Source organism: Phyllobates terribilis, unplaced genomic scaffold (genome assembly GCF_046119375.1).
Source record: "Phyllobates terribilis strain yellow unplaced genomic scaffold, ASM4611937v1 Scaffold_8__6_contigs__length_399053987, whole genome shotgun sequence".
NCBI classification, from domain to species: Eukaryota; Metazoa; Chordata; class Amphibia; order Anura; family Dendrobatidae; genus Phyllobates; species Phyllobates terribilis.
This window is the reverse complement of record NW_027362768.1, coordinates 389,311,028-389,383,116: the sequence shown is the minus strand read 5'-3', so window position 1 is coordinate 389,383,116 and position 72,089 is coordinate 389,311,028. Positions and strand designations below refer to the sequence as shown.

The window sequence follows — 72,089 nt, the reverse complement described above, 5'->3', positions numbered from 1 at the left end:
GGCCATATTACTATATATATTACTATATCACACTGAGGAGAAGGGCGGCCATATTACTATACATATTACTATATCACACTGAGGAGAAGGGCGGCCATATTACTATATATATTACTATATCACACTGAGGAGAAGGGCGGCCATATTACTATATATATTACTATATCACACACTGAGGAGAAGGGCGGCCATATTACTATATATATTACTATATCACACTGAGGAGAAGGGCGGCCATATTACTATATATATATTACTATATTACACTGAGGAGAAGGGCGGCCATATTACTATATATATATATTACTATATCACACTGAGAAGGGCGGCCATATTACTATATATATATTACTATATCACACTGAGAAGGGCGGCCATATTACTGTATATATTACTATATCACACTGAGGAGAAGGGCGGCCATATTACTATATATACATTACTATATCACACTAAGGAGAAGGGCGGCCATATTACTATATATATTACTATATCACACTGAGGAGGAGGGCGGCCATATTACTATATATATTACTATATCACACCGAGGAGGAGGGCGGCCATATTACTATATATATATTACTATATCACACTGAGGAGGAGGGCGGCCATATTACTATATATATATTACTGTATCACACTGAGGAGAAGGGCGGCCATATTACTATATATATTACTATATCACACAGAGGAGAAGGGCAGCCATATTACTATATATATATTACTATATCACACTGAGGAGAAGGGCGGCCATATTACTATATATATTACTATATCACACTGAGGAGAAGGGCGGCCATATTACTGTATATATTACTATATCACACTGAGGAGAAGGGCGGCCATATTACTATATCACACTGAGGAGAAGGGCGGCCATATTACTATATATATTACTATATCACACTGAGGAGAAGGGCGGCCATATTACTATAGATATATTACTATATCACACTGAGGAGAAGGGCGGCCATATTACTGTATATAATACTATATCACACTGAGGAGAAGGGCGGCCATATTACTGTATATATTACTATATCACACTGAGGAGAAGAGAGGCCATACTACTATATAAATTACTATATCATACTGAGGAGAAGGGCGGCCATATTACTATATATATTACTATATCACACTGAGGGGAAGGGCTGTCATATTACTATATATATATTACTATATCACACTGAGGAGAAGGGCGGCCATATTACTATATATATTACTATATCACACTGAGGAGAAGGGCGGCCATATTACTATATATATATATTAGTATATCACACTGAGGAGAAGGGCTGTCATATTACTATATATATATTGCTATATCACACTGAGGAGAAGGGCTGTCATATTACTATATATATATTACTATATCACACTGAGGAGAAGGGCTGTCATATTACTATATATATATTACTATATCACACCGAGGAGAAGGGCGGCCATATTACTATATATATATATTACTATATATATTACTATATCACACTGAGGAGAAGGGCGGCCATATTACTACACATATTACTATATCACACTGAGAAGGGCGGCCATATTACTATATATATTACTATATCACACTGAGGAGAAGGGCGGCCATATTACTATACATATTACTATATCACACTGAGGAGAAGGGCGGCCATATTACTATATATATTACTATATCACACTGAGGAGAAGGGCGGCCATATTACTATATATATTACTATATCACACACTGAGAAGGGCGGCCATATTACTATATATATTACTATATCACACTGAGGAGAAGGGCGGCCATATTACTATATATATATTACTATATTACACTGAGGAGAAGGGCGGCCATATTACTATATATATATATTACTATATCACACTGAGGAGAAGGGCGGCCATATTACTATATATATATTACTATATCACACTGAGGAGAAGGGCGGCCATATTACTGTATATATTACTATATCACACTGAGGAGAAGGGCGGCCATATTACTATATATACATTACTATATCACACTAAGGAGAAGGGCGGCCATATTACTATATATATTACTATATCACACTGAGGAGGAGGGCGGCCATATTACTATATATATTACTATATCACACCGAGGAGGAGGGCTGCCATATTACTATATATATATTACTATATCACACTGAGGAGGAGGGCGGCCATATTACTATATATATATTACTGTATCACACTGAGGAGAAGGGCGGCCATATTACTATATATATTACTATATCACACAGAGGAGAAGGGCAGCCATATTACTATATATATATTACTATATCACACTGAGGAGAAGGGCGGCCATATTACTATATATATTACTATATCACACTGAGGAGAAGGGCGGCCATATTACTGTATATATTACTATATCACACTGAGGAGAAGGGCGGCCATATTACTATATCACACTGAGGAGAAGGGCGGCCATATTACTATATATATTACTATATCACACTGAGGAGAAGGGCGGCCATATTACTATATATATATTACTATATCACACTGAGGAGAAGGGCGGCCATATTACTGTATATAGTACTATATCACAGTGAGGAGAAGGGCGGCCATATTACTATATATATTACTATATCACACTGAGGAGAAGAGCGGACATATTACTATATATATTACTATATCACACTGAGGAGAAGGGCGGCCATATTACTATATATATTACTATATCACACTGAGGAGAAGGGCGGCCATATTACTATATATATTACTATATCACACTGAGGAGAAGGGCGGCCATATTACTATATATATTACTATATCACACTGAGGAGAAGGCCGGCCATATTACTATATATATTACTATATCACACTGAGGAGAAGGGCGGCCATATTACTATATATATATTACTATATCACACTGAGGAGAAGGGCGACCATATTACTATATATATTACTATATCACACTGAGGAGAAGGGCGGCCATATTACTATATATATTACTATATCACACTGAGGAGAAGGGCGGCCATATTACTATATATATATATTACTATATTACACTGAGGAGAAGGGCGGCCATATTACTATATATATATATTACTATATCACACTGAGGAGAAGGGCGGCCATATTACTATATATATATTACTATATCACACTGAGGAGAAGGGCGGCCATATTACTGTATATATTACTATATCACACTGAGGAGAAGGGCGGCCATATTACTATATATACATTACTATATCACACTGAGGAGAAGGGCGGCCATATTACTATATATATTACTATATCACACTGAGGAGGAGGGCGGCCATATTACTATATATATTACTATATCACACCGAGGAGGAGGGCGGCCATATTACTATATATATATTACTATATCACACTGAGGAGGAGGGCGGCCATATTACTATATATATATTACTATATCACACTGAGGAGAAGGGTGGCCATATTACTATATATATTACTATATCACACTGAGGAGAAGGGCGGCCATATTACTATATATATATTACTATATCACACTGAGAAGAGCGGCCATATTACTGTATATATTATTATATCACACTGAGGAGAAGGGCGGCCATATTACTGTATATATTACTATATCACACTGAGGAGAAGAGAGGCCATACTACTATATATATTACTATATCACACTGAGGAGAAGGGCGGCCATATTACTATATATATTACTATATCACACTGAGGAGGAGGGCGGCCATATTACTATATATATTACTATATCACACCGAGGAGGAGGGCGGCCATATTACTATATATATATTACTATATCACACTGAGGAGGAGGGCGGCCATATTACTATATATATATTACTGTATCACACTGAGGAGAAGGGCGGCCATATTACTATATATATTACTATATCACACAGAGGAGAAGGGCAGCCATATTACTATATATATATTACTATATCACACTGAGGAGAAGGGCGGCCATATTACTATATATATTACTATATCACACTGAGGAGAAGGGCGGCCATATTACTGTATATATTACTATATCACACTGAGGAGAATGGCGGCCATATTACTATATCACACTGAGGAGAAGGGCGGCCATATTACTATATATATTACTATATCACACTGAGAAGGGCGGCCATATTACTATATATATATTACTATATCACACTGAGGAGAAGGGCGGCCATATTACTGTATATATTACTATATCACACTGAGGAGAAGGGCGGCCATATTACTATATATATTACTATATCACACTGAGGAGAAGAGCGGACATATTACTATATATATTACTATATCACACTGAGGAGAAGGGCGGCCATATTACTATATATATTACTATATCACACTGAGGAGAAGGGCGGCCATATTACTATATATATTACTATATCACACTGAGGAGAAGGGCGGCCATATTACTATATATATTACTATATCACACTGAGGAGAAGGGCGACCATATTACTATATATATTACTATATCACACTGAGGAGAAGGGCGGCCATATTACTATATATATTACTATATCACACTGAGGAGAAGGGCGGCCATATTACTATATATATATTACTATATCACACTGAGGAGAAGGGCAGCCATATTACTATATATATTACTATATCACACTGAGGAGAAGGGCGGCCATATTACTATATATATTACTATATCACACTGAGGAGAAGGGCGGCCATATTACTATATATATTACTATATCACACTGAGGAGAAGGGCGGCCATATTATTATATATATATTACTATATCACACTGAGGAGAAGGGCGGCCATATTACTATATATATATTACTGTATCACACTGAGGAGAAGGGCGGCCATATTACTATATATATTACTAAATCACACTGAGGAGAAGGGCGGCCATATTAATATATATATATATTACTATATCACACTGAGGAGAAGGGCGGCCATATTACTATATATATATATTACTATACCACACTGAGGAGAAGGGCGGCCATATTACTATATATATTACTATATCACACTGAGGAGAAGGGCGGCCATATTACTATATATATATTACTATATATCACACTGAGGAGGGCAGCCATATTACTATATATATTACTATATCACACTGAGGAGAAGGGCGGCCATATTACTATATATATTACTATATCACACTGAGGAGAAGGGCGGCCATATTACTATATGTATATTACTATATCACACTGAGGAGAAGGGCGGCCATATTACTATATATATTACTATATCACACTGAGAAGGGCGGCCATATTACTATATATATATTACTATATCACACTGAGGAGAAGGGCGGCCATATTACTATATATATTACTATATCACACTGAGGAGAAGGGCGGCCATATTACTATATATATTACTATATCACACTGAGGAGAAGGGCGGCCATATTACTATATATATATTACTATATCACACTGAGGAGAAGGGCGGCCATATTACTATATATATATTACTATATCACACTGAGGAGAAGAGCGGCCATATTACTATATATATATTACTATATCACACTGAGGAGAAGGGCGGCCATATTACTATATATATATTACTATATCACACTGAGGAGAAGGGCGGCCATATTACTATATATATTACTATATCACACTGAGGAGAAGTGCGGCCATATTACTATATATATTACTATATCACACTGAGGAGAAGGGCGGCCATATTACTATATATATTACTATATCACACTGAGGAGAAGAGCGGCCATATTACTATATATATATATTACTATATCACACTGAGGAGAAGGGCGGCCATATTACTATATATATTACTAAATCACACTGAGGAGAAGGGCGGCCATATTAATATATATATATATTACTATATCACACTGAGGAGAAGGGCGGCCATATTACTATATATATATATTACTATATCACACTGAGGAGAAGGGCGGCCATATTACTATATATATTACTATATCACACTGAGGAGAAGGGCGGCCATATTACTATATATATATTACTATATATCACACTGAGGAGGAGGGCAGCCATATTACTATATATATTACTATATCACACTGAGGAGAAGGGCGGCCATATTACTATATATATTATTATATCACACTGAGGAGAAGGGCGGCCATATTACTATATATATATTACTATATCACACTGAGGAGAAGGGCGGCCATATTACTATATCACACTGAGGAGAAGGGCGGCCATATTACTATATATATTACTATATCACACTGAGGAGAAGGGCGGCCATATTACTATATATATTACTATATCACACTGAGGAGAAGGGCGGCCATATTACTATATATATTACTATATCACACTGAGGAGAAGGGCGGCCATATTACTATATATATTACTATATCACACTGAGGAGAACGACGGCCATATTACTATACATATTACTATATCACACTGAGGAGAAGGGCGGCCATATTACTATACATATTACTATATCACACTGAGGAGAAGGGCGGCCATATCACTATATATATTACTATATCACACTGAGGAGAAGGGCGGCCATATTACTATATATATTACTATATCACACTGAGGAGAAGGGCGGCCATATTACTATATCACACTGAGGAGAAGGGTGGCCATATTACTATATATATTACTATATCACACTGAGGAGAAGGGCGGTCATATTACTATATATATTACTATATCACACTGAGGAGAAGGGCGGCCATATTACTATACATATTACTATATCACACTGAGGAGAAGGGCGGCCATATTACTATATATATTACTATATCACACTGAGGAGAAGGGCGGCCATATTACTATATGTATATTACTATATCACACTGAGGAGAAGGACGGCCATATTACTGTATATATTACTATATCACACTGAGGAGAAGAGCGGCCATATTACTATATATATTACTATATCACACTGAGGAGAAGAGCGGCCATATTACTATATATATTACTATATCACACTGAGGAGAAGGGCGGCCATATTACTATATATATATTACTATATCACACTGAGGAGAAGGGCGGCCATATTACTGTATATATTACTATATCACACTGAGGAGAAGAGCGGCCATATTACTATACATATTACTATATCACACTGAGGAGAAGGGCGGCCATATTATTATATATATTACTATATCACACTGAGGAGAAGGGCGGCCATATTACTATATATATTACTATATCACACTGAGGAGAAGGGCGGCCATATTACTATACATATATTACTATATCACACTGAGGAGAAGGGCGGCCATATTACTGTATATATTACTATATCACACTGAGGAGAAGAGCGGCCATATTACTATACATATTACTATATCACACTGAGGAGAAGGGCGGCCATATTACTATATATATTACGATATCACACTGAGGAGAAGGGCAGCCATATTACTATATATATTACTATATCACACTGAGGAGAAGGGCTGCCATATTACTATATATATTACTATATCACACTGAGGAGAAGGGCTGCCATATTACTATATATATATTACTATATCACACTGAGAAGGGCGGCCATATTACTATATATATTACTATATCACACTGAGGAGAAGGGCGGCCATATTACTATATATATTACTATATCACACTGAGGAGAAGGGCGGCCATATTACTATATATATTACTATATCACACTGAGGAGAAGGGCGGCCATATTACTATATATATTACTATATCACACTGAGGAGAAGGGCGGCCATATTACTATATATATTACTATATCACACTGAGGAGAAGGGCGGCCATATTACTATATATATTACTATATCACACTGAGGAGAAGGGCTGCCATATTACTATATATATATCACTATATCACACTGAGAAGGGCGGCCATATTACTATATATATTACTATATCACACTGAGAAGAAGGGCGGCCATATTACTATATATATTACTATATCACACTGAGGAGAAGGGCGGCCATATTACTATATATATTACTATATCACACTGAGGAGGAGGGCGGCCATATTACTATATATATTACTATATCACACTGAGGAGAAGGGCAGCCATATTACTATATATATATTACTATATCACACTGAGGAGAAGGTCGGCCATATTACTATATATATTACTATATCACACTGAGGAGAAGAGCGGCCATATTACTATACATATTACTATATCACACTGAGGAGAAGGGCGGCCATATTACTATATATATTACTATATCACACTGAGGAGAAGGGCGGCCATATTACTATATATATTACTATATCACACTGAGGAGAAGGGCGGCCATATTACTATATATATTACTATATCACACTGAGAAGGGCGGCCATATTACTATATATATTACTATATCACACTGAGGAGAAGGGCGGCCATATTACTATATATATTACTATATCACACTGAGGAGAAGGGAGGTCATATTACTATATATTACTATATCACACTGAGGAGAAGGGCGGCCATATTACTATATATATTACTATATCACACTGAGGAGAAGGGCGGCCATATTACTATATATATTAGTATATCACACTGAGGAGAAGGGCGGCCATATTACTATATATATTACTATATCACACTGAGGAGAACGGCGGCCATATTACTATATATATATTACTATATCACACTGAGGAGAAGGCGGCCATATTACTATATATATTACTATATCACACTGAGGAGAAAGGCGGCCATATTACTATATATATATTACTATATCACACTGAGGAGAAGGGCGGCCATATTATTATATATATTACTATATCACACTGAGGAGAAGGGCGGCCATATTACTATATATATATTACTATATTGACAGTGAGATTTGTGGAAATGTCAGACATTTTGACTCCCTTTTACATTCAGGCTTCAGGAAATTTTCAATGATAAAATCGTCATCACCATTACAAGTAGTCTCATAATTCTGCAGACAGTTCAGGTCATAAATCCTTCATGTCACTATAAGGGTATGTGCACACAATGTATTTTTCTGCCCAGAACCCACCTGAAAAAGTGCTAAAACTCTACAAAAATGAACATCATGCGCAGCAATGTAAGAACCACTTGCTGTGAACACTTTCAGTGTTTTTGAGAATCTTCCAAAGTCGTGAAGTGGCCTCTTCACTCTCTGGAGGCTTCTTCTGTTTGGAGGCCGCTCACGATTAGAGGCATTGTCCGGTCCAAATTGATAAGTCTGTAGCCACTGTGTGTGTGATTCTCTGTGACTGTAGACTTATGAATCCCCCCGGCGCATGCACTCTGCACTGCGGGGATTTGCCGGTTTCAGACCCGGGACCGGAGGGTATATATGCGTTATACATACTCCTGGCCACGGACTCACTCTATAAACCTGTACAGAGTGCGCTGGGGGGATTTGCCGGTTTGTGACCCAGGACCGGAGGGTATATATGCGTTATACATACTCCTGGCCACTGGCTGCAGTCACTCTATAAACCTGTACAGAGTGCGCTGGGGGGATTTGCCGGTTTCTGACCCAGGACCGGAGGGTATATATGCGTTATACATACTCCTGGCCACTGGCTGCAGTCACTCTATAAACCTGTACAGAGTGCGCTGGGGGGATTTGCCGGTTTCTGACCCGGGACCGGAGGGTATATATGCGTTATACATACTCCTGGCCACGGACTCACTCTATAAACCTGTACAGAGTGCGCTGGGGGGATTTGCCGGTTTCTGACCTGGGACCGGAGGGTATATATGCGTTATACATACTCCTGGCCACGGACTCACTCTATAAACCTGTACAGAGTGCGCTGGGGGGATTTGCCGGTTTCTGACCCAGGACCGGAGGGTATATATGCGTTATACATACTGCTGGCCACTGGCTGCAGTCACTCTATAAACCTGTACAGAGTGCGCTGCGGGGATTTGCCGGTTTCTGACCCGGGACCGGAGGGTATATATGCGTTATACATACTCCTGGCCACGGACTCACTCTATAAACCTGTACAGAGTGCGCTGGGGGGATTTGCCGGTTTCTGACCCGGGACCGGAGGGTATATATGCGTTATACATACTCCTGGCCACGGACTCACTCTATAAACCTGTACAGAGTGCGCTGGGGGGATTTGCCGGTTTCAGACCCGGGACCAGAGGGTATATATGCGTTATACATACTCCTGGCCACGGACTCACTCTATAAACCTGTACAGAGTGCGCTGGGGGGATTTGCTGGTTTCTGACCCGGGACCGGAGGGTATATATGCGTTATACATACTCCTGGCCACGGACTCACTCTATAAACCTGTACAGAGTGCGCTGGGGGGATTTGCCGGTTTCTGACCCGGGACCGGAGGGTATATATGCGTTATACATACTCCTGGCCACGGACTCACTCTATAAACCTGTACAGTGTGCGCTGGGGGGATTTGCTGGTTTCTGACCCGGGACCGGAGGGTATATATGCGTTATACATACTCCTGGCCACGGACTCACTCTATAAACCTGTACAGAGTGCGCTGGGGGGATTTGCCGGTTTCTGACCCGGGACCGGAGGGTATATATGCGTTATACATACTCCTGGCCACGGACTCACTCTATAAACCTGTACAGAGTGCGCTGGGGGGATTTGCCGGTTTCAGACCCGGGACCGGAGGGTATATATGCGTTATACATACTCCTGGCCACGGACTCACTCTATAAACCTGTACAGAGTGCGCTGGGGGGATTTGCCGGTTTCTGACCCGGGACCGGAGGGTATATATGCGTTATACATACTCCTGGCCACGGACTCACTCTATAAACCTGTACAGAGTGCGCTGGGGGGATTTGCCGGTTTCTGACCCGGGACCGGAGGGTATATATGCGTTATACATACTCCTGGCCACGGACTCACTCTATAAACCTGTACAGAGTGTGCTGGGGGGATTTGCCGGTTTCTGACCTGGGACCGGAGGGTATATATGCGTTATACATACTCCTGGCCACGGACTCACTCTATAAACCTGTACAGAGTGCGCTGGGGGGATTTGCCGGTTTCTGACCCGGGACCGGAGGGTATATATGCGTTATACATACTCCTGGCCACGGACTCACTCTATAAACCTGTACAGAGTGCGCTGGGGGGATTTGCCGGTTTCTGACCTGGGACCGGAGGGTATATATGCGTTATACATACTCCTGGCCACGGACTCACTCTATAAACCTGTACAGAGTGCGCTGGGGGGATTTGCCGGTTTCTGACCTGGGACCGGAGGGTATATATGCGTTATACATACTCCTGGCCACGGACTCACTCTATAAACCTGTACAGAGTGTGCTGGGGGGATTTGCCGGTTTCTGACCCGGGACCGGAGGGTATATATGCGTTATACATACTCCTGGCCACGGACTCACTCTATAAACCTGTACAGAGTGCGCTGGGGGGATTTGCCGGTTTCTGACCTGGGACCGGAGGGTATATATGCGTTATACATACTCCTGGCCACGGACTCACTCTATAAACCTGTACAGAGTGCGCTGGGGGGATTTGCCGGTTTCTAACCCGGGACCGGAGGGTATATATGCGTTATAGATACTCCTGGCCACGGACTCACTCTATTAACCTGTACAGAGTGCGCTGGGGGGATTCGTAAGTCTGCAGTCACACAGAGTGACTGCAGACTTATCGATTTGGACCGGACAACCCCTTTAATGGCTTAAATTATTCAAAAAGATGCCGAAAAACAGCTCAAAAGACGCCAGAGAAGAAGCTTCAGATATACAACACCAGCGTTTTCCTGAAGTGCCTTCGCCTTGGAGAGTACAGGGGGCAACAAGAGACCTAGATGTCCTCATCCAGGACTGAGCAGAGACCTGTCCGAAGCCCTGGAAAGCTGGGTGAGAGCAGGATAGGATGTTACCGATCATTCCGGGGTTTTAGGATGACCCGTAGGTAGAGTCCTTCCTCTCAGCGTCCCTCACACATCCTCACAGGCCCCCAGGACCTCATCATTATAACAGTTAATGAGGGAAATTGCTGTGTTCCACCTTCCAGGCTCAGGTAGGTGCACTTGCCCGTTCCTGTGAGAGCGCAGTTGTTTAGCACAAATGAAGGGTGCTGGTTCCATCTTGTTTTTCTCTTCTGGAACACCATGATGTTGGTTTTGTTTGGGTTGATGGGTAATGCCCATGTGGAGCTGAATTTCTCCAAGGTTTTCAGGTGGTCTTGGAGACCCTTCTCGGTTGGTGATAGCAGCAGTAGGTCATCGGCATATAGCAGGAATTTCACCTGGAGTGTGAGACCTGGTGCGGCGGAGGACTCCAGAGCGGTGGCCGCTCATTGATGTAGATATTGAAGAGCGTTGGACTTAGGCTGCAGCCCTGTCTGACTCCTCGGCTCTGCTGGAAATCAGCCGTTCTTTTCCCGTTCACCTTCACGCTGCCGCGGTTTTCAGTGTAGGAGCTTTTGATGGCATCATTGGTCTTTCCTCCTATTCCGCTCTCCAGCAGTTTCAGGAACAGGCCCGGGTGCCATATTGAGTCAAAGGCTTTTTTTAAAGTCTACAAAACAAGTGTATATCTTCCCGTGCTTTGTATTGTGGACGTGACTCAATCAGACTGTGCAGGGTGTAGATGAGGTCGGTGGTGCGGTGGTTTGGCATGAACCCTGCTTGGCTTTTGCTGAGGACGTTGTGCTCGGTGAGGAAACGGAGGATCCTCTTTTTTAGGATATGGTTGAACAGTTTTCCCAGGTTGCAGCGGACACATACAGTACAGACCAAAAGTTTGGACACACCTTCTCATTTAAAGATTTTTCTGTATTTTCATGACTATGAAAATTGTACATTCACACTGAAGGCATCAAAACTATGAATTACCACATGTGGAATTATATACTTAACAACAAAGTGTGAAACAACTGAAAATATGTCTTATATTCTAGGGTCTTCACAGTAGCCACCTTTTGCTTTGATGACGGCTTTGCACACTCTGGGCATTCTCTTGATGAGCTTCAAGAGGTAGTCACCGGAAATGGTCTTCACTTCACAGGTGTGTCCTGTCAGGTTTAATATGTGGGATTTCTTGCCTTATAAATGGGGTTGGGACCATCAGTTGTGTTGTGCAGAAGTCTGGTGGATACACAGCTGGCTCACATGAGGAGCGCCCCAGGAAAGGAAGACCAAGAGTCACCTCTGCTTCTGAGGATAAGTTTATCCGAGTCACCAGTCTCAGAAATCGCAGGTTAACAGCAGCTCAGATTAGAGACCAGGTCAATGCCACACAGAGTTCTAGCAGCAGACACATCTCTACAACAACTGTTTAGAGGAGACTTTGTGCAGCCGGCCTTCATGGTAAAATAGCTGCTAGGAAACCACTGCTAAGGACAGGCAACAAGCAGAAGAGACTTGTTTGGGCTAAAGAACACAAGGAATGGACATTAGACCAGTGGAAATCTGTGCTTTGGTCTGATGAGTCCAAATTTGAGATCTTTGGTTCCAACCACCGTGTCTTTGTGCGACACAGAAAAGGTGAACGGATGGACTCTACATGCCTGGTTCCCACCGTGAAGCATGGAGGAGGAGGTGTGATGGTGTGGGGGGGCTTTGCTGGTGATGCTGTTGGGGATTTATTCAAAATTGAAGGCATACTGAACCAGCATGGCTACCACAGCATCTTGCAGCGGCATGCTATTCCATCCGGTTTGCGTTTAGTTGGACCATCATTTATTTTTCAACAGGACAATGACCTCAAACACCTCCAGGCTGTGTAAGGGCTATTTGACCAAGAAGGAGAGTGATGGGGGGCTACGCCAGATGACCTGGCCTCCACAGTCACCAGACCTGAACCCAATCGAGATGGTTTGGGGTGAGCTGGACCGCAGAGTGAAGGCAAAAGGGCCAACAAGTGCTAAGCATCTCTGGGAACTCCTTCAAGATTGTTGGAAGACCATTTCCGGTGACTACCTCTTGAAGCTCATCAAGAGAATGCCAAGAGTGTGCAAAGCAGTCATCAAAGCAAAAGGTGGCTACTGTGAAGAACCGAGAATATAAGACATATTTTCAGTTGTTTCACACTTTTTTGTTAAGTATATAATTCCACATGTGGTAATTCATAGTTTTGATGCCTTCAGTGTGAATGTACAATTTTCATAGTCATGAAAATACAGAAAAATCTTTAAATGAGGTGTGTCCAAACTTTTGGTCTTTACTGTATGCCTCTGTAGTTGGCAGGGTCTTACCTGTCCCCACTCTTGTGAATGGGTGAGATGAGGCCTTGGTTCCAGGTGTGAGGGATGTAGCCAGCGCTGAGCACAATGTTGAACAGGTTAGCCATCGCAGCCTTTATTTCTTGTGGGCTGTATTTCGGTGGGATTCCATCCAGGCCGCTGGCTTTTCTACACCTTGTGGAAGACATTGTCTCTGAAACTTCCTGTAATGTGATTGGTGCATCCAGAGGGTTTTGGAAATCTTTTACTTTTTCCTTCATTGCCTTTAGTTTTGCAATCATTTTTTCCTGTTCTTGGCTTAGTCCTTCCTTCGAGATGTCTTTGTAGAGGTCACTGAAGTACGGGAGCCGTTTTGGATATGTATGTTGCTTTTCGTGCCCATGTGGTTCCATAGTTCCCAGAAGGAGTTGTCTTGGAGTTGGGTAAGTTTAGTGGAGATGTAACTCTTCTTCTTCCTCCTGGGAATGGTTTTGTATTGCCTTTGTATGGTGTCGTAGGCATCTCTGAGGTCCGGGTGGTTGGGGGTCTCTGTTTCTTGTTTGAGGCTCTTCTCAAGCTCTTCCGAACGGCTTTACATTCTCTCAAACCAACCGTAGATGTTTTTCTTTTGGTCTCTTGTTCGGCCATGGTGTAGAGTATATCAATGAGATCTTTAGCAGCTTGATTCACTCCTTCTGGGTGGGACTTGTACTCGTAGTTGTAGAAGTGATGGAGCATCTCCTGTATTTCGGGGTTGCTTGGAACCTCTTTATATTTTGTTGCCGATGCCTTGGACCATTTATAGGATGGAGGCAGGTTGAGGAGGCCGTTTAGCTGGGGCTTTTCTGTTGATGAGTTTTTTGGATATTTCATGTATAGAAGTTGGCTGTGATCTGTCAGGTGCGTTTGTGGGGTAACTATAAGGCGCGGATATTTGCAGGGTCCATGTCTGTGATGGCATAGTCAACAACACTCCTTCCTACATGGGAGTTTAATGTAAATCTTCCTAGAGAGTCTCCTTTAGTATGGCCTAAACTTCTGCATAGGTTCAGGAGCTTTTTGCCACTTTTGTTGACTGTACTGTCATAGCTGTTTCTCTCTGTGTGTACTGAGCCGTGGACGTTAGATTCTGCTCCAAATATGTAGATGTTTCCGTCCGTGGTCAGAAAGTCTTTTTCTCTACCTGTTCTGGCATTGAGGTCTCCAAAGATGAGAACTTTGCCCGGGCCTGATAATGGGCAGCTTCTCTTTGTAAGGTCTGGAAGCTGTCTGGATTGAAGTAGGGTGACTCTGGCTGTCTGGATTGAAGTAGGGTGACTCTGGCTGTCTGGGTTGAAGTAGGATGACTCTGGCTGTCTGCATTGAAGTAGGGTGACTCTGGCTGTCTGGATTGAAGTAGGGTGAATCTGGCTGTCTGGATTGAAGTAGGGTGACTCTGGCTGTCTGGATTGAAGTAGGGTAACTCTGGCTGTCTGGATTGAAGTAGGGTGACTCTGGCTGTCTGGATTGAAGTAGGGTGACTCTGGCTGTCTGGATTGAAGTAGGGTGACTCTGGCTGTCTGGATTGAAGTAAGATGACTCTGGCTGTCTGGATTGAAGTAGGGTGACTCTGGCTATCTGGATTGAAGTAGGGTGACTCTGGCTGTCTGGATTGAAGTAGGGTGACTCTGGCTGTCTGGATTGAAGTAGGGTGACTCTGGCTGTCTGGATTGAAGTAGGGTGACTCTGGCTGTCTGGATTGAAGTAGGGTGACTCTGGCTGTCTGGATTGAAGTAGGATGACTGGCTGTCTGGATTGAAGTAGGATGACTCTGGCTGTCTGGATTGAAGTAGGGTGACTCTGGCTGTCTGGATTGAAGTAGGGTGACTCTGGCTGTCTGGATTGAAGTAGGGTGACTCTGGCTGTCTGGATTGAAGTAGGATGACTCTGGCTGTCTGGATTGAAGTAGGGTGACTCTGGCTGTCTGGATTGAAGTAGGGTGACTCTGGCTGTCTGGATTGAAGTAGGAAGACTCTGGCTGTCTGGACTGAAGTAGGGTGACTCTGGCTGTCTGGACTGAAGTAGGATGACTCTGGCTGTCTGGATTGAAGTAGGGTGACTCTGGCTGTCTGGATTGAAGTAGGGTGACTCTGGCTGTCTGGTTTGAAGTAGGGTGACTCTGGCTGTCTGGATTGAAGTAGGATGACTCTGGCTGTCTGGATTGAAGTAGGATGACTCTGGCTGTCTGGATTGAAGTAGGGTGACTCTGGCTGTCTGGATTGAAGTAGGGTGACTCTGGCTGTCTGGATTGAAGTAGGGTGACTCTGGCTGTCTGGATTGAAGTAGGGTGACTCTGGCTGTCTGGACTGAAGTAGGGTGACTCTGGCTGTCTGGATTGAAGTAGGGTGACTCAGGCTGTCTGGATTGAAGTAGGGTGACTCTGGCTGTCTGGATTGAAGTAGGGTGACTCTGGCTGTCTGGATTGAAGTAGGATGACTGGCTGTCTGGATTGAAGTAGGATGACTCTGGCTGTCTGGATTGAAGTAGGGTGACTCTGGCTGTCTGGATTGAAGTAGGGTGACTCTGGCTGTCTGGATTGAAGTAGGGTGACTCTGGCTGTCTGGATTGAAGTAGGATGACTCTGGCTGTCTGGATTGAAGTAGGGTGACTCTGGCTGTCTGGATTGAAGTAGGGTGACTCTGGCTGTCTGGATTGAAGTAGGAAGACTCTGGCTGTCTGGACTGAAGTAGGGTGACTCTGGCTGTCTGGACTGAAGTAGGATGACTCTGGCTGTCTGGATTGAAGTAGGGTGACTCTGGCTGTCTGGATTGAAGTAGGGTGACGCTGGCTGTCTGGTTTGAAGTAGGGTGACTCTGGCTGTCTGGATTGAAGTAGGATGACTCTGGCTGTCTGGATTGAAGTAGGGTGACTCTGGCTGTCTGGATTGAAGTAGGGTGACTCTGGCTGTCTGGATTGAAGTAGGGTGACTCTGGCTGTCTGGATTGAAGTAGGGTGACTCTGGCTGTCTGGACTGAAGTAGGGTGACTCTGGCTGTCTGGACTGAAGTAGGATGACTCTTGCTGTCTGGACTGAAGTACGGTGACTCTGGCTGTCTGGATTGAAGTAGGGTGACTCTGGCTGTCTGGATTGAAGTAGGGTGACTCTGGCTGTCTGGATTGAAGTAGGGTGACTCTGGCTGACTGGATTGAAGTAGGATGACTGGCTGTCTGGACTGAAGTAAGGTGACTCTGGCTGTCTGGATTGAAGTAGGATGACTCTGGCTGTCTGGATTGAAGTAGGATGACTCTGGCTGTCTGGATTGAAGTAGGATGACTCTGGCTGTCTGGATTGAAGTAGGGTGACTCTGGCTGTCTGGATTGAAGTAGGGTGACTCTGGCTGTCTGGATTGAAGTAGGATGACTCTGGCTGTCTGGATTGAAGTAGGGTGACTCTGGCTGTCTGGATTGAAGTAAGGTGACTCTGGCTGTCTGGATTGAAGTAGGATGACTCTGGCTGACTGGATTGAAGTAGGATGACTGGCTGTCTGGACTGAAGTAAGGTGACTCTGGCTGTCTGGATTGAAGTAGGATGACTCTGGCTGTCTGGATTGAAGTAGGATGACTGGCTGTCTGGATTGAAGTAGGGTGACTCTGGCTGTCTGGATTGAAGTAGGGTGACTGGCTGTCTGGATTGAAGTAGGATGACTCTGGCTGTCTGGATTGAAGTAGGGTGACTCTGGCTGTCTGGATTGAAGTAAGGTGACTCTGGCTGTCTGGATTGAAGTAGGGTGACTCTGGCTGTCTGGATTGAAGTAGGATGACTGGCTGTCTGGATTGAAGTAGGGTGACTCTGGCTGTCTGGATTGAAGTAGGGTGACTGGCTGTCTGGATTGAAGTAGGATGACTCTGGCTGTCTGGATTGAAGTAGGGTGACTCTGGCGGGGGTATGTAGGTAGCGCAGAGGTAAACATCAGAATGAGAGGTGAGGATGGAGCTGCTGATTCTGATCCATATGTGGCTGTCTCCCCTCTTCATCGGTTTGATGTACGGTTGGAGCTCCTCTTTATACCAGACCGATATTCCTCCTGAGCAGCGGCCATGCTTGATGTTTGTATTTTTCAGGGCAGGGATGGAGATTTTCCTGAATCCAGAGGGCACCAGGGATTCGTTTTCAGCTCTGGTCCATGTTTCCAGGGGGATCTGGATGTCTATATTTTTCAGTCTTTGTGTAAAGTCGGGGTCATTTGTTTTACGTGCAAAGGCCGAGGTGTTCAAGAACTTGTGTGCTTATACCTTGTAATGAGTATGGTTGTGTAGGACACACCGGATCTCTGATTGGTATATATAACACTGGCATACAGTGGGTGCATCTATATAACACTGATATATATATATATATATATATATATATACAGTACAGAAAAAAAGTTTGGACACACCTTCTCATTTAAAGATTTTTCTGTATTTTCATGGCTATGAAAATTGTACATTCACACTGAAGGCATCAAAACTATGAATTACCACATGTGGAATTATATACTTAACAAAAAAGTGTGAAACAACTGAAAATATGTCTTATATTCTAGGTTCTTCACAGTAGCCACCTTTTGCTTTGATGACTGCTTTGCACACTCTTGGCATTCTCTTGATGAGCTTCAAGAGGTAGTCACCGGAAATGGTCTTCCAACAATCTTGAAGGAGTTCCCAGAGATGCTTCGCACTTGTTGGCCCTTTTGCCTTCACTCTGCGGTCCAGCTCACCCCAAACCATCTCGATTGGGTTCAGGTCTGGTGACTGTGGAGGCCAGGTCATCTGGCGTAGCCCCCCCATCACTCTCCATCTTGGTCAAATAGCCCTTACACAGCCTGGAGGTGTGTCCAAACTTTTGGTCTGTACTGTATGTGTAGATTTACTTTTCTATACCCTGTAGGCCCATAGTAGAGGTCTGATATCTCCCAGGGGTGATAGATTTCCTTTAAAGGGTCAATTGTGACTTGTAGGACTGCTGCTTCCAATAGGTGGCACTATAGAGTTAAAGTCCTCTTTTTCTCTGAAGAGGCAATTTGCATATTAAATTTCCTAGAGGAGCATTGCACGGCGAATAAGCCTTCTTACCTTGGCATGCCAGAGACGGTATGTTACTCTACACAAGGAGAAACGTCCCCCCTTAGACCTCAGTCCAGAGCCTCGCACCTAACCAAATCTGTTCTCATACTTTGCACTGATGAGGGGCAATACCCCGAAACATCGTGTCTGCAAACTGAGATTCAGATTTGGCTTTTATCCTAAGTCATATTGCACGACTCGTTAAAGGGTCAGTTGTGACTTGTAGGACTGCTGCTTCCAATAGGTGGCGCTATAGAGTTCACGTCCTCTTTTCCCCTGAAGAGGCGATTTGCATAAGCTGCAAACTGAAATAATGAAATATCCCATATAATTATTTTGTAAGACACTAAAAGAGTCAAAAGACCAAAAGCTGTCGCATCCATGATCACACACAAGTTGCAATGAGGGAACGCATTATTTTCATGGATGAATTATCTCAAAAACTAGAAACAATTCAGCAAAATTCCCTAAATCCATTCAATCGTAGGGACCTGAGAAAAACTTTTTTTCTATAGACCTGTGTAATTAATTATGGTTTTTGAATGAGACCCTTCTAGTTTTGAAGCTGATCTCCCTCCATGGTTCTGGTGGCTTATGTATCGGCCATTAATATGGGACATCCCATAGCCGTCATTTCACATGGTTGTGGCTAATGAGTGGCTCAGATGTGGAAGCAGAGCCGGATCCGGGCACCTGAGACCCCCACGCAGATGACGCGCCCCCTGTGTGCCTTCCTGCAGGTCTTCACTTCCCGGCGGCTTCTTGCTCTTCTTGCTCGGTGTCTCTCTTCCCTTCTTACATCTAATCATCTTTCTTAGGTGGAATCGCGGCATCTTTCGCTCAAGGGCTCCGCAGGGAATCGACTCGCTGGAACAAAAGAGAAAATAATCAAATAGTTGTTTTAAAGGATTTAATGAGCTGTTCAGGGAGTTGTGTGAATGCTGAGCAGAGACAGACGGCATCCAGATCCGCGCGCCATACTGCACTGCAATGTATACACCGTCCTCATACGTGTCCATATACACCGTCCTCACACGTGTCCATATACACCGTCCTCACACGTGTCCATATACACCGTCCTCACACGTGTCCATATACACCGTCCTCACACGCGTCATGTACATATACACCGTCCTCACACATGTCCATATACACCGTCCTCACACGCGTCATGTACATATACACCGTCCTCACACGTGTCCATATACACCGTCCTCACACATGTCCATATACACCGTCCTCACACATGTCCATATACACCGTCCTCACACATGTCCATATACACCGTCCTCACACGCGTCCTGTACATATACACCGTCCTCACACATGTCCATATACACCGTCCTCACACGCGTCATGTACATATACACCGTCCTCACGCGCGTCATGCACATATACACCGTCCTCACGCGCGTCATGCACATATACACCGTCCTCACGCGCGTCATGCACATATACACCGTCCTCACGCGCGTCATGCACATATACACCGTCCTCACACGCGTCATGCAAATATACACCGTCCTCACACACGTCATGTACATATACACCGTCCTCACACGCGTCATGCACATATACACCGTCCTCACACGCATCATGCACATATACACCGTCCTCACACGCGTCATGTACATATACACCGTCCTCACACGCGTCATGTACATATACACCGTCCTCATACACGTCATGCACATATACACCGTCCTCATACGTGTCCATATACACCGTCCTCACACGTGTCCATATACACCGTCCTCACACGTGTCCATATACACCGTCCTCACACGTGTCCATATACACCGTCCTCACACATGTCCATATACACCGTCCTCACACGCGTCATGTACATATACACCGTCCTCACACATGTCCATATACACCGTCCTCACACGCGTCATGTACATATACACCGTCCTCACACGTGTCCATATACACCGTCCTCACACATGTCCATATACACCGTCCTCACACGCGTCATGTACATATACACCGTCCTCACACGTGTCCATATACACCGTCCTCACACATGTCCATATACACCGTCCTCACACATGTCCATATACACCGTCCTCACACATGTCCATATACACCGTCCTCACACGCGTCCTGTACATATACACCGTCCTCACACATGTCCATATACACCGTCCTCACACGCGTCATGTACATATACACCGTCCTCACGCGCGTCATGCACATATACACCGTCCTCACGCGCGTCATGCACATATACACCGTCCTCACGCGCGTCATGCACATATACACCGTCCTCACGCGCGTCATGCACATATACACCGTCCTCACGCGCGTCATGCACATATACACCGTCCTCACACACGTCATGTACATATACACCGTCCTCACACGCGTCATGCACATATACACCGTCCTCACACGCATCATGCACATATACACCGTCCTCACACGCGTCATGTACATATACACCGTCCTCACACGTGTCCATATACACCGTCCTCACACATGTCCATATACACCGTCCTCACACGTGTCCATATACACCGTCCTCACACATGTCCATATACACCGTCCTCACACGCGTCATGTACATATACACCGTCCTCACACATGTCCATATACACCGTCCTCACACGCGTCATGCACATATACACCGTCCTCACACATGTCCATATACACCGTCCTCACACATGTCCATATACACCGTCCTCACACATGTCCATATACACCGTCCTCACACGCGTCCTGTACATATACACCGTCCTCACACATGTCCATATACACCGTCCTCACACGCGTCATGTACATATACACCGTCCTCACGCGCGTCATGCACATATACACCGTCCTCACGCGCGTCATGCACATATACACCGTCCTCACGCGCGTCATGCACATATACACCGTCCTCACGCGCGTCATGCACATATACACCGTCCTCACACGCGTCATGCACATATACACCGTCCTCACACACGTCATGTACATATACACCGTCCTCACACGCGTCATGCACATATACACCGTCCTCACACGCATCATGCACATATACACCGTCCTCACACGCGTCATGTACATATACACAGTCCTCACGCGCGTCATGTACATATACACCGTCCTCACGTGCGTCATGCACATATACAAGGTCCTCACGCGCGTCATGTACATATATACCGTCCTCACGCGCGTCATGCACATAGACAAGGTCCTCATGCGCGTCATGTACATATATACCGTCTTTGCCCGCTTTCTCACCTGACTTTCTGCTTTGTGGGAGAATTGTGTAGGATTGTCTGGGAAATGTTACTGCCTGAGTGTTCAGGAAATGGAGCATATCCCACAGCAAAAACAAACATCTCCATACACACGGGAGCATGTGGGGACCTGACGTCACCCGCCGTAACCATTCCAATCTGATGGCGGTGGCCGTTCTTGGTGTTCTGTAAAATGTAAATGTAGAACGCGTAACCAAAGAAGTCGTGTGATGGTCGACATCCACGCTCTACATGAAACCCAATCATCTTCTTACTTTCCTGCAATTATACCAAAGGCGTGTAAAAAAAATGCAGCGTTTTGGCCGAGGCTCCAACCCGGGAGCAGGTCCACCGGCACCAACGGGAGGACAGACATCCTCATAAAGGAGATCCTCCAATCACCACCACATTATTAACAAGACACATGCTGAGCAGAGACCTAAGCTGTAGATTTATTTACTATTCCGCAGCTTCAGAGCTGAAACCTCCCCACATCTCCTGCTCATTCAGCGTCTCCGGAGATTTCCATGCTGCTTAGAGTTGTCTTTGCACCAGGCTCCATACAGTATTCTGAAGCATGAAAACTATTTCCTAGAGGGTGTCCTTGCACAAGCTTGCTGACAGTTTACAATAACATGCAGCAGAATAGCGAGTGCAGCTCTGGAGTAAAATACAGCATTATGACTTATCAGTACTAGTCACGCCATACAGTTAGAAAGTGAGAGCTGGACAGGGTGCAGAGTTGGTGGATAATCAGTGTGGACTTCAGGATCTGTAGAAAGTTACATTCAATGGTAGAAAAATGACAACCTGCAAGAGATGGGGAAGAGGATTCAAGAAAAACTCCCCTGAACCTAGAAAACCCATGTGAATGGAGCTTTATCCATCGCTGCATGGCTGCCCTCACCTGGGAACACTCTTCCCCGGGCTCGGATATTTGCACTGACACCAATACTTGTACAATTAGTGCCAGATGGAAGCCACCGCAAATGGGAGCGACCTGCAAATAATTCACCCCACAGGAACACATTATGCAATTTAGTAGTAGATGTTACATTACTGCAGCCGCCTGGAGCACAAGAGGTTAAATGGAAGGTCCCTGCGAGGTCCTGACATGTAGTAAAATTTAGTGATCTATGTGAGCGATTATCCCCTAGGATCTTCTCATGAGGACCATATAATCTCCAGGAATTTTCCTGAATTGCTGTCCCCATTGTGGGATGGCCCCCAGTTGACAACATAAAGGGGGGACATCATCAACAGGAAAGGGAAAAAAAGTGGCGGTGGTCACATGGTTTCTCCAAAAAAATTAACCAGAGAATATTTAAAAAAAAAAAAAAAAAGTTTTTTTTGATAAAGTTCTTCCTTCTTCAAAATGTCGGGTGTTTTATCATCGTAAAGTTAGAAGAAGTTCTGTGTTTTCCTTCAAGTTCACTGCTGCTCTTTAGATAAGGAAAATGGGGGTTTACGTTCAGAGACTAAAGCGGTGTTCACACGCTGCGATTTGCACACGTCTGCAGGTAACAGCACAGGCGCTACGACGTTTCCCGCTGCCGTTAACAATGGGGCAGGGATCTGTGTGAATGTAGCCAGAAGCACAAGGCACCTTGTACTGCTCACACAGGTGAGGTCTTGTTACAATGTATCAGGGCAAACAATCTTCTGTGAGCTGAACAGTATCATACATGGCTCCTGTGCAGTAACGCTGGTAAGATGGAGTTTACCTCCAGCCGCCCATGACAGCGTAGGTGAAGGGGTTAATGGCAGGGTCCCTCCTCTGGGTGAGGGGCCACAATGACATCAAAGAGGGCGACCTGACTTCAGGCTCTGAGGGGTAAGATGGGAGGTGCAGGATGATTAGCAGTGGGCGGAGGAGGAGATGCTCCAGACATGCAGGGGGTCTCCAAAAATCTATCAAAGGCATTTTTGTCTTTTGGGTGGAGGGTGCAGAGAACAGGTTGGTTCAGTCTCACATGCTTCCAGTTCTATAAAAGCCTTTTATCTACATAAGAGAAGAATAATAACTGCGCCTAAAGGAACGGTGTGTGCGTACAACCCGTGTCACGTGTCCAAGAAGTTACGCCAGTCATTTATCGCCACATCCGTGCCCTACATATTATATACATTGCTGTACGACCCTAATGATACATTATGTATCACTGTGACCCTGACATTATAGATGAGTCACCCTCATTATATACAGACCTATTGCTTCATCCGGTATACATGGAGGATGGGAGCCCGGCTAAGACCTGACCACTGGGGCCACGGCCGGACAGACTGGCGACAGGGGCCACATGACTGAACAGTGGACGTCATCTCGCCCATTTTGGCATTAAAACTCCAAAAGTCGCAATATTTTTGCACTAATTCGCACTGCGAAAAAACTCAGTAATTATTCAAAGCATTTTAGGTCATTTTTTAGGGATGAATTTGGGACCGATGTGATTTATACGGTAAACCAGTGACAACCAAGAGACACTGAGTCATCTCCTCACTGTGGAGGAGGAAAACACATGATGAGGAAGGTTATTCCCCAAAAGACAAGTTCCCTTCTGCAGCCCTGACTGGAGTGAGGGTCTCGGCTCCTTTCACTGTCTACGGGACCTTCTCTCTCCAGCAGACTGAATGAATCGGGGGGGAGGCAGAGGGTGCAACCTTCACTCCATTCAGGGCTGCAGAGCGACATTCTCAGGGGTCCGGAGGTCCAATATCAGAAAACTGGAGGTCCCTGTGGTCGGATTCCCAACAATCAGACAATTATCTCCTACGCTACAGATGGGGCTAGAGTTTAACATAAGGAGGAAAAGCTTCCAAAAACAGGAAAAGAAAAACTTCATTCAGTGCAATCCAACAATACATGTGAAGAAGCCCTATATAAACCAACATAATGATGTCGGAAGACAGCTCAGCACTAAATGATATGGAGAACATACATAAGACACAGCAGTAAACATGTATCCAAGCATATCACTTGGTGCAATCTCAAGTCACTGTATCTAATCCTATCAGGTGTGATACTGTCTACAGAGCCCATGTACCAAGCCCAGTACATATTATGGGTGACTACTGGGGGTAGACGGCCTTGACATCATACAGGTGAGGAGCAGGCATGGCCGAGGGCATGTGGATCAAGCCCCTCATCATCCTCTGATCCAGCTGTGCAGCCAGGTAAGGTGCGAGGCACAACCTGGTTACAGCGAGGAGGTATGACATTGTATGGGTGTGGACCTTGTCCTGTTGTGCGGCGGATCCTGACCGGTCACATTCCTACATTCCTATCACTACAAGTAGAATAAAGAAACCTGAAGACTCAGGAACATCTGGGACAAGAAGAGACTCAGAGCCATGTCCACGAAAATGACGCGCCCCTGGGCCTGTGTCGCGCTGCGTTGCGCACGCGGGAGCTTACCCGGAGCCGGATCTGTTTAGGGTTGTAGTCTCGTGGCGGTGACCCGGTCCGTGCCCAGGGAGTCAAACTGGACGGCAGTCTGTTAGCGGTAGAAAATGGTTGATGACTACGCCACCCGTTGAATGCAGCCAGGGGGCTGCTGCTGCAGGGCAGACCGCTGAGGCCGGTGGAAGGATGGTGCAGCGTGATAGTATAACCCCCAACGGGAGGGGTATGGCCTCAGGGCAGCCGACGTGGATGATGGGGGTAGCAGGAACCACTCAGAGACGGTATGGTAGCGTTCAGGGTCTTTACTGGTAACAACGATAGACCCTCCCGGAGTACTTGCTAGCGAACGGGGCCTGGTCAGTCCTTGAGCAGATGGGATCTCCCCTGGCCAGGCGTAGTTGTAGGCCTCCCAAGCTGACTGTACTCTTCTGGCTACCTTGCTAGAAGCTGATGTAAGTAGCCCACGTCCCTGAGTGTACCGTGTGGTGCTCACCCGTATGGCCGGTGACTCGGGGCCTTCTAATGGCTTCCGCTCCACGATGGCGGTGCTGGTCCCACGCGTGTGACCGGGCCTTCGGGCTTCTGGGCCAGGGGACCTGAAATCCCCTGCCTGACGGATTCTGCTGCTGGGTAGGAGTTAGTCCCCACAGCCTCGGACTCCGGGTCCGGTAAAGAATCTTCTTAGTCAGGGCGAACTCTTTAGCTGCCAGCCCCTGACTCCTTGTGACTCTGCTGCTTCCTATGCTGCTCTTGTCTCTACTCTTCCTGGACTCACTAACCCTGCCTCAGCCCCGGGTTTATACAGGGGAAGTTCTTCCCCTCCCAAGGCTGGGCAGGAGGTGTGGCATGCACAGGATCCCTGACCAAAGGACCTCCCACCTGCTCTCAGACGTAATATCTCTATCACTGTGACAACCAGACCCCTGGGGTGTCACACTCCCCCCTAGTGAAATTTAGTACTCCGGGACTAAACACTTTTTAGAAAAATATAACAAGGTATATCAAAGAACAATAAAATACAATAAGGAAACACAATAAGATGGTCACGGATGTCCGCAACCGGGTGCAGTCTTTGAAGAAAAGCAAAGGTGTCCATTTCACCAACACAGGGAGACGTAACCAGGTAGGGGTCTGTCCTACCCCGAGTCCTTAACAGTCTCTAGTCCATCCTGGGTTACGCTCCAACTATATACAAAGGATTCCCGGTAAATCCACCGAAGACTCCTAAAAACAACTAGAAACACAAAATTACACACAAGCAACAATAAACAGGTAAACATTGTAAAACAACTTAAACATTTAGATCCTCCAACGTGCGGGTAACTGGCCTCTAGTGGCCCTAGTGGACCTACGGAGCTGACTGTCTGGCCCTGAACTACAGGGTGTAGGAGCTGTCAAGGGTAAACTGGGCAGCTGTCTACCGGCTCTTTGTCTCACTAGGGGTACGGCAGGCTCACTATAAGCAGAGGGTGGATTCTCCTGTTCCGCTTGGGTGGAGTCTTCTGCCTCCTGGACCGGCTGCTCTTCCAGCTCTACCCGTTGCTCCGTAGGTTCTTGGGATGATGGTTGGAGGAAGGTGAGTACGGGTACCACAACTGCACCATTGACTTGAGTCCAAGACCGAGGGAAGTCCCCGAGCACGGTACTAACCATATCTTCCCTTTCTTCCACGGGTCGATGGTCTTCCTGTTCCTCCTCAGGGTTCCTCAGTTGTTCGGGGCACTTCTTCAGGTGGTCCCGGGATACAATGGCTGTGGTTTCCCCTCCGTCTTTACTGATGGTACAGACCTTCGGGTTCTCGTGGCTTGAGGGCAGTACGGTGTACGGGTCCTTCTCCCACTGGTCGTCCAACTTGTGGAGCCGTCTCTTCCTCTTCAAGACCTGCTCTCCGGGTACCAGGGGAACAGCGGGAGCATACTGGTTGTAAGTCTTCTCTTGTCTTTCCCTAGCCTGACAGAGACTTCGCTCCACGCTCTCCTGTACTTTCCGGTACTGCTGCTGTCTCTCTGTGTCCCAGTCTGTTTCTGGTGAAGTGTCCTCGGGCGTCAGGACTCCCATTTCCAGGTCAACAGGTAACTTACCAGGTCTTGCCCTCATTAGGTAAGCCGGGGTACAGTTGGTGGAACCTACCGGGATGTGGTTGTATAGGTCCACCAGATCGGGCAACTTCTCAGGCCACAGACTGCGTTCTTCCAGGGGCAACGTTTTTAGAAGATCCATTACCACCTGGTTCATTTTCTCACAAAGTCCATTAGTTTGCGGATGGTAGGGTGTCGTCCTTATCTTCCGGCAGCCATACAGATTGCAGAATTCCTGGAAGACCTCCGCTTCAAAGGCAGGTCCCTGGTCCGTCAGCACTTGGTCCGGGTACCCGTGTGGACGGCAAAAGTGCTGCTGGAAGGCTCTAGCTGCTGTTCGAGCCGTTAAGTCCTTGACGGGGACGACAACCAGAAACCGGGAGTAATGATCCACGATGGTTAACGCGTAGACGTAGCCACTTCTGCTGGGGGTCAGTTTTACATGATCCAAGGCTACCAGTTCCAACGGTTGCCGGGTGACGATGGACTGCAGGGGAGTCTTCTGGCTGGCCCGGTCCTTCCTTCTCAGATTGCACGGGCCACAGTCTCTGCACCACTTCTCGATGGTTCCCCTCATGCCTACCCAGTGGAACCGCTCGCGCAGCAGGAACTCCAGCTTTTTCCACCCGAAGTGTCCAGCTCCGTCGTGGTATGCCTCCATCACCATGGCTGCGTCTCTTCGTGGCACCACTACTTGCCAGAGTAGTTCATGCGTCCTGGAGTTAACCATTCTGCGGCACAACTTCCCCTTGTAAAGGAACAGTCGACTCTTCTCTGCCCATAGTTGTTTGGCTTCCTCTGGAGCGTCTGATTCCAGGCTAGCCTCCGGGCGAGTCAGCATCTCCTTCACCAGTCGGACGGCAGGGTCGCTGTCTTGCGTTTCCGCCCAGTTGTAGTGAGGTAAGGGGTTCAACGTAGCAGCCTGCTTACTCCTTACCCGGTGGGAATACTGGATAGTCCCATGACGGTGGAACGCAGGGAGTTCAACTTCTTCCAGTCCCTCCGGATCTTCTCCTCCGTCCGGCAGGTTGGGCATCCTGGACAGGGCGTCCGCGTTGGTATTGGAGCGCCCTGCCCGGTATTTAATTGTGAACTCGTAGTTGGACAGACGGGCCATCCACCTCTGCTCCAGGGCACCGAGTCTTGCCGTGTCCAGGTGTGTCAGCGGGTTGTTATCCGTGTATACGGTGAACCGGGAAGAAGCGAGGTAATGCTTAAAGCGCTCGGTGACTGCCCATACCACGGCCAGGAACTCTAGCTTAAATGAGCTATAATTCTCGGGATTCCTTTCGGTGGGTCGCAGTTTTCGGCTGGCATAGGCGATTACTCGCTCTTTCCCCTGCTGAATCTGGGACAGTACGGCTCCTAGCCCGACGTTACTGGCGTCGGTGTAGAGGATGAAGGGCTGGCTATAGTCCGGATACGCCAAGATTTCATCCCCCGTGAGGGCCATCTTCAGCTGGCGGAAGGACTCTTCCTCTAGCTCTTCCCATTTGAAGGGCGGCTTCTGGTTCTTGGCCTTCCGGGACTGGCCTATCAGGAGGTCCTGCATAGGCGCCGCCTTTTTGGTGAAACCGGGAATAAACCTTCGGTAGTAGCCTACCAACCCTAGGAACTGCCGCACTTCTTTTACGCTGGAAGGGCTTGGCCATCCTTTGATTGCGGTGATCTTATCGGGGTCGGGAGCCACTCCGTCAGCGCTCACCACGTGTCCCAGGTATTGCACCTTTGGTTTCAGGAGGTGACACTTGGAGGGTTTCACCTTTAGGCCGTAACTCGCCAGAGCTTCGAACACCTCCGCCAGGTGTTTCAGGTGGTCCTCATAAGTTTTGGAGTATACGATGACATCGTCCAGGTACAACAGGACCGTCTCGAAGTTTCTGTGGCCCAGACAGCACTCCATTAATCGTTGGAAGGTTCCTGGGGCGTTGCAGAGTCCGAACGGCATGCAGGTGAACTCGCTAAGTCCCATCGGGGTGGTGAATGCGGTCTTCTCCCGGTCCGCCTCTGCTACAGGAACCTGCCAGTACCCGCTAGTGAGATCCAAGGTAGAGAAGAAGTTAGCAGATCTTAAAGCAGCCAATGACTCCTCTATCCTTGGTAAGGGGTACGCATCCTTGTGTGTGATACGGTTGATTTTCCGGTAATCTACACACATCCTCATGGTGTTGTCTTTCTTTTTGACTAAAACTAGTGGGGCTGCCCAGGGGCTACAGCTATCCCTGATCACCCCAGCCTCCTTCATGTCTCTAAGCATCCCCTTGGCGTGTTGGTAATGTGCAGGGGGTACGGGTCGATACCTCTCTTTTATGGGAGGATGATCTCCCGTGGGGATGCGGTGTTCTACCCCCTTGACTCGCCCGAAGTCTAACGGGTGTTTACTAAACACTCTCTCATACTCTTGAACCACCCGATAGACTCCTTGTTTCTGGTGTGAGGGAGTGGAGTCAGTACCCAGATGTAGTTGCTGACACCAGTCCTCCATGTCTTTCTTAGAGCCGTTACCTTCCTCCGGGTGAGATGGAGGCAAGGGTTCCACAGATTGTATAGAATTTTGATTAGTGGTATATAATTTGGCTAGCGTGGCATACCGGGGCAGGTACACTTCCCTCTCCCCGATATTTATTATGCGAACGGGCACCCTCCCATGGCGTACATTGACCACCCCCCGTGCTGTCAAAATGGTGGGCCTACTGTCTGAGTAAACTGGTTCTACCATTGCCTGGTAATCTCTACCTCTCAGACCAATAGCTGCCCGGCACCAAATCATCATTTCACTTTTTGGGGGCATGGCAATAGGAAAAGGGTCACACATTCTTACGCTACCAATCTCACCGCCGGAGAGTTCCACTTGTTGCCGTTGCATCAGTGCCCGGATCTCTTTCTGGAGCACCCGCTGCTCGCCGGAGCTGGCATTCTTGGCAACCTGCTGTAAAAGGAAAATCACCTCTGCAAGACAATTTTCAATTACATTAGTTCCTAGAGTTATTTTTGGGTGACTCTCATGTTTGTCAATATCTACAATGATCAGTCCCTGTGCGGCCAGTTCGACTCTACCAATTTTGATGGTCACCTCTTTAAATCCGATCTGTGGCACGGGCTGACCATTGCTGGCGATGATACTCAAGTCGTCGTCAGGGTAGCGGGTAATATCCGAGTCATTCCAGTACTGCTTGAAGAGCACGTACGGGATGGTGGTGACCTGTGACCCGGTGTCCAGTAGGGCACTCATGGGAATGCCATCCAGTACCACAGGCAAGACTGGACGTCCTCCCACATATCTGTCGCGCCAGTTCGATGGGCCTGGTGATCTTTTTCCTGGGGGTTGGCCCTCTACCCCAGGTTGTGCCCGTTTAAAGAACAGTACCTTTCCATATGTCCGGGTTGATTGCAGCGGCGGCAGATGGGTCGTCCGTCCTCGCTGTATCGGTCACTGGGTCTTCCTCTGGCCGGTGGGGTCCTCCTTGGTCGACGCCACGGGATGTCCTCCGGTCCGGATGCCAGCTGGATCTTCCCTGGAGTGGAAACCTGTAAAGACTGCACAGTTCGGGTTAGCGCAGCAACGCTTTTAGCTAGCTCTTGGACCTGATGGTGTAGGTCTGGAGCCGGGTCATTGTCCAAAGCCTGCGCATCAGCTCCCACAGGCCCTGCTGACAAGGGCGCCGCCTCCTGGTAGTAAGTGGTAGTGGGGCGTCTGTGGGTCACAACGCCACCTGGTGCCGGTTCTCGGAGCACCCGGATGGCTCTGTCCTTGAACTGTGCAAATTCTAGATGAGGGTCCTGTAAGGCCATTGCCCGCAACTGGGTGCGGTGGGCATTGCAATATAAACCCTCTATAAATTGTTCGGTCAACAGCCTGTCCTCGTTTCCCACTCCATTAGGGTCGGTCTGCTTAATGGCCCTCAGGGCCTCTTGTAGGTTGAGTGCATAGTCCCTTATACTCTCATGCGCTCGCTGCTTGCACCCGTAGAATCTAAGTTTAATCTCGGCTGAGGTGCGGGTATCAAAGGTGTCCTTCAGCCGGGTTAGTATCCCTGCGACAGTCTTCCTCCCAGGTGGCCAGGATTTTACTTCCCTTTTGGCTGCCCCAGTTAGTTGGGCCACCAGGATGCTCACTTTTTGCTCTTCTGTGAGGGGGTACACCTGGAAGAGGCTATCCAGCTTTTCTCTAAAGTCATGCAGGGTATGTGACTCCCCTGAGTACTGGGGTAGCCAAGCTGCTCCCGGGATATAGGGCATGGTGAAGGGCATAACTGCAACAGCGGTAGCGCTGGCGGGGGTTGAGGCAGTGGAGCTCTCCTCCGTATCCGACATCTTCCTCCCCCCTAGTGGACCGTGGCCTACCTTGCGATGATCCTGTTCCGTAGGCCGCGGCTCCGCAGTGGATCGTCAGGGTTGAGGACCTTCCGTCGCGCTCCTGTGACGTCGGCGTCTGCTGGGCTCCTTCCAGGACCTTACGCAACGTCCGGACGTGAGGCGGGGCTTCAGTTCTCGCGCGCTTTCGGAGTCCACGCCCCTCTTCTTCCCGCGCGGCGTCCTCAAGATGGCGTCCAATGGCGGGAAAACTCCACGGATGGCGGGAAGAAGGCTGAAGATGGCGCCGGATGGCGGGAAACTTCACCGATGGCGGGAAGAAGGCTGAAGATGGCGCCGGATGGCGGGAATCTTCACCGATGGCGGGAATCTTCACCACTGGTAAGTTTGAACAGTCTTTGCTTTTCAGGCACGCAGTACCCGGTGGTTGCGGGCACGTGATCCTGCCGACTACGCCAAAGTTGACGCGCCCCTGGGCCTGTGTCGCGCTGCGTTGCGCACGCGGGAGCTTACCCGGAGCCGGATCTGTTTAGGGTTGTAGTCTCGTGGCGGTGACCCGGTCCGTGCCCAGGGAGTCAAACTGGACGGCAGTCTGTTAGCGGTAGAAAATGGTTGATGACTACGCCACCCGTTGAATGCAGCCAGGGGGCTGCTGCTGCAGGGCAGACCGCTGAGGCCGGTGGAAGGATGGTGCAGCGTGATAGTATAACCCCCAACGGGAGGGGTATGGCCTCAGGGCAGCCGACGTGGATGATGGGGGTAGCAGGAACCACTCAGAGACGGTATGGTAGCGTTCAGGGTCTTTACTGGTAACAACGATAGACCCTCCCGGAGTACTTGCTAGCGAACGGGGCCTGGTCAGTCCTTGAGCAGATGGGATCTCCCCTGGCCAGGCGTAGTTGTAGGCCTCCCAAGCTGACTGTACTCTTCTGGCTACCTTGCTAGAAGCTGATGTAAGTAGCCCACGTCCCTGAGTGTACCGTGTGGTGCTCACCCGTATGGCCGGTGACTCGGGGCCTTCTAATGGCTTCCGCTCCACGATGGCGGTGCTGGTCCCACGCGTGTGACCGGGCCTTCGGGCTTCTGGGCCAGGGGACCTGAAATCCCCTGCCTGACGGATTCTGCTGCTGGGTAGGAGTTAGTCCCCACAGCCTCGGACTCCGGGTCCGGTAAAGAATCTTCTTAGTCAGGGCGAACTCTTTAGCTGCCAGCCCCTGACTCCTTGTGACTCTGCTGCTTCCTATGCTGCTCTTGTCTCTACTCTTCCTGGACTCACTAACCCTGCCTCAGCCCCGGGTTTATACAGGGGAAGTTCTTCCCCTCCCAAGGCTGGGCAGGAGGTGTGGCATGCACAGGATCCCTGACCAAAGGACCTCCCACCTGCTCTCAGACGTAATATCTCTATCACTGTGACAACCAGACCCCTGGGGTGTCACAAAAACATCCCACAGTCAATATCCACAACATCCCAGGACCATACATAATGGATGTGAGCAGCAGTGACCAGAGGATGTGTCCCCATATCTGCTGCCATCTCACTACAGCTAGGTCCAGAAATATTTGGACGGTGACACAAATTTTAGCATTTCAGCCATTTACCAAAACATATTCCAGATCCATTCCCATCATCAATCTGGGCATAACTGGGCATAACATAGCTTTAATCTGAGGGATTCACATCCTGATTGGAGGAAGGGTTTAGGAATTACGGCTCTTTAATATGCAGCTGCTTTTTTTTCAAAGGACCCAAGGTAATTGGACAATTATCTCAGAAGCTTTTTAATAGCCTGCATGGGCTATGCCCTTGCTAATCCATCATTAATTAAGCAGGTAAAAGGTCTGGAGCTGATTACAGATGCGGCATTTGCATTTGGAAGCTGTTGCTGTGAACCCACAACAAGCAGATAAAAGGAAGAGAAACAGACCATTGTCAGGCTGAAAAAAAGAAGAAATCCATCAGAGGGAGCAGAAATGTTGAGCGGCCAAATCAACAGTTTAACACATTCTGCAATAAAAGAGCGCCCTGGTGAGATTGTGAACTGAAAAAGGCCTGGACGACCATGGAAGACAACAGTGGTGGATGATCACAGAATCCTTTCCATAGTGAAGAAAAACCTCTTCAGAACATCCACCTAAGTGAAGACCAATCTCCGGGAAGTCGGGGGTTTCAGTATCTAAGTCTACCACAAAGAGAAGACGTCATGAGAGCAAATACCGAGTGGTCACCACAAGATGCAAACCATTAATCAGCCATAAAACAGAAAGGCCAGATTAGACTTTACCAAAAACATCTAATGAAGATACCCAGGTCTGGAAAAGCAAAACGGAGATCAACCTGCACCAGAATGATGGAAAGAAGAAAGTCTGGAGAAGGCTTGGAGCGGCTCCTGATTCTCGGCACATCCTGCGTAACACATGGTGGAGGCAGTGTGATGGCGCGGGCATGCATGGCTGCCAATGGCACCGGGTCACTGGTGGTTATTGATGATGTGACTGAAGACAGAAGCAGCCGGATGAATCCTGTGTGTACAGGGTGATACTTTCTGCCCAGATTCAACCAAATGCAGCAAGGATAAGTGGGTGACGCTTCACAGGACAGATGGACAATGACGCAAAACATCCTGTGAAAGGAAGAAGTGGAATATTCTGCAATGGCCGAGTCCTCGCCAGATCTCAGCCCATCCAGATACATTTCACAGGCTGAAGACAACACTTTAATTACACCTGAAGGTCTCCACTTCAATTGCATCTCAGTTGTTTCATCTTACATACAAAATAGTGGCCTGCAGAGCTGAAATCACGCAGATTCGTCACTCGCCAAATATTTCTGGACCTAACTATGTTGTCAAAATAGTGGCGAAAGCAACATTAATTCTTCAGGTAAGGCAAGGATCCTGCAAATCAAACATGATGGACCCCATTATAAGTGAATGAATGGGATATGTGGGATCCAACAATATGTCCTGATTTCCATTTTTTTAACAGAAACCACAACACAGATGTGAACAGATTCTTAGTGGAAATGCAGAGACACGTACAGAGTGACTGCAGAGCCGCCCATACACCGGAGATAAAGTCTGATCAACCCTCGATCAGCCACAGCTCCTCCTCGATCCTCTCTATACACATGCATGTCGAGCTCTGCCAGGAGTCATGGCCGGCCGGCCAAACTTCTCCGGCATCTTTCTCTTCCATCCTCCCCCTTTCTCCTCTCCAGACTTTTCCCCCTGATTTCTCTGTACTCCTCTTGCTCCAGACCCCTTTGTCCTCCTCCAAAATGCTTCTGCCCTCCACCATTAAACCCCTTTGCCTTTCTCCAGACTCCTCTGTCACCTTTCAGCAGACTCTTCTGTTCTCCAATACCCTCCAGACTCCTCCTCTCAAGACTCCTCTGTTCTCCTCCTCCTTCCAGGCTCCTCTGTCCTCCTCCTTTCAGGCTCCTCTGTCCTCCTCCTCCTCTCCAGGCTCCTCTGTCCTCCTCCTCCTCTCCAGGCTCCTCTGTCCTCCTCCTCCTCTCCAGGCTCCTCTGTCCTCCTCCTCCTCTCCAGACTCCTCTGTCTTCCTCCTCCTCTCCAGACTCCTCTGTCTTCCTCCTCCGTCCAGACTCCTCTGTCTTCCTCCTCCTTCCAGACTCCTCTGTCTTCCTCCTCCTTCCAGACTCCTCTGTCTTCCTCCTCCTTCCAGACTCCTCTGTCTTCCTCCTCCTCTCCAGACTCCTCTGTCTTCCTCCTCCTCTCCAGACTCCTGTCTTCCTCCTCCTCTCGAGACTCCTCTGTCTTCCTCCTCCTCTCCAGACTCCTCTGTCTTCCTCCTCCGTCCAGACTCCTGTCTTCCTCCTCCTCTCCAGACTCCTCTGTCTTCCTCCTCCTCTCCAGACTCCTGTCTTCCTCCTCCTCTCCAGACTTCTGTCTTCCTCCTCCTCTCCAGACTCCTGTCTTCCTCCTCCTCTCCAGACTCCTCTGTCCTCCTTCTCCTCTCCAGACTCCTCTGTCCTCCTCCTCTCCAGACTCCTGTGTCCTCCCCCTTCCAGACTCCTCAGTCCTCCTCCTCTTCCAAATCCTTTGTCCTAGACTCCTCTATTCTCTTCCTCTTGCAGATGCCTCTATCATCCACCATTGGACTCCTCTGTCCCACTCCTCCAGACTCCTGCTCTCCTCCTCCTCCAAATGCTTCTGTTCGCCACCATGAAACCCCTTTGTTCCCCTCAGACTCCTCTGCCCCCCTTTTTCAAACTCTTCTGTTCTCTACCTCCCTCATGACTTCTCTGTCCTCCTCCTCCTGCAGATGCCTGTCCTCCACCACTGGATTCCTCAGTCCCCCTCCTCCAGGCCCCTCTTAGCTACCTCTAGATTCATTTGTCTCTTCCAAACCTCTGTACCCCTATGCACCCCTCTGTTCTCTCACCAATCCAGACTTCTCTGCCAGCCTCGTCAGACTGGTCGGCCAGTAAAGCTGAGATGGGTGGGTCCACACGACATTCGTATGTGGCCCCCTTAAGTCTGATAGCGGCTGTAACAATCCCTCATCAAGTCATCATTATTACAATAAAGCAGCTGTATAGAAACAAACATCAGTACTCGGTCTGCAACAATAGACACAGATTTACCAGTAGACTTCAACATTCCCTAACTATTCCTACGCTGCGCCTCCATAGAGGGCACGGCCAACTACTGGGCTGCTCCCTGTCACCTGCGCTGCGTGCACGGCAGGGCGGGGGTTAAGCCAGCAGCGGAGGCCAGATTAAACATTGGCAAAGATGTAAATATTGACAGAATAATTGTCACTAATTGCATTCCTTACATGAGCCAATGAGGAGGGTGGAGGGGTGCCTTACCTCCTCACGTCTCCGCTCCTTATTGAGGACAGACACCGTGTGACACATGGCGCACACCGGCTGCAGACAAGACCGCCGATGATCTGCTCTGTACTCTCCTATCACCCGGGTCTCGGGGCCAAGACTGTACATGGCATGTAGGACTTCAAAAGGAGCCTGAAGACCTACCTCTTCTGAGAAGCCTACAACCTGCAGTAACCACTGCTCCACCATACCGCTGTACGACCAGCTCTACCCTCACCTACTGTATCCTCACCCATCCCCTGTAGACTGTGAGCCCTCGCGGGGCAGGGTCCTCGCTCCACCATACCGCTGTACGACCAGCTCTACCCTCACCTACTGTATCCTCACCCATCCCCTGTAGACTGTGAGCCCTCGCGGGGCAGGGTCCTCGCTCCACCATACCGCTGTACGACCAGCTCTACCCTCACCTACTGTATCCTCACCCATCCCCTGTAGACTGTGAGCCCTCGCGGGCAGGGTCCTCGCTCCACCATACCGCTGCACAACCAGTTCTACCCTCACCTACTGTATCCTCACCCATCCCCTGTAGACTGTGAGCCCTCGCGGGCAGGGTTCTCGCTCCACCATACCGCTGTAAGACCAGCTCTACCCTCACCTACTGTATCCTCACCCATCCCCTGTAGACTGTGAGCCCTCGCGGGCAGGGTCCTCGCTCCACCATACCGCTGCACAACCAGCTCTACCCTCACCTACTGTATCCTCACCCATCCCTTGTAGACTGTGAGCCCTCGCGGGCAGGGTCCTCGCTCCACCATACCGCTGTAAGACCAGCTCTACCCTCACCTACTGTATCCTCACCCATCCCCTGTAGACTGTGAGCCCTCGTGGGCAGGGTCCTCTCTCCACCATACCGCTGTAAGACCAGCTCTACCCTCACCTACTGTATCCTCACCCATCCCCTGTAGACTGTGAGCCCACGCGGGGCAGGGTCCTCGCTCCACCATACCGCTGTAAGACCAGCTCTACCCTCACCTACTGTATCCTCACCCATCCCCTGTAGACTGTGAGCCCTCGCGGGCAGGGTCCTCGCTCCACCATACCACTGCACGATCAGCTCTACCCTCACCTACTGTATCCTCACCCATCCCCTGTAGACTGTGAGCCCTCGTGGGCAGGGTCCTCTCTCCACCATACCGCTGTAAGACCAGCTCTACCCTCACCTACTGTATCCTCACCCATCCCATGTAGACTGTGAGCCCATGCGGGGCAGGGTCCTCGCTCCACCATACCGCTGTAAGACCAGCTCTACCCTCACCTACTGTATCCTCACCCATCCCCTGTAGACTGTGAGCCCTCGAGGGGCAGGGTCCTCGCTCCACCATACCGCTGCACGACCAGCTCTACCCTCACCTACAGTATCCTCACCCATCCCCTGTAGACTGTGAGCCCTCGCGGGCAGGGTCCTCGCTCCACCATAACGCTGCACGACCAGCTCTACCCTCACCTACTGTATCCTCACCCATCCCTTGTAGACTGTGAGCCCTCGCGGGCAGGGTCCTCGCTCCACCATACCGCTGCACGGCCAGCTCTACCCTCACCTACTGTATCCTCACCCATCCCCTGTAGACTGTGAGCCCTCGCGGGCAGGGTCCTCGCTCCACCATACCGCTGCACGACCAGCTCTACCCTCACCTACTGTATCCTCACCCATCCCCTGTAGATGGTGAGCCTCGCGGGCAGGGTCCTCATTCCACCATACCGCTGCACGGCCAGCTCTACCCTCACTACTGTATCCTCACCCATCCCCTGTAGACTGTGAGCCCTCACGGGCAGGGTCCTCGCTCCACCATACCGCTGCATGACCAGCTCTACCCTCACCTACTGTATCCTCACCCATCCCCTGTACATTGTGAGCCCTCGCGGGCAGAGTCCTCGCTCCACCACACCGCTGCATGACCAGCTCTACCCTCACCTACTGTATCCTCACCCATCCCCTGTAGACTGAGCCCTCACGGGCAGGGTCCTCGCTCCACCATACCACTGCACAACCAGCTCTACCCTCACCTACTGTATCCTCACCCATCCCCTGTAGATTGTGAGCCCTCGCGGGCAGGGTCCTCGCTCCTCCATACCGCTGCACGACCAGCTCTGCCCTCACCTACTGTATCCTCACCCATCCCCTGTAGATTGTGAGCCCTCACGGGCAGGGTCCTCGCTCCACCATACCGCTGCACGACCACCTCTACCCTCACCTCCTGTATCCTCACCAATCCCCTGTAGACTGTGAGCCCTCGCGGGCAGGGTCTTCGCTCCACCATACCGCTGCACGACCAGCTCTACCCTCACCTACTGTATCCTCACCCATCCCCTGTACATTGTGAGCCCTCGCGGGCAGAGTCCTCGCTCCACCACACCGCTGCATGACCAGCTCTACCCTCACCTACTGTATCCTCACCCATCCCCTGTAGATTGTGAGCCCTCGTGGGCAGGGTTCTCGCTCCACCATACCGCTGCACGACCAGCTCTGCCCTCACCTACTGTATCCTCACCCATCCCTTGTAGATTGTGAGCCCTCACGGGCAGGGTCCTCGCTCCACCATACCGCTGCACGACCAGCTATGCCCTCACCTACTGTATCCTCACCCATCCCCTGTAGATTGTGAGCCCTCGCGGGCAGGGTCCTCGCTCCACCATACCGCTGCACGACCAGCTCTGCCCTCACTTACTGTATCCTCACCCATCCCTTGTAGATTGTGAGCCCTCACGGGCAGGGTCCTCGCTCCACCATACCGCTGCACGACCAGCTATGCCCTCACCTACTGTATCCTCACCCATCCCCTGTAGATTGTGAGCCCTCACGGGCAGGGTCCTCGCTCCACCATACCGCTGCACGACCAGCTCTACCCTCACCTACTGTATCCTCACCCATCCCCTGTAGACTGTGAGCCCTCGCGGGCAGGGTCCTCACTCCACCATACCGCTGCACGGCCAGCTCTACCCTCACTACTGTATCCTCACCCATCCCCTGTAGATTGTGAGCCCTCACGGGCAGGGTCCTCGCTCCACCATACCGCTGCACGACAAGCTCTGCCCTCACCTACTGTATCCTCACCCATCCCCTGTAGATTGTGAGCCCTCACGGGCAGGTCCTCGCTCCACCATACCGCTGCACGACCAGCTCTACCCTCACCTACTGTATCCTCACCCATCCCCTGTAGACTGTGAGCCCTCGCGGGCAGGGTCCTCGCTCCACCATACCGCTGCACGGCCAGCTCTACCCTCACTACTGTATCCTCACCCATCCCCTGTAGACTGTGAGCCCTCGCGGGCAGGGTCCTCGCTCCACCATACCGCTGTACGACCAGCTCTACCCTCACCTACTGTATCCTCACCCATCCCTTGTAGACTGTGAGCCCTCGCGGGCAGGGTCCTCGCTCCACCATACCGCTGCACGGCCAGCTCTACCCTCACTACTGTATCCTCACCCATCCCCTGTAGACTGTGAGCCCTTGCGGGCAGGGTCCTCGCTCCACCATACCGCTGTACGACCAGCTCTACCCTCACCTACTGTATCCTCACCCATCCCTTGTAGACTGTGAGCCCTCGTGGGCAGGGTCCTCGCTCCACCATACCGCTGTATGACCAGCTCTGCCCTCACCTACAGTATCCTCACCCATCCCCTGTAGACTGTGAGCCCTCACGGGCAGGGTCCTCGCTCCACAATACCGCTGCACGACCAGCTCTACCCTCACCTACTGTATCCTCACCCATCCCCTGTACATTGTGAGCCCTCGCGGGCAGAGTCCTCGCTCCACCACACCGCTGCATGACCAGCTCTACCCTCACCTACTGTATCCTCACCCATCCCCTGTAGATTGTGAGCCCTCGCGGGCAGGGTCCTCGCTCCTCCATACCGCTGCACGACCAGCTCTGCCCTCACCTACTGTATCCTCACCCATCCCCTGTAGATTGTGAGCCCTCGCGGGCAGGGTCCTCGCTCCACCATACCGCTGCACGACCAGCTCTACCCTCACCTACTGTATCCTCACCCATCCGCTGTAGACTGTGAGCGCTCGCGGACAGGGTCCTCGCTCCACCATACCGCTGTACGACCAGCTCTACCCTCACCTACCGTATCCTCACCCATCCCCTGTAGATTGTGAGCCCTCGCGGGCAGGGTCCTCGCTCCACCACACCGCTCCATGACCACCTCTACCCTCACCTACTGTATCCTCACCCATCCCTTGTAGGCTGTGAGCCCTCGCGGGCAGGGTCCTCACTCCACCATACCGCTGCACGACCAGCTCTACCCTCACCTACCGTATCCTCACCCATCCCCTGTAGATTGTGAGCCCTCGTGGGCAGGGTCCTCGCTCCACCATACCGCTGCACGACCAGCTCTACCCTCACCTACAGTATCCTCACCCATCCCCTGTAGATTGTGAGCCCTCGCGGGCAGAGTCCTCGCTCCACCACACCGCTGCACGACCAGCTCTACCCTCACCTACAGTATCCTCACCCATCCCCTGTAGATTGTGAGCCCTCGCGGGCAGGGTCCGCTCTCCACCATACCGCTGCACGACCAGCTCTACCCTCACCTACTGTATCCTCACCCATCCCCTGTAGACTGTGAGCCCTCGCGGGCAGGGTCCTCGCTCCACCACACCGCTGTATGACCAGCTCTGCCCTCACCTACTGTATCCTCACCCATCCCCTGTAGATTGTGAGCCCTCGCGGGCAGAGTCCTCGCTCCACCACACCGCTGCACGACCAGCTCTACCCTCACCTACTGTATCCTCACCCATCCCCTGTAGATTGTGAGCCCTCGCGGGCAGGGTCCTCGCTCCACCATACCGCTGTATGACCAGCTCTGCCCTCACCTACTGTATCCTCACCCATCCCCTGTAGACTGTGAGCCCTCACGGGCAGGGTCCTCGCTCCACCATACCGCTGCACGACCAGCTCTACCCTCACCTACTGTATCCTCACCCATCCCCTGTAAACTGTGAGCCCTCGCGGGCAGGGTCCTCTCTCCACCATACCGCTGCATGACCAGCAATACCCTCACCTACTGTATCCTCACCCATCCGCTGTAGACTGTGAGCCCTCGCGGGCAGGGTCCTCGCTCCACCATACCGCTGCACGACCAGCTCTACCCTCACCTACCGTATCCTCACCCATCCCCTATAGACTGTGAGCCCTCGCGGGCAGGGTCCTCGCTCCACCATACCGCTGCACGACCAGCTCTACCCTCACCTACTGTATCCTCACCCATCCCCTGTAGATTGTGAGCCCTCGCGGGCAGGGTCCTCTCTCCACCATACCGCTGCATGACCAGCAATACCCTCACCTACTGTATCCTCACCCATCCCCTGTAGACTGTGAGCCCTCGCGGACAGGGTCCTCGCTCCACCATACCGCTGCATGACCAGCCCTACCCTCACCTACTGTATCCTCACCCTTCCCTTCTAGACTGTGAGCCCTCGCGGGCAGGGTCCTCGCTCCACCATACCGCTGCACGGCCAGCTCTACCCCCACCTACTGTATCCTCACCCATCCCCTGTAGACTGTGATCCCTCGCGGGAAGGGTCCTCTCTCCACCATACCGCTGCACGACCAGCTCTACCCGCACCTACTGTATCTTCACCCATCCCCTGTAGACTGTGAGCTCTCGCGGTCAGGGTCCTCGCTCCACCATACCCGCTGTACGACCAGCTCTACCCTCACCTACTGTATCCTCACCCATCCCTTGTAGACTGTGAGCCCTCGCGGGCAGGGTCCTCGCTCCACCATACCGCTGCACGACCAGCTCTACCCTCACCTACTGTATCCTCACCCATCCCCTATAGACTGTGAGCCCTCGCGGGCAGGGTCCTCGCTCCACCATACCGCTGCACGACCAGCTCTACCCTCACCTACTGTATCCTCACCCATCCCTTGTAGACTGTGAGCCCTCGCGGGCAGGGTCCTCGCTCCACCATACCGCTGCACGACCAGCTCTACCCTCATCTACTGTATCCTCACCCATCCCTTGTAGTCTGTGAGCCCTCGCGGGCAGGGTCCTCGCTCCACCATACCGCTGCACGACCAGCTCTGCCCCCACCTACTGTATCCTCACCCATCGCTTGTAGACTGTGAGCCCTCGCGGGCAGGGTCCTCGCTCCACCATACCGCTGCACGACCAGCTCTACCCTCTCCTACTGTATCCTCACCCATTCCCTGTAGACTGTGAGCCCTCGAGGGCAGGGTCCTCGCTCCACCACACCGCTCCATGACCACCTCTACCCTCACCTACTGTATCCTCACCCATCCGCTGTAGACTGTGAGCGCTCGCGGACAGGGTCCTCGCTCCACCACACCGCTCCATGACCACCTCTACCCTCACCTACTGTATCCTCACCCATCCCTTGTAGACTGTGAGCCCTCGCGGGCAGGGTCCTCGCTCCACCATACCGCTGCACGACCAGCTCTACCCGCACCTACTGTATCCTCACCCATCCCCTGTAGACTGTGAGCCCTCGCGGGCAGGGTCCTCGCTCCACCATACCCGCTGTACGACCAGCTCTACCCTCACCTACTGTATCCTCACCCATCCCTTGTAGACTGTAAGCCCTCGCGGGCAGGGTCCTCGCTCCACCATACCGCTGCACGACCAGCTCTACCCTCACCTACTGTATCCTCACCCATCCCCTGTAGACTGTGAGCCCTCGCGGGCAGGGTCCTCGCTCCACCATACCGCTGCACGACCAGCTCTACCCTCACCTACTGTATCCTCATCCATTCCCTGTAGACTGTGAGCCCTCGAGAGCAGGGTCCTCGCTCCACCACACCGCTCCATGACCACCTCTACCCTCACCTACTGTATCCTCACCCATCCGCTGTAGACTGTGAGCGCTCGCGGACAGGGTCCTCGCTCCACCACACCGCTCCATGACCACCTCTACCCTCACCTACTGTATCCTCACCCATCCCTTGTAGACTGTGAGCCCTCGCGGGCAGGGTCCTCGCTCCACCATACCGCTGCACGACCAGCTCTACCCTCACCTACTGTATCCTCACCCATCCCCTGTAGACTGTGAGCCCTCGCGGGCAGGGTCCTCGCTCCACCATACCCGCTGTACGACCAGCTCTACCCTCACCTACTGTATCCTCACCCATCCCTTGTAGACTGTGAGCCCTCGCGGGCAGGGTCCTCGCTCCACCATACCGCTGCACGACCAGCTCTACCCTCACCTACTGTATCCTCACCCATCCCCTATAGACTGTGAGCCCTCGCGGGCAGGGTCCTCGCTCCACCATACCGCTGCACGACCAGCTCTACCCTCACCTACTGTATCCTCACCCATCCCTTGTAGACTGTGAGCCCTCGCGGGCAGGGTCCTCGCTCCACCATACCGCTGCACGACCAGCTCTACCCTCATCTACTGTATCCTCACCCATCCCTTGTAGACTGTGAGCCCTCGCGGGCAGGGTCCTCGCTCCACCATACCGCTGCACGACCAGCTCTGCCCCCACCTACTGTATCCTCACCCATCGCTTGTAGACTGTGAGCCCTCGCGGGCAGGGTCCTCGCTCCACCATACCGCTGCACGACCAGCTCTACCCTCACCTACTGTATCCTCACCCATTCCCTGTAGACTGTGAGCCCTCGAGAGCAGGGTCCTCGCTCCACCACACCGCTCCATGACCACCTCTACCCTCACCTACTGTATCCTCACCCATCCGCTGTAGACTGTGAGCGCTCGCGGACAGGGTCCTCGCTCCACCACACCGCTCCATGACCACCTCTACCCTCACCTACTGTATCCTCACCCATCCCTTGTAGACTGTGAGCCCTCGCGGGCAGGGTCCTCGCTCCACCATACCGCTGCACGACCAGCTCTACCCTCACCTACTGTATCCTCACCCATCCCCTGTAGACTGTGAGCCCTCGCGGGCAGGGTCCTCGCTCCACCATACCGCTGCACGACCAGCTCTACCCTCACCTCCTGTATCCTCACCCATCCCCTGTAGATTGTGAGCCCTCGCGGGCAGGGTCCTTTCTCCACCATACCGCTGCATGACCAGCAATACCCTCACCTACTGTATCCTCACCCATCCCCTGTAGACTGTGAGCCCTCGCGGGCAGGGTCCTCGCTCCACCATACCGCTGCACGACCAGCTCTACCCTCACCTCCTGTATCCTTACCCATCCCCTGTAGATTGTGAGCCCTCGCGGGCAGGGTCCTCTCTCCACCATACCGCTGCATGACCAGCAATACCCTCACCTACTGTATCCTCACCCATCCCCTGTAGACTGTGAGCCCTCGCGGGCAGGTCCTCGCTCCACCATATCGCTGCACGACCAGCTCTGCTCTCACCTCCTGTATCCTCACCCATCCCCTGTAGACTGTGAGCTCTCGCGGGCAGGGTCCTCGCTCCATCATACCGCTGCACGACCAGCTCTACCCTCACCTACTGTATCCTCACCCATCCCCTGTAGACTGTGAGCCCTCGCGGGTAGGGTCCTCGCTGCACCATACCGCTGCACGACCAGCTCTACCCTCACCTACTGTATCCTCACCCATCCCCTGTAGATTGTGAGCCCTCGCGGGCAGGGTCCTCTCTCCACCATACCGATGCATGACCAGCAATACCCTAACCTACTGTATCCTCACCCATCCCCTGTAGACTGTGAGCCCTCGCGGGCAGGGTCCTCGCTCCACCATACCGCTGCACTACCAGCTCTACCCTCACCTCCTGTATCCTCACCCATCCCCTGTAGACTGTGAGCCCTCGCGGGCAGGGTTCTCTCTCCACCATACCACTGCACGACCAGCTCTACCCTCACCTACTGTATCCTCACCCATCCCCTGTGAGCCCTCGCGGACACGGTCCTCTCTCCACCATACCGCTGCATGACCAGCCCTACCCTCACCTACTGTATCCTCACCCATCCCCTGTAGACTGTGAGCCCTCGCGGGCAGGGTCCTCGCTCCACCATACCGCTGTACGACCAGCTCTACCCTCACCTATTGTATCCTCACCCTTCCCTTGTAGACTGTGAGCCCTCGCGGGCAGGGTCCTCGCTCCACCATACCGCTGTACGACCAGCTCTGCCCCCACCTACTGTATCCTCACCCATCCCCTGTAGACTGTGAGCCCTCGCGGGCAGGGTCCTCGCTCCACCATACCGCTGCACGACCAGCTCTACCCTCACCTACTGTATCCTCATCCATTCCCTGTAGACTGTGAGCCCTCGAGAGCAGGGTCCTCGCTCCACCACACCGCTCCATGACCACCTCTACCCTCACCTACTGTATCCTCACCCATCCGCTGTAGACTGTGAGCGCTCGCGGACAGGGTCCTCGCTCCACCACACCGCTCCATGACCACCTCTACCCTCACCTACTGTATCCTCACCCATCCCTTGTAGACTGTGAGCCCTCGCGGGCAGGGTCCTCGCTCCACCATACCGCTGCACGACCAGCTCTACCCTCACCTACTGTATCCTCACCCATCCCCTGTAGACTGTGAGCCCTCGCGGGCAGGGTCCTCGCTCCACCATACCCGCTGTACGACCAGCTCTACCCTCACCTACTGTATCCTCACCCATCCCTTGTAGACTGTGAGCCCTCGCGGGCAGGGTCCTCGCTCCACCATACCGCTGCACGACCAGCTCTACCCTCACCTACTGTATCCTCACCCATCCCCTATAGACTGTGAGCCCTCGCGGGCAGGGTCCTCGCTCCACCATACCGCTGCACGACCAGCTCTACCCTCACCTACTGTATCCTCACCCATCCCTTGTAGACTGTGAGCCCTCGCGGGCAGGGTCCTCGCTCCACCATACCGCTGCACGACCAGCTCTACCCTCATCTACTGTATCCTCACCCATCCCTTGTAGACTGTGAGCCCTCGCGGGCAGGGTCCTCGCTCCACCATACCGCTGCACGACCAGCTCTGCCCCCACCTACTGTATCCTCACCCATCGCTTGTAGACTGTGAGCCCTCGCGGGCAGGGTCCTCGCTCCACCATACCGCTGCACGACCAGCTCTACCCTCACCTACTGTATCCTCACCCATTCCCTGTAGACTGTGAGCCCTCGAGAGCAGGGTCCTCGCTCCACCACACCGCTCCATGACCACCTCTACCCTCACCTACTGTATCCTCACCCATCCGCTGTAGACTGTGAGCGCTCGCGGACAGGGTCCTCGCTCCACCACACCGCTCCATGACCACCTCTACCCTCACCTACTGTATCCTCACCCATCCCTTGTAGACTGTGAGCCCTCGCGGGCAGGGTCCTCGCTCCACCATACCGCTGCACGACCAGCTCTACCCTCACCTACTGTATCCTCACCCATCCCCTGTAGACTGTGAGCCCTCGCGGGCAGGGTCCTCGCTCCACCATACCGCTGCACGACCAGCTCTACCCTCACCTCCTGTATCCTCACCCATCCCCTGTAGATTGTGAGCCCTCGCGGGCAGGGTCCTTTCTCCACCATACCGCTGCATGACCAGCAATACCCTCACCTACTGTATCCTCACCCATCCCCTGTAGACTGTGAGCCCTCGCGGGCAGGGTCCTCGCTCCTCCATACCGCTGCACGACCAGCTCTGCCCTCACCTACTGTATCCTCACCCATCCCCTGTAGATTGTGAGCCCTCACGGGCAGGGTCCTCGCTCCACCATACCGCTGCACGACCACCTCTACCCTCACCTCCTGTATCCTCACCAATCCCCTGTAGACTGTGAGCCCTCGCGGGCAGGGTCTTCGCTCCACCATACCGCTGCACGACCAGCTCTACCCTCACCTACTGTATCCTCACCCATCCCCTGTACATTGTGAGCCCTCGCGGGCAGAGTCCTCGCTCCACCACACCGCTGCATGACCAGCTCTACCCTCACCTACTGTATCCTCACCCATCCCCTGTAGATTGTGAGCCCTCGTGGGCAGGGTTCTCGCTCCACCATACCGCTGCACGACCAGCTCTGCCCTCACCTACTGTATCCTCACCCATCCCTTGTAGATTGTGAGCCCTCACGGGCAGGGTCCTCGCTCCACCATACCGCTGCACGACCAGCTATGCCCTCACCTACTGTATCCTCACCCATCCCCTGTAGATTGTGAGCCCTCGCGGGCAGGGTCCTCGCTCCACCATACCGCTGCACGACCAGCTCTGCCCTCACTTACTGTATCCTCACCCATCCCTTGTAGATTGTGAGCCCTCACGGGCAGGGTCCTCGCTCCACCATACCGCTGCACGACCAGCTATGCCCTCACCTACTGTATCCTCACCCATCCCCTGTAGATTGTGAGCCCTCACGGGCAGGGTCCTCGCTCCACCATACCGCTGCACGACCAGCTCTACCCTCACCTACTGTATCCTCACCCATCCCCTGTAGACTGTGAGCCCTCGCGGGCAGGGTCCTCACTCCACCATACCGCTGCACGGCCAGCTCTACCCTCACTACTGTATCCTCACCCATCCCCTGTAGATTGTGAGCCCTCACGGGCAGGGTCCTCGCTCCACCATACCGCTGCACGACAAGCTCTGCCCTCACCTACTGTATCCTCACCCATCCCCTGTAGATTGTGAGCCCTCACGGGCAGGTCCTCGCTCCACCATACCGCTGCACGACCAGCTCTACCCTCACCTACTGTATCCTCACCCATCCCCTGTAGACTGTGAGCCCTCGCGGGCAGGGTCCTCGCTCCACCATACCGCTGCACGGCCAGCTCTACCCTCACTACTGTATCCTCACCCATCCCCTGTAGACTGTGAGCCCTCGCGGGCAGGGTCCTCGCTCCACCATACCGCTGTACGACCAGCTCTACCCTCACCTACTGTATCCTCACCCATCCCTTGTAGACTGTGAGCCCTCGCGGGCAGGGTCCTCGCTCCACCATACCGCTGCACGGCCAGCTCTACCCTCACTACTGTATCCTCACCCATCCCCTGTAGACTGTGAGCCCTTGCGGGCAGGGTCCTCGCTCCACCATACCGCTGTACGACCAGCTCTACCCTCACCTACTGTATCCTCACCCATCCCTTGTAGACTGTGAGCCCTCGTGGGCAGGGTCCTCGCTCCACCATACCGCTGTATGACCAGCTCTGCCCTCACCTACAGTATCCTCACCCATCCCCTGTAGACTGTGAGCCCTCACGGGCAGGGTCCTCGCTCCACCATACCGCTGCACGACCAGCTCTACCCTCACCTACTGTATCCTCACCCATCCCCTGTACATTGTGAGCCCTCGCGGGCAGAGTCCTCGCTCCACCACACCGCTGCATGACCAGCTCTACCCTCACCTACTGTATCCTCACCCATCCCCTGTAGATTGTGAGCCCTCGCGGGCAGGGTCCTCGCTCCTCCATACCGCTGCACGACCAGCTCTGCCCTCACCTACTGTATCCTCACCCATCCCCTGTAGATTGTGAGCCCTCGCGGGCAGGGTCCTCGCTCCACCATACCGCTGCACGACCAGCTCTACCCTCACCTACTGTATCCTCACCCATCCGCTGTAGACTGTGAGCGCTCGCGGACAGGGTCCTCGCTCCACCATACCGCTGTACGACCAGCTCTACCCTCACCTACCGTATCCTCACCCATCCCCTGTAGATTGTGAGCCCTCGCGGGCAGGGTCCTCGCTCCACCACACCGCTCCATGACCACCTCTACCCTCACCTACTGTATCCTCACCCATCCCTTGTAGGCTGTGAGCCCTCGCGGGCAGGGTCCTCACTCCACCATACCGCTGCACGACCAGCTCTACCCTCACCTACCGTATCCTCACCCATCCCCTGTAGATTGTGAGCCCTCGTGGGCAGGGTCCTCGCTCCACCATACCGCTGCACGACCAGCTCTACCCTCACCTACAGTATCCTCACCCATCCCCTGTAGATTGTGAGCCCTCGCGGGCAGAGTCCTCGCTCCACCACACCGCTGCACGACCAGCTCTACCCTCACCTACAGTATCCTCACCCATCCCCTGTAGATTGTGAGCCCTCGCGGGCAGGGTCCGCTCTCCACCATACCGCTGCACGACCAGCTCTACCCTCACCTACTGTATCCTCACCCATCCCCTGTAGACTGTGAGCCCTCGCGGGCAGGGTCCTCGCTCCACCACACCGCTGTATGACCAGCTCTGCCCTCACCTACTGTATCCTCACCCATCCCCTGTAGATTGTGAGCCCTCGCGGGCAGAGTCCTCGCTCCACCACACCGCTGCACGACCAGCTCTACCCTCACCTACTGTATCCTCACCCATCCCCTGTAGATTGTGAGCCCTCGCGGGCAGGGTCCTCGCTCCACCATACCGCTGTATGACCAGCTCTGCCCTCACCTACTGTATCCTCACCCATCCCCTGTAGACTGTGAGCCCTCACGGGCAGGGTCCTCGCTCCACCATACCGCTGCACGACCAGCTCTACCCTCACCTACTGTATCCTCACCCATCCCCTGTAAACTGTGAGCCCTCGCGGGCAGGGTCCTCTCTCCACCATACCGCTGCATGACCAGCAATACCCTCACCTACTGTATCCTCACCCATCCGCTGTAGACTGTGAGCCCTCGCGGGCAGGGTCCTCGCTCCACCATACCGCTGCACGACCAGCTCTACCCTCACCTACCGTATCCTCACCCATCCCCTATAGACTGTGAGCCCTCGCGGGCAGGGTCCTCGCTCCACCATACCGCTGCACGACCAGCTCTACCCTCACCTACTGTATCCTCACCCATCCCCTGTAGATTGTGAGCCCTCGCGGGCAGGGTCCTCTCTCCACCATACCGCTGCATGACCAGCAATACCCTCACCTACTGTATCCTCACCCATCCCCTGTAGACTGTGAGCCCTCGCGGACAGGGTCCTCGCTCCACCATACCGCTGCATGACCAGCCCTACCCTCACCTACTGTATCCTCACCCTTCCCTTCTAGACTGTGAGCCCTCGCGGGCAGGGTCCTCGCTCCACCATACCGCTGCACGGCCAGCTCTACCCCCACCTACTGTATCCTCACCCATCCCCTGTAGACTGTGATCCCTCGCGGGAAGGGTCCTCTCTCCACCATACCGCTGCACGACCAGCTCTACCCGCACCTACTGTATCCTCACCCATCCCCTGTAGACTGTGAGCTCTCGCGGTCAGGGTCCTCGCTCCACCATACCCGCTGTACGACCAGCTCTACCCTCACCTACTGTATCCTCACCCATCCCTTGTAGACTGTGAGCCCTCGCGGGCAGGGTCCTCGCTCCACCATACCGCTGCACGACCAGCTCTACCCTCACCTACTGTATCCTCACCCATCCCCTATAGACTGTGAGCCCTCGCGGGCAGGGTCCTCGCTCCACCATACCGCTGCACGACCAGCTCTACCCTCACCTACTGTATCCTCACCCATCCCTTGTAGACTGTGAGCCCTCGCGGGCAGGGTCCTCGCTCCACCATACCGCTGCACGACCAGCTCTACCCTCATCTACTGTATCCTCACCCATCCCTTGTAGTCTGTGAGCCCTCGCGGGCAGGGTCCTCGCTCCACCATACCGCTGCACGACCAGCTCTGCCCCCACCTACTGTATCCTCACCCATCGCTTGTAGACTGTGAGCCCTCGCGGGCAGGGTCCTCGCTCCACCATACCGCTGCACGACCAGCTCTACCCTCTCCTACTGTATCCTCACCCATTCCCTGTAGACTGTGAGCCCTCGAGGGCAGGGTCCTCGCTCCACCACACCGCTCCATGACCACCTCTACCCTCACCTACTGTATCCTCACCCATCCGCTGTAGACTGTGAGCGCTCGCGGACAGGGTCCTCGCTCCACCACACCGCTCCATGACCACCTCTACCCTCACCTACTGTATCCTCACCCATCCCTTGTAGACTGTGAGCCCTCGCGGGCAGGGTCCTCGCTCCACCATACCGCTGCACGACCAGCTCTACCCGCACCTACTGTATCCTCACCCATCCCCTGTAGACTGTGAGCCCTCGCGGGCAGGGTCCTCGCTCCACCATACCCGCTGTACGACCAGCTCTACCCTCACCTACTGTATCCTCACCCATCCCTTGTAGACTGTAAGCCCTCGCGGGCAGGGTCCTCGCTCCACCATACCGCTGCACGACCAGCTCTACCCTCACCTACTGTATCCTCACCCATCCCCTGTAGACTGTGAGCCCTCGCGGGCAGGGTCCTCGCTCCACCATACCGCTGCACGACCAGCTCTACCCTCACCTACTGTATCCTCATCCATTCCCTGTAGACTGTGAGCCCTCGAGAGCAGGGTCCTCGCTCCACCACACCGCTCCATGACCACCTCTACCCTCACCTACTGTATCCTCACCCATCCGCTGTAGACTGTGAGCGCTCGCGGACAGGGTCCTCGCTCCACCACACCGCTCCATGACCACCTCTACCCTCACCTACTGTATCCTCACCCATCCCTTGTAGACTGTGAGCCCTCGCGGGCAGGGTCCTCGCTCCACCATACCGCTGCACGACCAGCTCTACCCTCACCTACTGTATCCTCACCCATCCCCTGTAGACTGTGAGCCCTCGCGGGCAGGGTCCTCGCTCCACCATACCCGCTGTACGACCAGCTCTACCCTCACCTACTGTATCCTCACCCATCCCTTGTAGACTGTGAGCCCTCGCGGGCAGGGTCCTCGCTCCACCATACCGCTGCACGACCAGCTCTACCCTCACCTACTGTATCCTCACCCATCCCCTATAGACTGTGAGCCCTCGCGGGCAGGGTCCTCGCTCCACCATACCGCTGCACGACCAGCTCTACCCTCACCTACTGTATCCTCACCCATCCCTTGTAGACTGTGAGCCCTCGCGGGCAGGGTCCTCGCTCCACCATACCGCTGCACGACCAGCTCTACCCTCATCTACTGTATCCTCACCCATCCCTTGTAGACTGTGAGCCCTCGCGGGCAGGGTCCTCGCTCCACCATACCGCTGCACGACCAGCTCTGCCCCCACCTACTGTATCCTCACCCATCGCTTGTAGACTGTGAGCCCTCGCGGGCAGGGTCCTCGCTCCACCATACCGCTGCACGACCAGCTCTACCCTCACCTACTGTATCCTCACCCATTCCCTGTAGACTGTGAGCCCTCGAGAGCAGGGTCCTCGCTCCACCACACCGCTCCATGACCACCTCTACCCTCACCTACTGTATCCTCACCCATCCGCTGTAGACTGTGAGCGCTCGCGGACAGGGTCCTCGCTCCACCACACCGCTCCATGACCACCTCTACCCTCACCTACTGTATCCTCACCCATCCCTTGTAGACTGTGAGCCCTCGCGGTCAGGGTCCTCGCTCCACCATACCGCTGCACGACCAGCTCTACCCTCACCTACTGTATCCTCACCCATCCCCTGTAGACTGTGAGCCCTCGCGGGCAGGGTCCTCGCTCCACCATACCGCTGCACGACCAGCTCTACCCTCACCTCCTGTATCCTCACCCATCCCCTGTAGATTGTGAGCCCTCGCGGGCAGGGTCCTTTCTCCACCATACCGCTGCATGACCAGCAATACCCTCACCTACTGTATCCTCACCCATCCCCTGTAGACTGTGAGCCCTCGCGGGCAGGGTCCTCGCTCCACCATACCGCTGCACGACCAGCTCTACCCTCACCTCCTGTATCCTCACCCATCCCCTGTAGATTGTGAGCCCTCGCGGGCAGGGTCCTCTCTCCACCATACCGCTGCATGACCAGCAATACCCTCACCTACTGTATCCTCACCCATCCCCTGTAGACTGTGAGCCCTCGCGGGCAGGTCCTCGCTCCACCATATCGCTGCACGACCAGCTCTGCTCTCACCTCCTGTATCCTCACCCATCCCCTGTAGACTGTGAGCTCTCGCGGGCAGGGTCCTCGCTCCATCATACCGCTGCACGACCAGCTCTACCCTCACCTACTGTATCCTCACCCATCCCCTGTAGACTGTGAGCCCTCGCGGGTAGGGTCCTCGCTGCACCATACCGCTGCACGACCAGCTCTACCCTCACCTACTGTATCCTCACCCATCCCCTGTAGATTGTGAGCCCTCGCGGGCAGGGTCCTCTCTCCACCATACCGATGCATGACCAGCAATACCCTCACCTACTGTATCCTCACCCATCCCCTGTAGACTGTGAGCCCTCGCGGGCAGGGTCCTCGCTCCACCATACCGCTGCACTACCAGCTCTACCCTCACCTCCTGTATCCTCACCCATCCCCTGTAGACTGTGAGCCCTCGCGGGCAGGGTCCTCTCTCCACCATACCACTGCACGACCAGCTCTACCCTCACCTACTGTATCCTCACCCATCCCCTGTGAGCCCTCGCGGACACGGTCCTCTCTCCACCATACCGCTGCATGACCAGCCCTACCCTCACCTACTGTATCCTCACCCATCCCCTGTAGACTGTGAGCCCTCGCGGGCAGGGTCCTCGCTCCACCATACCGCTGTACGACCAGCTCTACCCTCACCTATTGTATCCTCACCCTTCCCTTGTAGACTGTGAGCCCTCGCGGGCAGGGTCCTCGCTCCACCATACCGCTGTACGACCAGCTCTGCCCCCACCTACTGTATCCTCACCCATCCCCTGTAGACTGTGAGCCCTCGCGGGCAGGGTCCTCGCTCCACCATACCGCTGCACGACCAGCTCTACCCTCACCTACTGTATCCTCATCCATTCCCTGTAGACTGTGAGCCCTCGAGAGCAGGGTCCTCGCTCCACCACACCGCTCCATGACCACCTCTACCCTCACCTACTGTATCCTCACCCATCCGCTGTAGACTGTGAGCGCTCGTGGACAGGGTCCTCGCTCCACCACAACGCTCCATGACCACCTCTACCCTCACCTACTGTATCCTCACCCATCCCTTGTAGACTGTGAGCCCTCGCGGGCAGGGTCCTCGCTCCACCATACCGCTGCACGACCAGCTCTACCCTCACCTACTGTATCCTCACCCATCCCCTGTAGACTGTGAGCCCTCGCGGGCAGGGTCCTCGCTCCACCATACCCGCTGTACGACCAGCTCTACCCTCACCTACTGTATCCTCACCCATCCCTTGTAGACTGTGAGCCCTCGCGGGCAGGGTCCTCGCTCCACCATACCGCTGCACGACCAGCTCTACCCTCACCTACTGTATCCTCACCCATCCCCTATAGACTGTGAGCCCTCGCGGGCAGGGTCCTCGCTCCACCATACCGCTGCACGACCAGCTCTACCCTCACCTACTGTATCCTCACCCATCCCTTGTAGACTGTGAGCCCTCGCGGGCAGGGTCCTCGCTCCACCATACCGCTGCACGACCAGCTCTACCCTCATCTACTGTATCCTCACCCATCCCTTGTAGACTGTGAGCCCTCGCGGGCAGGGTCCTCGCTCCACCATACCGCTGCACGACCAGCTCTGCCCCCACCTACTGTATCCTCACCCATCGCTTGTAGACTGTGAGCCCTCGCGGGCAGGGTCCTCGCTCCACCATACCGCTGCACGACCAGCTCTACCCTCACCTACTGTATCCTCACCCATTCCCTGTAGACTGTGAGCCCTCGAGAGCAGGGTCCTCGCTCCACCACACCGCTCCATGACCACCTCTACCCTCACCTACTGTATCCTCACCCATCCGCTGTAGACTGTGAGCGCTCGCGGACAGGGTCCTCGCTCCACCACACCGCTCCATGACCACCTCTACCCTCACCTACTGTATCCTCACCCATCCCTTGTAGACTGTGAGCCCTCGTGGGCAGGGTCCTCGCTCCACCATACCGCTGCACGACCAGCTCTACCCTCACCTACTGTATCCTCACCCATCCCCTGTAGACTGTGAGCCCTCGCGGGCAGGGTCCTCGCTCCACCATACCGCTGCACGACCAGCTCTACCCTCACCTCCTGTATCCTCACCCATCCCCTGTAGATTGTGAGCCCTCGCGGGCAGGGTCCTTTCTCCACCATACCGCTGCATGACCAGCAATACCCTCACCTACTGTATCCTCACCCATCCCCTGTAGACTGTGAGCCCTCGCGGGCAGGGTCCTCGCTCCACCATACCGCTGCACGACCAGCTCTACCCTCACCTCCTGTATCCTCACCCATCCCCTGTAGATTGTGAGCCCTCGCGGGCAGGGTCCTCTCTCCACCATACCGCTGCATGACCAGCAATACCCTCACCTACTGTATCCTCACCCATCCCCTGTAGACTGTGAGCCCTCGCGGGCAGGTCCTCGCTCCACCATATCGCTGCACGACCAGCTCTGCTCTCACCTCCTGTATCCTCACCCATCCCCTGTAGACTGTGAGCTCTCGCGGGCAGGGTCCTCGCTCCATCATACCGCTGCACGACCAGCTCTACCCTCACCTACTGTATCCTCACCCATCCCCTGTAGACTGTGAGCCCTCGCGGGTAGGGTCCTCGCTGCACCATACCGCTGCACGACCAGCTCTACCCTCACCTACTGTATCCTCACCCATCCCCTGTAGATTGTGAGCCCTCGCGGGCAGGGTCCTCTCTCCACCATACCGATGCATGACCAGCAATACCCTCACCTACTGTATCCTCACCCATCCCCTGTAGACTGTGAGCCCTCGCGGGCAGGGTCCTCGCTCCACCATACCGCTGCACTACCAGCTCTACCCTCACCTCCTGTATCCTCACCCATCCCCTGTAGACTGTGAGCCCTCGCGGGCAGGGTCCTCTCTCCACCATACCACTGCACGACCAGCTCTACCCTCACCTACTGTATCCTCACCCATCCCCTGTGAGCCCTCGCGGACACGGTCCTCTCTCCACCATACCGCTGCATGACCAGCCCTACCCTCACCTACTGTATCCTCACCCATCCCCTGTAGACTGTGAGCCCTCGCGGGCAGGGTCCTCGCTCCACCATACCGCTGTACGACCAGCTCTACCCTCACCTATTGTATCCTCACCCTTCCCTTGTAGACTGTGAGCCCTCGCGGGCAGGGTCCTCGCTCCACCATACCGCTGTACGACCAGCTCTGCCCCCACCTACTGTATCCTCACCCATCCCCTGTAGACTGTGAGCCCTCGCGGGCAGGGTCCTCGCTCCACCATAAAGCTGCACGACCACCTCTACCCTCACCTACTGTATCCTCACCCATCCCTTGTAGACTGTGAGCCCTCGCGGGCAGGATCCTCGCTCCACCATACCGCTGCACGACCAGCTCTACCCTCACCTACTGTATCCTCACCCATCCCTTGTAGACAGTGAGCCCTCGGGGGCAGGGTCCTCGCTCCACCATACCGCTGCACGACCAGCTCTACCCTCACCTACTGTATTCTCACCCATCCCTGTAGATTGTGAGCCCTCGCGGTCAGGGTCCTCGCTCCACCACACCGCTCCATGACCACCTCTACCCTCACCTACTGTATCCTCACCCATCCCTTGTAGACTGTGAGCCCTCGCGGGCAGGGTCCTCGCTCCACCATACCGCTGCACGACCAGCTCTACCCTCACCTACCGTATCCTCACCCATCCCCTGTAGATTGTGAGCCCTCGTGGGCAGGGTCCTCGCTCCACCATACCGCTGCACGACCAGCTCTACCCTCACCTACTGTATCCTCACCCATCCCCTGTAAACTGTGAGCCCTTGCGGGCAGGGTCCTCTCTCCACCATACCGCTGCATGACCAGCAATACACTCACCTACTGTATCCTCACCCATCCCCTGTAGACTGTGAGCCCTCGCGGGCAGGGACCTCGCTCCACCATACTGCTGCACGACCAGCTTTACCCTCACCTACCGTATCCTCACCCATCCCCTGTAGACTGTGAGCCCTCGCGGGCAGGGTCCTCGCTCCACCATACCGCTGCACGACCAGCTCTACCCTCACCTACTGTATCCTCACCCATCCCCTGTAGATTGTGAGCCCTCGCGGGCAGGGTCCTCTCTCCACCATACCGCTGAATGACCAGCAATACCCTCACCTACTGTATCCTCACCCATCCCCTGTAGACTGTGAGCCCTCGCGGACAGGGTCCTCGCTCCAACATACCGCTGCATGACCAGCCCTACCCTCACCTACTGTATCCTCACCCTTCCCTTCTAGACTGCGAGCCTTCGCGGGCAGGGTCCTTGCTCCACCATACCGCTGCACGGCCAGCTCTACCCCCACCTACTGTATCCTCACCCATCCCCTGTAGACTGTGATCCCTCGCGGGCAGGGTCCTCTCTCCACCATACCGCTGCACGACCAGCTCTACCCGCACCTACTGTATCCTCACCCATCCCCTGTAGACTGTGAGCCCTCGCGGGCAGGGTCCTCGCTCCACCATACCCGCTGTACGACCAGCTCTACCCTCACCTACTGTATCCTCACCCATCCCTTGTAGACTGTGAGCCCTCGCGGGCAGGGTCCTCGCTCCACCATACCGCTGCACGACCAGCTCTACCCTCACCTACTGTATCCTCACCCATCCCCTGTAGACTGTGAGCCCTCGCGGGCAGGGTCCTCACTCCACCATACCGCTGCACGACCAGCTCTACCCTCACCTACTGTATCCTCACCCATTCCCTGTAGACTGTGAGCCCTCGAGGGCAGGGTCCTCGCTCCACCACACCGCTCCATGACCACCTCTACCCTCACCTACTGTATCCTCACCCATCCCTTGTAGACTGTGAGCCCTCGCGGGCAGGGTCCTCGCTCCACCATACCGCTGCACGACCAGCTCCACCCTCACCTACTGTATCCTCACCCATCCCTTGTAGACTGTGAGCCCTCGCGGGCAGGGTCCTCGCTCCACCATACCGCTGCACGACCAGCTCTGCCCCCACCTACTGTATCCTCACCCATCCCTTGTAGACTGTGAGCCCTCGCGGGCAGGGTCCTCGCTCCACCATACCGCTGCACGACCAGCTCTACCCTCACCTACTGTATCCTCACCCATTCCCTGTAGACTGTGAGCCCTCGCGGGCAGGGTCCTCGCTCCACCACACCGCTCCATGACCACCTCTACCCTCACCTACTGTATCCTCACCCATCCGCTGTAGACTGCGAGCGCTCGCGGACAGGGTCCTCGCTCCACCACACCGCTCCATGACCACCTCTACCCTCACCTACTGTATCCTCACCCATCCCTTGTAGACTGTGAGCCCTCGCGGGCAGGGTCCTCGCTCCACCATACCGCTGCACGACCAGCTCTACCCTCACCTACTGTATCCTCACCCATCCCCTGTAGACTGTGAGCCCTCGCGGGCAGGGTCCTCGCTCCACCATACCGCTGCACGACCAGCTCTACCCTCACCTCCTGTATCCTCACCCATCCCCTGTAGATTGTGAGCCCTCGCGGGCAGGGTCCTCTCTCCACCATACCGCTGCATGACCAGCAATACCCTCACCTACTGTATCCTCACCCATCCCCTGTAGACTGTGAGCCGTCGTGGGCAGGGTCCTCGCTCCACCATACCGCTGCACGACCAGCTCTACCCTCACCTCCTGTATCCTCACCCATCCCCTGTAGATTGTGAGCCCTCGCGGGCAGGGTCCTCTCTCCACCATACCGCTGCATGACCAGCAATACTCTCACCTACTGTATCATCACCCATCCCCTGTAGACTGTGAGCCCTCGCGGGCAGGGTCCTCGCTCCACCATACCGCTGCACGACCAGCTCTACCCTCACCTCCTGTATCCTCACCCATCCCCTGTAGACTGTGAGCTCTCGCGGGCAGGGTCCTCGCTCCACCATACCGCTGCACGACCAGCTCTACCCTCACCTACTGTATCCTCACCCATCCCCTGTAGACTGTGAGCCCTCGCGGGCAGGGTCCTTGCTCCACCATACCGCTGCACGACCAGCTCTACCCTCACCTACTGTATCCTCACCCATCCCCTGTAGATTGTGAGCCCTCGCGGGCAGGGTCCTCTCTCCACCATACCGCTGCATGACCAGCAATACCCTCACCTACTGTATCCTCACCCATCCCCTGTAGACTGTGAGCCCTCGCGGGCAGGGTCCTCGCTCCACCATACCGCTGCACTACCAGCTCTACCCTCACCTCCTGTATCCTCACCCATCCCCTGTAGACTGTGAGCCCTCGCGGGCAGGGTCCTCTCTCCACCATACCACTGCACGACCAGCTCTACCCTCACCTACTGTATCCTCACCCATCCCCTGTGAGCCCTCGCGGACACGGTCCTCTCTCCACCATACCGCTGCATGACCAGCCCTACCCTCACCTACTGTATCCTCACCCATCCCCTGTAGACTGTGAGCCCTCGCGGGCAGGGTCCTTGCTCCACCATACCGCTGCACTACCAGCTCTACCCTCACCTCCTGTATCCTCACCCATCCCCTGTAGACTGTGAGCCCTCGCGTGCAGGGTCCTCTCTCCACCATACCACTGCACGACCAGCTCTACCCTCACCTACTGTATCCTCACCCATCCCCTGTGAGCCCTCGCGGACACGGTCCTCTCTCCACCATACCGCTGCATGACCAGCCCTACCCTCACCTACTGTATCCTCACCCATCCCCTGTAGACTGTGAGCCCTTGCGGGCAGGGTCCTCGCTCCACCATACCGCTGTACGACCAGCTCTACCCTCACCTATTGTATCCTCACCCTTCCCTTGTAGACTGTGAGCCCTCGCGGGCAGGGTCCTCGCTCCACCATACCGCTGCACGACCAGCTCTACCCTCACCTACTGTGTCCTCACCCATCCCCTGTAGACTGTGATCCCTCGCGGGCAGGGTCCTCTCTCCACCATACCGCTGCACGACCAGCTCTACCCTCACCTACTGTATCCTCTCCCATCCCCTGTAGACTGTGAGCCCTCGCGGGCAGGGTCCTCGCTCCACCATACCGCTGTACGACCAGCTCTACCCTCACCTACCGTATCCTCACCCATCCCTTGTAGACTGTGAGCCCTCGCGGGCAGGGTCCTCGCTCCACCATACCGCTGTACGACCAGCTCTGCCCCCACCTACTGTATCCTCACCCATCCCCTGTAGACTGTGATCCCTCGCGGGCAGGGTCCTCTCTCCACCATACCGCTGTACGACCAGCTCTACCCTCACCTATTGTATCCTCACCCTTCCCTTGTAGAATGTGAGCCCTCGCGGGCAGGGTCCTCGCTCCACCATACCGCTGCACGGCCAGCTCTACCCTCACCTACTGTATCCTCACCCATCCCCTGTAGACTGTGATCCCTCGCGGGCAGGGTCCTCGCTCCACCATACCGCTGCACGACCAGCTCTACCCTCACCTACTGTATCCTCACCCATCCCCTGTAGACTGTGAGCCCTCGCGGGCAGGGTCCTCGCTCCACCATACCGCTGCACGACCAGCTCTACCCTCACCTACTGTATCCTCACCCATCCCCTGTAGACTGTGAGCCCTCGCGGGCAGGGTCCTCGCTCCACCATACCGCTGCACGACCACCTCTACCCTCACCTACTGTATCCTCACCCATCCTCTGTAGACTGTGAGCCCTCGCGGGCAGGGTCCTCGCTCCACCATACTGCTGCACTACCAGCTCTACCCTCACCTCTTGTATCCTCACCCATCCCCTGTAGACTGTGAGCCCTCGCGTGCAGGGTCCTCTCTCCACCATACCACTGCACGACCAGCTCTACCCTCACCTACTGTATCCTCACCCATCCCCTGTGAGCCCTCGCGGACACGGTCCTCTCTCCACCATACCGCTGCATGACCAGCCCTACCCTCACCTACTGTATCCTCACCCATCCCCTGTAGACTGTGAGCCCTCGCGGGCAGGGTCCTCGCTCCACCATACCGCTGTACGACCAGCTCTACCCTCACCTATTGTATCCTCACCCTTCCCTTGTAGACTGTGAGCCCTCGCGGGCAGGGTCCTCGCTCCACCATACCGCTGCACGACCAGCTCTACCCTCACCTACTGTGTCCTCACCCATCCCCTGTAGACTGTGATCCCTCGCGGGCAGGGTCCTCTCTTCACCATACCGCTGCACGACCAGCTCTACCCTCACCTACTGTATCCTCTCCCATCCCCTGTAGACTGTGAGCCCTCGCGGGCAGGGTCCTCGCTCCACCATACCGCTGTACGACCAGCTCTACCCTCACCTACCGTATCCTCACCCATCCCTTGTAGACTGTGAGCCCTCGCGGGCAGGGTCCTCGCTCCACCATACCGCTGTACGACCAGCTCTGCCCCCACCTACTGTATCCTCACCCATCCCCTGTAGACTGTGATCCCTCGCGGGCAGGGTCCTCTCTCCACCATACCGCTGTACGACCAGCTCTACCCTCACCTATTGTATCCTCACCCTTCCCTTGTAGAATGTGAGCCCTCGCGGGCAGGGTCCTCGCTCCACCATACCGCTGCACGGCCAGCTCTACCCTCACCTACTGTATCCTCACCCATCCCCTGTAGACTGTGATCCCTCGCGGGCAGGGTCCTCTCTCCACCATACCGCTGCATGACCAGCTCTACCCTCACCTACTGTATCCTCACCCATCCCCTGTAGACTGTGAGCCCTCGCGGGCAGGGTCCTCTCTCCACCATACCGCTGCACGACCAGCTCTACCCTCACCTACTGTATCCTCACCCATCCCCTGTAGACTGTGAGCCCTCGCGGGTAGGGTCCTCGCTCCACCATACCGCTGTACGACCAGCTCTACCCTCACCTACCGTATCCTCACCCATCCCTTGTAGACTGTGAGCCCTCGCGGGCAGGGTCCTCGCTCCACCATACCGCTGCACGACCACCTCTACCCTCACCTACTGTATCCTCACCCATCCCTTGTAGACTGTGAGCCCTCGCGGGCAGGATCCTCGCTCCACCATACCGCTGCACGACCAGCTCTACCCTCACCTACTGTATCCTCACCCATCCCTTGTAGACAGTGAGCTCTCGCGGGCAGGGTCTTCGCTCCACCATACCGCTGCACGACCAGCTCTACCCTCACCTACTGTATCCTCACCCATCCCTGTAGACTGTGTGCCCTCGCGGGCAGGGTCCTCGCTCCACTATACCGCTGCACGACCATCTCTACCCTCACCTACTGTATCCTCACCCATCCCTGTAGACTGTGTGCCCTCGCGGGCAGGGTCCTCGCTCCACTATACCGCTGTACGACCATCTCTACCCTCACCTACTGTATCCTCACCCATCCCTTGTAGACTGTGAGCCCTCGCGGGCAGGGTCCTCGCTCCACCATAACGCTGCACGACCAGCTCTACCCTCACCTACTGTATCCTCACCCATCCCTTGTAGACTGTGAGCCCTCGCGGGCTGGGTCCTCGCTCCACCACACCGCTGCACGACCAGCTCTACCCTCACCTACTGTATCCTCACCCATCCCTGTAGACTGTGTGCCCTCGCGGGCAGGGTCCTCGCTCCACCATACCGCTGCACGACCATCTCTACCCTCACCTACTGTATCCTCACCCATCCCTGTAGACTGTGTGCCCTCGCGGGCAGGGTCCTCGCTCCACTATACCGCTGTACGACCAGCTCTACCCTCACCTACTGTATCCTCACCCATCCCTTGTAGACTGTGAGCCCTCGCGGGCAGGGTCCTCGCTCCACCATAACGCTGCACGACCAGCTCTACCCTCACCTACTGTATCCTCACCCATCCCTTGTAGACTGTGAGCCCTCTCGGGCAGGGTCCTCGCTCCACCACACCGCTGCACGACCAGCTCTACCCTCACCTACTGTATCCTCACCCATCCCTTGTAGACTGTGAGCACTCGCGGGCAGGGTCCTCGCTCCTCGTGGACCAGTCGCTGTCACATGGTGTTCAAGCTTATTGTAATTGTTCTTGTATTATACACCTTTTCACATGTAAAGTGCCATGGAATAAATGGCGCTATAATAATAAATAATAATAACACTGCAGGGAACAAGCCTGTCCTATCTGTCCCGTTCCTCAGCTACTCGACTTCCGCCTCCTTAAACACCTAATTATATAATAACATGTCGGAGATTTGCAGTTCATCTTCTGTAAAGCTCAAGTGTCGTGATAATAAACTGTGACCAACGAGGCGACTAATGGCTAATTAACACTAATAATAAAGGTGTCCAGGGTGGGGGTCCGTCCCTGGGACTAAATGGTCGCGTTCTGGAAACCAATCATCTATCCTGAAGGAACGAGTTTATCCAGATAACCTGCAAGTAACCAGGGGGTTTAGGAGTACAAAGACCAGATTTAATGGGTATCTCCAAGCAGCTGGCGGACAAAGGGTTAATAAAAAGAGATCTGGATAGTGATTGGTGTCCCTAAAGTCCATCTGCTGGGTCCATCTTCCTGTGTGAAGGATATAGGCGCTGACAGGTTGACACGGACACTCTTCTGGCCAGGTAGTTATTTTATTGCCTGCAGGAAGGTCTTGGGTTCATCCAGCTAATGATTCCCTGCAGGGGCCTCGGTATCGGCAGAACATCGCCTCTGGGGGGAAGCCGGATCGTGCAATTCACCACATGACCTCTGACCAAGAAATAAAATACATAGTTTGATGCAAAGGTTTTTGTTTTTAAACAAAATATTTCCTTACAAAACTTTCTCATTGTTTGACAACTTGCTGAAAACTTGCATCTTGGAAAAGTTCACACTGCAGTTTATACTTGGGTGAGGACGATGCTCAGACCTGCCCTGCTGGTTTGGCTCTGGTTTGTGGCATCACACAATGGCGCTTCCCTTTGAGATGCATATATGGTGCTCTTCAATTGTTAATGACGTCAGTAGCCCCATAGCTTCCATTGTCCTGTATGTCAGCGGCTGTAGGCACCTTGCACTTTGCTCATTTGCAGCCATACACAGAAGTCGAGACGTGGATGTATGGGGGGGGGGGGCAGCGAAGAAAAAAAAGAATCTTGTTGTGTCAATCAGTAGTAAATATTATCCAAGAACAAGTTATTGATTGTGAAAGAGATCAATACTATGAGAAATAGTTTAAAGGGATTGTTCACTGAAGAGGCATCCTAATATCGGTCCTGTAGATGTGACAGGGGGCAGTGCAGCAGCAGGGGTGGTCTCTGCGTCACCATAGTCTCTGTGTCTCCACGTATTATCTAGAGGGTTGATTTCCTATAAAACCAGTGGAGATGGGTAACAAATAGTTCAAGACGTTGCTGAGTAGATCTGGACTCATGAGCGGATCTCTTATATTCCACTACTTTTGTCATGTCCGGTCGGAGAAATGAGCAGTAGTGACCGCACAGGAGCAGGAGGATCCTCAGACGACACCATATATTTCATACTTTATTTTGCATGTTAGCTGATTATTAGGACATCAGAGTCCTGGGGTCTCGTCACCTCCTTCTATGAGCTACAGCTGAGAACCAGTGTACCGATCATCGTACATGGGACCATTCATTACGTGATGCGAAACCTGGACAATAAAAAAACAAGACAAAAGAATCGACGCCTTTGAAGTGTTGTGCTGGAGAAGGAGGTTATCAATACCATGGATGTCAAGAAGAACAAACCAAGCCAGACAGGACGCTGGGAGCGAGGACCACCGAGCTACGACTCGTCTACTGTGGACACAACAAGCAATCACTGGAGAAGGACATCAAGGTCGGGAGAATAGAAGGAGCAAGGCGAAGAGGAAGACCAGCAACCCGATGGCTCGATACTATCAAGATAACGGCAGAGAAGACCCTGGTGGCGCTATCTAGGTTTACACAAGCGTTCATTCATCAAGTCGCCATGGATCGAGATCGAGCTGAAGGACATTAAATAATAATAAAAGAAATATCTGTTCATTATGGTGCATGTATTTGGGTAATTGCTGCGGTGTCACTGCCACCATCATGTGCAGAGAGGACTTTGCAGAATATTTGGATGCCAATAATAACAACAACAACAATATCCATGTTATGAAGATGTCCAAAAGACCAATATGAAAACACTGTATATTTCCAAGTGTGACATTCTCCAAGGAAGCAGGAGCTCAACTACAACACCAATTACTAGGGTGGTGGGGGGCAATGCTCTGCAGACCCTGCCGCTACCTGTCACTCACATGTTTAACCACTTCATGGCTTCGTCTAAGAACATGATGGGTCACTTGAATGATCTGCAGCACAAATGGTTTTATGATCCAGCCCCCTCTCGTGGGGCGTTGAGAGGGTTAACATACTCTGATTTACAGGCAGTAAATCCAAAAGCTGGAGTCAACTCATGAGGAATGTAAGAAAAAAAATCCATGCTGAGCATGGGAAAGTGTGGGGAAAAAAAAGGGGGAGGGGGTGCTGGAAACAGGCACTAGCATTTTAAGGCTTCACCCCCACTTTCCTTTCCGGAGCTGCGCTCTCTTGTGACCATCCAGAGGTGTCACTTGCAATGCAGCTCCTATTGGAAGGTCCAGGAGATGAAGGTGCTGGTGCAGACCCGGCGTGGACGCTTCATGTCTGTCCTTTATGCTGTATTTTTGGCGTGGTGACCGGGAGCTGCCCCAATCTGCTGCTACCATCGAAGCGCTCACAGCATGCGGGCCGAACATCCCGCCGTGCAAATCATCTATCACAGAAGGGGAACATTTTACTACCAACTATTGCAACTTCCATCTGACGACAACGTGATCATGTTGGAATATTTTGCCTGTTGTCGGCTGGGATGTGTGAAGCACAACCGCCATTTGCACCCAATCATTCCCATTATCACATATTGCACATTGTATCCTAATGCATTGAGAGAGGTGTTTCATACATTGAGAACAATCAGGAGTGTCCAGGAATAAAATGCACCAAAGTCATTAGCCGGCGCACGCCATCTGATTAGTGGTGCGCACCTCGGCAGAAACGTCGCTCCAGGCAGGAGACAGGGTCCAGACTAACATTTCTGCCGTAAAAATACAGTTAGAGAATTTGAGGGGCGCAGCCACACCCCATCTAACCTCCTCCCATGGAGTAAAAACACCAAAAGTCGCAACATTTTGGGGCAACTTCGTGTTGTGCAAAAATGTTGTGACTCTTCAAGTGTTTTCCTCCAGTTTTCAGGTCTAAACACTTTGATGTATCGGCCCGTTCATCTTTTAGTTTAGCCTGACATATTCCCCATGGATTATCCACATGTCTGACTGTAGCGCATGGGCAGCTGGAAGATGAGCCAAACTACGCCGTCAGCCAGGCATGCGATACTCTGCAGCGCTGCAGCCTTGTAAGGGAATGCCCATGTAACAGTGGCTGGGGAGCAGCTGGGATGACTAGTCCAGGAGGCTGATCCCCCCCCCCCGTGGCTTCTCCCCACCCCGCTCCCCCTGAGAGGCAGGTATGTCCCTATTCACACATGCAGAGAGAGACCTGACCTCCAAGGGAAGCAGAGAAAAGCTGCCAGGGCCCTGCTTCTGGGACTGGTCTCCTGAGCTGCACGGTCCCTGACCAGTATCGATTTACCCACACTCTATGGCGGCACCACGAGACCCCACATGACGGCTCCTGCACCAATTCACCCCTCACTCTATGGCGGCACCACGAGACCCCACATGACGGCTCCTGCACCGATTCGCCCCTCACTCTATGGCGGCACCACGAGACCCCTCATGACGGCTCATACACCAATTCACCCCTCACTCTATGGCGGCACCACGAGACCCCTCATGACGGCTCATACACCAATTCACCCCGGTTCTTCAGCCTAGCCACGAGACCCCTCATGACGGCTCCAGCACCAATTCGCCCCCGCTCTATGGACGGCTCACAAGGATCCATGTGTGACGCCCATAGAGAAGCTCTCGCCTTCTAACAGTGGCTGTGGTATTTCCACCGTCCTTCTCACTGCTGGCGCCTATTAATCATTAGGCTGTGCGTCCACAATGCGTTTTTTAAGCGTTTCCGCAGCGGCAAAAACGCTTAAAAAACGCTTGGTAGAAGGTCTACCAATTATTTTGCGGAAGCGCGGCGTTTTGGCCACCATTGACTTGCATTAGAACGCATGGAATCCGCATCACTGTATATGTAGATGCAGAATCCATGCGTTCTAATGTGCGGATGGTACCGGGGTGTGGACGACAGGAGACTCTCCTCCGGACCTGGGTACCATTGAAAATTGTAAAAAAAATAATAAAATAAAAAATAAATATATATTTACCTTCCGGCGGCCCACGCTGCACTCCTCCTTGCTTGGCAGCAGTTCGCGATGGAATGAAGGACCTGCGCTGACGTCAGAGTCATGTGACGGGTCACGTGACGCTGACGTCGGCAGGTCCTTCACTCTACTGCTGCCGGCAGCCAGGACGGAGGAAATCAAGACTGCGTGGCCATCGGAGGGTAAGTATAGATTTTTTTTTTTTTTTTTACATTCTCTCGGGTCACACTATATATGCTGTTTACATGGATTTATATAGTGTGACCAAGTTGTCAAGCACTTTCCTAGTGATGCTAAAATCGCTTGTCAACCCGCATGCGGAAATGCATGTGAAGAAAGCTTCACATCCGCATGTCCCTGGCAGGAAAACGCATGTACAATCCACATGTGCAATCCGCATGTACAATCCGCATGTACAATCCGCATGTACAATCCGCATGCGCAATCCGCATGCACAATCCGCACGTACAATCTGCATGCACAATCCGCATGTGTTTTTTCTGCCAGGAAGATGCAGAAACGCACAGGAAAAATCCGGAGCATTTCTGCATCGTGGGCACATAGCCTTAGAGCTTTATTTATGGTGATTTGCACTTCAACATCTTTGTGTATTTAATGGTCTCATCCCCACTGACTTTGTATTGCGTCACAGGTTACAAAGCAGGTTATACCGCAGGGTACAGCACAGGGTACAGCGCAGGTTACACGGCAGGGTACAGCACAGGTTACACGGCAGGGTACAGCACAGGTTACACGGCAGGGTACAGCACAGGTTACACGGCAGGGTACAGCACAGGTTACACGGCAGGGTACAGCACAGGTTACAGCTCAGGGTACAGTGCAGGTTACAGCTCAGGGTACAGCACAGGTTACAGCGCAGGTTACACGGCAGGGTACAGCACAGGTTACAGCTCAGGGTACAGCGCAGGTTACACGGCAGGGTACAGCACAGGTTACAGCTCAGGGTACAGCGCAGGTTACAGCTCAGGGTACAGCACAGGTTACAGCTCAGGGTACAGCGCAGGTTACAGCTCAGGGTACAGCACAGGTTACAGCTCAGGGTACAGCGCAGGTTACACGGCAGGGTACAGCACAGGTTACACGGCAGGGTACAGCACAGGTTACACGGCAGGGTACAGCACAGGTTACAGCTCAGGGTACAGCACAGGTTACAGCTCAGGGTACAGCGCAGGTTACACGGCAGGGTACAGCACAGGTTACAGCTCAGGGTACAGCACAGGTTACAGCTCAGGGTACAGCACAGGTTACACGGCAGGGTACAGCACAGGTTACAGCTCAGGGTACAGCACAGGTTACACGGCAGGGTACAGCACAGGTTACACGGCAGGGTACAGCACAGGTTACACAGCAGGGTACAGCACAGGTTACAGCTCAGGGTACAGCGCAGGTTACACGGCAGGGTACAGCACAGGTTACACGGCAGGGTACAGCACAGGTTATACCGCAGGGTACAGCACAGGTTATACCGCAGGGTACAGCACAGGTTACACGGCAGGGTACAGCACAGGTTACACGGCAGGGTACAGCACAGGTTATACCGCAGGGTACAGCACAGGTTATACCGCAGGGTACAGCACAGGGTACAGCACAGGTTACACGGCAGGGTACAGCACAGGTTACACGGCAGGGTACAGCACAGGTTACACGGCAGGGTACAGCACAGGTTATACCGCAGGGTACAGCACAGGTCCGGTCAGTAGCTCCCTCCTTTTCTATCTCGGCCTCAGTGGCCTCCTCCTCCTCCTCCTCCTCCCCTCAGTGTTTTTTGCTGCCGTCAGCGCTAACACATTGTCACAAACCTTCAGAGCAGCAGCCTTCACACAGCCGACGCCTTCTGAGGTGACATTAGCGGAGCCGCCGTGGTGACAGGCCCGTCCCCCGAGGAGACCTTCCGCCAGAGGCTCCCGAGCCCCAATAGCGGAGGGGACGGATCACTCACGGCCGCACCCTGCACGCCGACGCTGTCTGCACACCTCACAGGGAAACAGCGTCACGGCGGAGGGATACACGGCAGGAACCGCCGGTGCAAAGGTTCACCCATAACAACCAGAGAACGTATTCGCGTTATAAAAGAAAGAATGGTGGCATTTGATTGGCTGCAGGATTTCCCGCCTTTTCTCTGTCCCCACCCAAGCTTCATACCTATGAAGGGACGCCCCTGCGGAGGGATACTCTCGGACTATACAAGGCAGTGCGCGCGTCTCCCGGGAGTCTGTGTGACAGGAGGCTGGATGGAGGGCGACACACGAGGGAGACCCCTCAGCTGAGGGAAGGTGGCACATTTGTGTCTCTCCACCATCTTGTCACCCTTGAGGGTCGAATTCTCCTCACATCTGTGTGATGGGAGGAATGACCAGGTGTGGGCGCAGCAACGGTGTAATGGCCGGAGCAGGTGGAGTATACCTTAGTGTAGAGCAGAGCAAGGCGACACTGGCTGTGTAGGTGGAGGGGTCCTCTATGCCGCCCTCGCTGTGTAGGTGGAGGGGTCCTCTATGCCGCCCTCGCTGTGCAGGTGGAGGGGTCCTCTATGCCGCCCTCGCTGTGCAGGTGGAGGGGTCCTCGTCGCCCTCGCTGTGCAGGTGGAGGGGTCCTCGTCGCCCTCGCTGTGCAGGTGGAGGGGTCCTCGGCGCCCTTGCTGTGCAGGTGGAGGGGTCCTCGGTGTCCTCGCTGTGCAGGTGGAGGGGTCCTCGTCACCCTCGCTGTGCAGGTGGAGGGGTCCTCGGTGTCCTTGCTGTGCAGGTGGAGGGGTCCTCGGTGTCCTCGCTGTGCAGGTGGAGGGGTCCTCGGTGTCCTCGCTGTGCAGGTGGAGGGGTCCTCTGTGTCCTCGCTGTGCAGGTGGAGGGGTCCTCTATGCCGCCCTCGCTGTGCAGGTGGAGGGGTCCTCGTCGCCCTCGCTGTGCAGGTGGAGGGGTCCTCGTCGCCCTCGCTGTGCAGGTGGAGGGGTCCTCGTCGCCCTCGCTGTGCAGGTGGAGGGGTCCTCGTCGCCCTCGCTGTGCAGGTGGGGGGGTCCTCGTCACCCTCGCTGTGCAGGTGGAGGGGTCCTCGGTGTCCTCGCTGTGCAGGTGGAGGGGTCCTCGGCGCTCTCGCTGTGGTGGTAGAGGAGTCCTCGTCACCCTCGCTGTGCAGGTGGAGGTGTCCTCGGTGTCCTAGCTATGTAGGTAGAGGGGTCCTCGGTGCCCTCGCTGTGCAGGTGGAGGGGTCCTCGTCGCCCTCGCTGTGCAGGTGGAGGGGTCCTCGTCGCCCTCGAGGTGCAGGTGGAGGGGTCCTCGTCGCCCTCGCTGTGCAGGTGGAGGGGTCCTCGGCGTCCTCGCTGTGCAGGTGGAGGGGTCCTCGGCGTCCTCGCTGTGCTGGTGGAGGGGTCCTCGGCGCCCTCGCTGTGCTGGTGGAGGGGTCCTCGGCGCCCTCGCTGTGCTGGTGGAGGGGTCCTCGTCGCCCTCGCTGTGGTCGGTGGAGGGGTCCTCGTCGCCCTCGCTGTGGCGGTGGAGGGGTCCTCGGCGCCCTCGCTGTGCAGGTGGAGGGGTCCTCGGCGCCCTCGCTGTGCAGGTGGAGGGGTCCTCGGCGCCCTCGCTGTGCAGGTGGAGGGGTCCTCGGCGCCCTCGCTGTGCAGGTGGAGGGGTCCTCGGCGCCCTCGCTGTGCAGGTGGAGGGGTCCTCGGCGCCCTCGCTGTGCAGGTGGAGGAGTCCTCGGCGCCCTCGCTGTGCAGGTGGAGGGGTCCTCGGCGCCCTCGCTGTGCAGGTGGAGGGGTCCTCGGCGCCCTCGCTGTGCTGATGGAGGGGTCCTCGGCTCCCTCGCTGTGCCGATGGAGGGGTCCTCGGCTCCCTCGCTGTGCCGGTGGAGGTGTTTTCGGCGCCCTCGCTGTGTAGGTAGAGGGGTCCTCGGTGCCCTTGCTGTGCAGATGGAGAGGTCCTCGGTGCCCTTGCTGTGCAGATGGAGGTGTCTTTAGCGCCCTTGCTGTGCAGGTCGAGGGGTCGTTGGCGCCCTCGCTGTGCAGGTGGAGGTGTCTTCGGCGCCCTCACTCTGCAGGTGGAGGTGTCTTCAGCGCCCTTGATGTGCAGGTCGAGGGGTC

At 53.2% G+C, this 72,089-nt stretch overlaps 1 long non-coding RNA gene across 3 annotated transcripts; it reads right to left on the bottom strand.

Annotated features, from left to right (window-relative positions):
* Positions 1–18,659: 18,659 nt before the first annotated feature.
* LOC141156607 (uncharacterized) lies at positions 18,660–70,047 on the bottom strand. 3 transcript variants are annotated; one of them, XR_012247693.1, is made up of 3 exons: positions 69,823–70,047; positions 22,392–22,576; positions 18,660–20,027 (listed from the first exon to the last, which is right to left on the bottom strand). It is a non-coding gene; the product is annotated as an uncharacterized lncRNA (long non-coding RNA). The 3 variants fall into 3 exon arrangements; XR_012247694.1 differs by lacking the exon at positions 69,823–70,047 and adding an exon at positions 26,284–26,807; XR_012247692.1 differs by lacking the exon at positions 69,823–70,047 and adding an exon at positions 25,803–26,275 and having other exon boundaries at positions 18,661–20,027.
* Positions 70,048–72,089: the final 2,042 nt, after the last annotated feature.